Source organism: Rhinoraja longicauda, chromosome 15 (genome assembly GCF_053455715.1).
Source record: "Rhinoraja longicauda isolate Sanriku21f chromosome 15, sRhiLon1.1, whole genome shotgun sequence".
Taxonomy (NCBI): Eukaryota; Metazoa; Chordata; class Chondrichthyes; order Rajiformes; family Arhynchobatidae; genus Rhinoraja; species Rhinoraja longicauda.
The window spans coordinates 7,087,546-7,159,634 of record NC_135967.1 but is presented as its reverse complement, the minus strand read 5'-3'; positions in this window follow the sequence as shown (position 1 = coordinate 7,159,634).

The following is a 72,089-nucleotide window of genomic DNA, read 5'->3' as shown; positions in this document are numbered from 1 at the left end:
GAAGGATATAGGTGGAGACAGGAAGATAGAGGGAGAACTGGGAAGGGGGAGGGGAAGAGAGGGACAGAGGAACTATCTAAAGTTGGAGAAGTCAATGTTCATACCGCTGGGCTGCAAGCTGCCCAAGCGAAACACCTCCAAGTCATTTACATTGTCTGGAGATGAATAGTCTGGAGATTTCAATTATATCTCCCACAAGCCAAAACTGAGGCTGTTCAATGGTGCAGCTGATGTTGAGGATGTTGAGTTGAGTTGACTTCACTGCGGCATTTACAATGTCTCATTTGTTTAGTCTGGGAGTACCCAACTGCCTGTTCCCTCCTTATTTCCTGATCATTGATAATTCCTAGAATTGTTCTGTTGAAGGGAGGACTAACGCTGTTGAATGTTAATAGAAATAATGTCTTTCCCTTGTTGCCGGTATTGTTTGCCAGGACTTCCTGCAGCACAATGTGAATCTGTTGCTCATAATTCAAAGTGACTGCAGGTGCTAGAATATAGAGCAACTAACCAAATGAATGCTGGAGGAACTCAAGGGGTGAAGTAGCCTCTGTGGAGGGAATGGAAAGGTGTGAACCTGCATCAGGACTGAGGTGTGGAGGGAAGGTAGCCAGTGGGAAGAGGACTCTGAGGTCACTTGGAGGTGAGGCCTTGATGTAATTGTGTAATTGAGACACAAGGAACTGCAGATGCTGGAGTCTTGAGCAAAACCCCAAGTGCTGGAGTAACTTGGTGGGTCAGGCAGCAACTGTGGAGGGAATAAATAGGTAACAATTCAGGTCGGGACCTTTCTTCAGACTCCAAGAGTGCTGCTTAACCTGCTGACTTTGTATTTAGCTCCATATTCCAGCATCTGCAGTCTCTTGGAATTATAAGCAATAGGTGACCATTGTGTTGGCAAATAAGACGGGCATCAAGAGAAAGACATTATTTCTGCTTAAGCTCCAGCAGCTCCTTTCCTCCCCTCAACAGAACCAGCCTTGGAATTGTCAATGATCAGGAAATAAGGGGGGAAGCAGGCAGTTGGGGACCACCAGAACAGGTGAGATGTGGTAAATGGTACAGTGATGGCTTCAACTCCCATCACACATCTGCTCCCGCTTTGGAAGGTCTCATCTGTGACTTGCAGGAGATATAATCGAAAACTCCAGTCAATGAAGAATGGTCTTTACTGGCCTTATTGGCTCAGCCCCGAGGGCAGCCTCACTGGACCTGATCATCTCAGAGACCCCTTGTGCTCAAACCGGAACAGAGTTCTCCCTCATTGAACACATTCCAATGGCAACACCATCACAGGTTTCACTGCTGTCTGGAATGAACACAATCACAGCACGTGCTGGGTCTTAAGAAGTGTCCCCGCCCGCAAATGTCACCCATTTATTTCCTCCACAGATGCTGCCTGACCAGCTGAGTTACTCCAACACTTTGTGTTTTGTATCTGCCCGTATCTGGAGCTGGGGAGCATTGTTGCGGCTCTTTACATAAAGCACTGAGACCATGTTTGAGTGTAGTTTCCCCCTCATTGCCAGCTGCTATTTTATCCTCACTTCATTCTCTAACCCTTCTCCTCCTCCTCCTCCTGCTGCATCTTCTGTTCCACAGAATAATCGTGGGCCACGACACTGTTGGTTGTTCTGAGTTTTTTTTTTTTACAGATTGCAGGATCTCAAGTGCATTTTCTTCACGGTTTTATCACCAGCTTAATCCAACATTAAAGCCATGAGATTCTGTATTGCTGGCTCTTTATTCCTGTATTCCATTTACTCTTTTGCTTTGCTTTCCTTTAAACTAACCACCTAAGATGTATCACCACAGAATTTTCTGTATTAATTCCAACCCCAATCTCTTTGCCTGATTTACAGACTTATCTTTGTTTTTCAATCGTGCTTTCTATTAGAGAGCAATGAAGCCTACTCCATCAACCCTGTTGCAATGGAGGGATATTGCCCTGCTCAGAAGAATACCATTTCTTTTTCTATCAGGTTTCTTCTGAAAAGAATGGGATGGCCATGGTAAGATCATTGGCCATACATAGATCAAGAGAGGAGATAGATGCCTATTCTAATCAGGAATATTGTCAGGATGGTAAACTCTCCACATGATTTCTGAAAATAATGCCATTTGTTTGCTGCTTAAACATGAGCCATATTCAGGGGGATAGGCCCATACTTGGGTATGTGATGATCAATTATGGCTCTTCTTTCAAAGCATGGGCATTGATGGAACTAATGGTGGTTTCTGTTCTACAGTTTTTTTATGGTTCAGTAACCTCCAAAGCTGGTAACCGAGTGAAGCACTGCCATATCTATTGCATCCGCTGCTCTAGATGTCAACTTATTTATATCGGCGAAACCAAGCGCAGGCTCGGCGATCGCTTCGCTGAACACCTGCGCTCGGTCCGCATTAACACAACTGATCTCCCGGTGGCCCAGCACTTTAACTCCCCCTCCCATTCCCAGTCTGACCTCTCTGTCATGGGCCTCCTCCAGTGCCACCGGAAATTGGAGGAGCAGCACCTCATATTTCGCCTGGGCAGTTTGCGGCCCGGTGGTATGAACGTCGACTTCTCCAACTTCAGATAGCTCCTCTGTCCCTCCCTTCCCCTCCTCCTTCCCAGATCTCCCTCTATCTTCCTGTCTCCACCTATATTCTTCCTTTGTCCCACCCCCGACATCAGTCTGAAGAAGGGTCTCGACCCGAAACGTCACCCATTCCTTCTCTCCCGAGATGCTGCCTGACTGCTGAGTTACTCCAGCATTTTGTGAATACTGCCATATCTTTGCCTTGCTGTAGGTTGTGGTTGGAGTGAAGTCTATATCGCCGGCATGGGCGGCACGGTGGCGCAGCGGTAGAGTTGCTGCCTTACAGCGCCACAGACCCACATTCAATCCTGACTACGGGTGCTGTCTGTATGGAGTTTGTACGTTCTCCCCTTGACCTGCATGCGCTTTCTCCAAGATCTTCAGTTTCCTCCCACACTCCAAAGACGTAGGCTAATTGTCTTGGTATGAATGTATAAATGTAAAATTGTCTCAAGTGTGTGTAAGATAGTGTTAATGTGCGGGGCTGCTGGTCAGTGCGGACTCGGTGGGCCGAAGGGCCTGTTTCCACGCTGTATCACTACGCTAAACAATCACCACTGATTGCACTTCAGAAGTAATCCATGGTCTATATTGATCTGGGGCTACCTGAGAAAATTCTATTATGCTATATAATGGAGCAAATATAGTTGCTAAACAGGTAGGCCTAAGAGAAGATTTAGAAGGATGTTGCCAGGACTCGTGGGCCTGATCTATAGGGAGCAGGCTAGGATTTTATTCCTTCGAGCACAAGAGGATAATGGGTGATCTTATGGATGTGTACAAAATCATGAGAAGAAAAGATTAAATCAATGCACAGAGTCTTTTGCCCAGAGTAGGAGAATCAAGATCCAGAGGACATGTTGAAGGTGGGGGGATAGATTTAATAGGAACCTGAGGGGCAATTTTTCTACACAAAGGGTGGTGGGTTTATGGAACGAGCTGCCGGAGGAGGTAGCTGAGGCAGGTACTATTGCAATGTTTAAAAAACATTTGGACAGGTACATGGATAGATAGATTTAAAGGGATATCGCAAAATGCAGGCAGGCGGGACTTTTTTTTAGAGATACAGCACAGAAACAGGCCTTTCGGCCCACCGGGTCCGCGTCGACCAGCGATCCTCACACATCAACACTATCCCACACCCACTAGGGCCAATTTTTACATTTACCAAGCCAATTAACCTATCTACCTGTACGTCTTTGGAGTGTGGGAGGAAACCCAATATCTCAGAGAAAACCCACGCAGGTCATGTGGAGAACGTACAAACTCCGTACAGACAGCATCCGTAGTCGGGATCGAACCTTGGTCTCCGGCGCTGCATTCGCTGTAAGGCAGCAACTTTACCGCTGTACCACCGTGTCGCCCAAGTGTTGAAGGGGCAAGTTGGTCGGTGTGGGTAAGGTGGGCCAAAGGGCCTGTTTCCATGCTGTATGACTCTACGACTCTCTATATCGTTGGAAGGTCATTAGTCCTTAAAGAGTTTAGTCTTGGGTATGGTTCCAACATATAATGCTCTGTCCATTCAGAGCATCATAATATTATGTAACTCAACTGAACTTTAAGTAACTATTAAGCCAGCACAATGTCTGAAGAGTAACTTTACCCAAATAGTGTCATCAACCCTCCCATGCTTCAGGATGAGCAGGTAAAAATCTGAAATAAATCCAGCAATTCATCCTATGCTTCAACCTTAATCCTGGAACTCCTACCAAATGACACATGGCCTCAAAACATGGTACATTTTGTGCACCATTTAACCAGTCTTGTATTTCCCAAAATCATAGCAGGGTGGTATGAGGATAATTTATTTTGCTCGGTGAATTGTGGTCTGGAATGAACTGCCTTAAAGAAATGAAAGCCAAGTTAATGGTGACTATCATCAAAAGGAAATAAAAAATTTGCAAGGCTGTGGGGAAAGTGGAGAGTCGGATTAATCATCAGGCATTTTTTTGTTATTTGGTCCAGCATTATGATTCCATAGTTACTGAGTTGAAAAAGTACTTAAATAGCTGCAAAGTTCTTTAGGATGTTCTGGGGTTATGAAAGTCACCATAGAAGTGCTTTTTTTTCTTTAATCGTTCCATCTTTTGGATGGAGATTTAAGTAAATAACTTGATCTCTAATTTAGAATGGGTCTATTTTCATAATCCAAAAAACAAATGATCTTCAGATCAGCCAGAGAAAAGAAATCTTTTCAACAACTTGGGCATAAATCCTTCAGAGGATGGGGACAGGGGATAATATTATTTAAAAATGATGAAATTATGTGTTATGATCAAACAAAGTACTGAGGGTTTTGGCGAGAAATCAAATCTTTGATAAATCGGTAACTTTGCTTTAATCACTGCAGATTGATTACAACGTTTGCCACTAGGATTTTTATTGTTTTAGTGATCTGAAGGTTTTGTGGTTGTGATAAATTGTGTGCATGATTTCCGCCAGGAAATTCCCCTCACTGAGTAATCAGAATATACACCGATCAGCCAAAACATTATGACCTGAGGAGCCAAAACATTATGACCACCTGCCTAATATGCTGTCGGTCCGCCGTGTGCAGCCCCATACGCAGCAGGGTGCGATGCACTGTGTATTGTGACACATTCCTCCCGTGACCACCATTAAAATTTTCTGTGACTTGTGCCACAGTAGACCTTCTGTCGGTTCGGACCAGACGGGATAACCTTTGTTGCCCTCGCGCATCGATGAGCCTTGGGCGCCCAACACCCTGTCACAGGTTTGTGGTTTGTCCCTCCTCGGACCACTGTCGGTAGGTGCTCACCACTGCTGACCGGGAGCACCCCACAAGCCTTGCCGTTTCAGAGATGCTCTGACCCAGTCGTCTGGCCATAACAATTTGGCCCTTGTCAAAGTCGCTCAGGTCTTTACTCCTGCCCATTTCTCCTGCATCCAACACATCAACTTCAAGAACTGACTGTTCACTTGCTGCCTAATATATCCCACCCCTTGACAGGTGCCATTGTAACCAATGTTATTCACTTCGCCTGTCAGTGGTCATAATGTTTTGGCTGATTGGTGTATTACAAAGTTTCACCAGTCACGTTTTTTTATTTGCTTTTAAAGAATCAGATTTTAAACTTCTTTGTTAACTCTCTGACAAATTCTCTTCAGCGAGATGGATGCTAAATAAATAATGCATGTAGTTTACCGAGACAGGCATTGTTAAAAGTGTATGACAAGCTTTTTTCTTCAGTTTCCAAATACATAAAGCATGTCAAAAATATGACTTAATTGTGGGAAAACCGTGACTAGCTTCTCCAACCCGGAGAGGAGTTGGTACGTTACTTTGTGAAAATAGTGCTCGTTAACTCTACATTGCGACTTGCCTCTTTGATTTTAATTTTGTTGATTTGTTAATTAATTAGATAATTTTGGTAACTTTTGGATATCCCAGTGACGATTGGCTGTCACCATGGAGAGAGTGCTAACTAAAGATAGACACAAAATGCTGGAGTAACTCAACGGGACAGGCAGCATCTCTGGAGAGAAGGAATGGGTGATGTTTCGGGTTAAGACATCAGACTGAGAGTCAGGGAAAAGGGAAACGAGAGATACAAACGATGATGTACAGAAATATAGAACAAATGAATGAAAGATATGAAAGCAAGCAACGATAACTCGACCAAGTGGACCTGTTGGGCCCAAACCTCTCCTGCATTGGTGCAGCACCCTCTCCTCTCCCCCTCCCCTCTCCCCCTCCCTCCGCCTTCCCTTCCCCCTCCCCCCTCCCCCTACCCCTCCCCTCCCCCTCCCCCATTCCACCCCTCCCTCCCCCCCACTCCATCCCCCTCAACCCCCCCTATCCTCCCTCCCTCCTTGGGAGATAGATTTAAACTTTAAAATGTGAATAACTTTAAAAATATAACACCGATTTCAATGAAACTTCTCCCATTAGCACCAAAGGGCCGACGGTGAGTAAGGTGGGCCTAAAATTGTCGTGCTAACGTGTACCGTTTTGGCTGTAGTTCAGGAACAAACAAACAAACAAACAAGAGTTTTCGTATATAGATAAAGGAAACAGGCCATTGGTAGCCGTTTGCTAGGTGAGAACGAGAAGCTGGTGTGACAGGTGGGGGAGGGATGGAGAGAGAGGGAATGCAGGGGTTACTTGAAGTTAGAGACATTTATATTCAAACCACTGGGTTGTAAGCTGCTTAAGCGAAATATGAGATGCTGTTCCTCTAATTTTGCATTTAGACTCACTCTGACAATGTAGGAAGCCTAGGACAGAAAGTCAATGTGGGAATGGGAAGGGGAATTAAAGTGCATTAAAATTAAAGAGCTAATTAACATGCTCGAAGGTATTTATTCACAAATTGCTGGAGTAACTCAGCAGGTCAGGCAGCATCTCAGGAGAGAAGGAATGGGCGATGTTTTGGGTCGAGACCCTTTTTCAGTCTGAAGAAGGGTCTCGACCCGAAACGTCGCCCATTCCTTCTCTCCTGAGATGCTGCCTGACCTGCTGAGTTACTCCAGCATTTTGTGAATAAATACCTTCGATTTGTACCAGCATCTGCTGTTATTTTCTTACACTAATTAACATGCTCGATGACAATATGCTTTTACGTAGCCCAGTGACTTTATGTATGAGGGATCTTATTTTAAATGTTTCCAACAAAATAGACTTTGATGAAGCATAGTATTTTGTTTTTGCGGAGATGTCGAAGCCTCCTATATTTTTCCCCTTCTAGTTTCTTTCAGTTTTTAAACTTGCAAATGAGTTTAATCATTTTCTTCTGGACCTTTGACTACAATCAGTCCAAAGACGGGTTCTCGATCCGAAACGTCGCTTTATCCATGTCCTCCAGAGATGCTTCCTAACCCACTGAGTTACTCCAGTACTTTGTGTTCTACATCTTCTTCTATGGCCTTTGTTTAAAGTAAAAGCACTCACGATAATTTGCGCTCATTAAATGTCTCAGTGTGGTTCACTGCAGTGGTTTCAGATAGAAAATTGATACCGAATTATATCAGAATTGCACTGTGGCATACTGCCTCAATGCCTTGGGGCTATAGCTATGCTGCTGTTCTTGGGTGCTACGTTTGCGGAGTCTCGATGTTCTTCCCAAGGCTCTGAGGGTTTCCTTTTGATTCACTGGTTTCTTCCCAGATACCATAATAAATGCTGGTAGAGCAGTTGGCTGCAGTAAATTCTCCTTTCTGGTCAGTGAGTGGTAAAATAATTAATGGGAGGTGGTCTTGGAGGGGAGGATGCTCCTCAAATTGTGGAGCATCTTGGACAATATAGCTCATCCCCTCCATGACACACTGGTCAACCTGAGGAGTACCTTCAGCAACAGACTGGTTCCACCAAGATGCAATACAGAACGACACCGGAGATAGAAACATAGAAACATAGAAAATAGGTGCAGGAGTAGGCCATTTGGCCTTTCGAGCCAGCACCGCCATTCAATATGATCATGGCTGATCATCCAGCTCAGTAACCTGTACCTGCCTTCTCTCGGTCCTAAAAGACTTCCCCCTTATCCTTAAGCTGTGACCCCTGGTTCTGGACTTCCCTAACATCGGGAACAATCTTCCCGCATCTAGCCTCTCCAACCCCTTAAGAATTTTATATGTTTCTATAAGATGCACGTCCCCAATCCTTTCCACTCATCACTTTAATTTCATGTTTTATGCATCTTGTGTTTTATGACTGTTGGCAGATCAATTTCCCTCCTAGGATAAATAAAGTTCGATCGTATCGTATCATATCTTCATCAAAGGAGGAATTAGAGGTTGAATGCATTGATGAGAGCGTGGAATGGTTGAGTCTGGAGGCAGCAAAGGTCTAAATGGGGGCTACTCCGCCTGGCAGGGGCAGAGTCGGGCAATGTTACAGGTGAACATGGTTGGAATTGAATTGATTGAAAGATACAGCATGGAAACAGACTCATTGGCCCATTGAGTCCACACTCAACATCGATCACCCGTTCACACGACTTCTATGTTATCCCACTTTCTCATTCACACCCTCCACACTGGGGGCAATTTGCAGAGGCCAATTAACCTACAAATCCGCACATCTTTGAGATGTGGTATGAAACCGGAACGCCCAGAGGAAACCCACGCAGTCACAGGGAGAATGTGAAAGCTCTACACTGGCGGCACCTGTGGTCAGGATCGAACCCGGGTCTCCGGCGCTGTGAGGCAGCAGCTTTACCAGCAGCTCCACCGTGCCGTCTAGTCTTGGTGAATGATAAAGGATGGCTTTGAAAGAACAACACGACCTCAAACGGAATAGCAAAAAAAAATCCTCAAATATTCCTACAATCCTCCAATGGAGGCTTCAAGAATACGATACGATACAATAATACTTTACTGTCAGATCAAATCTAAAATTTTTCCTGCATCTCAGCAGCTCCACTTGCAACATCAACTTCCCGGAATGGCGGGACTATCATATGTTGAAAGACTGGAGCGACTAGGCTTGTATACACTGGAATTTAGAAGGATGAGAGGAGATCTTATCGAAACGTATAAGATTATTAAGGGGTTGGACACGTTAGAGGCAGGAAACATGTTCCCAATGTTGGGGGAGTCCAGAACAAGGGGCCACAGTTTAAGAATAAGGGGTAGGCCATTTAGAACTGAGATGAGGAGGGGCTTTTTCAGTCAGAGAGTTGTGAATCTGTGGAATTCTCTGCCTCAGAGGGCAGTGGAGGCCAATTCTCTGAATGCATTCAAGAGAGAGCTGGATAGAGCTCTTAAGGATAGCGGAGTCAGGGGGTATGGGGAGAAGGCAGGAACGGGGTACTGATTGAGAATGATCAGCCATGATTACATTGAATGGCAGTGCTGGCTCGAAGGGCCGAATGGCCTCCTCCTGCACCTATTGTCTATTGTCTATTGTCTATTGTCAACAAAGGCAAAGAATGTAAGACAAGAAACGAGGATACATATATTCACCATAATATTACAATCACAAATGATGACACATTCAAGACCCTTCAACATACATTTGATCTTGGATTAAGTTCAATGTTTAGTTTCAGGATTGACTGGTGCACAAAAGAGTGCTTCAGTCTAACCTTATTAAATCTTGGTACCCTGCACCTCCGATTTGATGGTAACAATTCGTATTCACTGTTCGGGACATGGTCGGAAAACCCTTCTGGGAGCAGGGCCTTTGATGTGAATGTATAAGTGATACTGCTTAATGCCTCAATGGATTGGAAGGAAATAAAATGGTTATTTTATGGACTATTTTATTATGGTCTCTATCTCAGGGGTAATGAAAGAATAGCGAGGAAAAGACTATTGAATATTTGTTGACCTATTGTATCCTTTAACCATTTATCAATATTACAGATTTCAAAGTAATTCTTATGTGTATATAAGAAATAGGATATAATCTACCTCAAGCCAATGCAATTCCCAAATTCTGATGACCAGAGACAATTGCAAGTTGCAGAGTAATAAAAAAATATATAAAAAAGCAGCAATGTTGCAGATCTGAACAATTTAACAACACATAGGTCAACAAGTATTCATGAGATTTCAGCTACAGTCATCGCGGTTTCATTTAATGCTCCATTTATGCCCAGTCGCTAAGGGAATGAAATTGGTGCTGGTTTATTATCGGGGATAAACTGTTTAAATAAAATCTGTGCCTGGGTCCCAGCACAGTGTTGGTATCCAGTAGTTCCATGAAGGAAAGTGCAACCAGGTACAGGTCTCACCTCCCATGGCAGTGCACCTAGCTCTCCCAGATCTGTAGTTACTGTGAGTGACACCTTGAGAAGGTGTCTTGACTTCTTGACCAGTGAGGGTATCAGGAGTTATGGGGAGAAGGCAGAAAAGTGTGGTCAAGAGGGAAAGATAGATCGGCCATGATTGAATGGCAGTGTAGACTAGATGGGCCGAATGGCCTAATTCTGCTCCTATCACTAATGAACATGAACTTTTGAACCTTTGTTTCCTGTATCAATATTTGTCCTTGTTAAATGAAATACTGATATTGCAACTCATTACAAACCTTTTTGTAGTAAACCCATATCCACGAGGGACAGGCTTTATTAACATTGGATCACGGAGCAGAAGGCAGGCTTAAACTTGACCAAACATGCCCCAAGCTGAAATTTTGCCCTTCTTCATGTGCTAGGTATGTACTGGGGGGCATCTATTCAGATTTCCTGTGGAAAATTTGTGAAATTTGGGGGGAAAACCTATTAAAGTAGTACCGAGGTGAGTTGTTCACTGAATCATAGGATAAAATAGGACCTGCGGTTTTAGCTTAGGTCAGTCTAGTTTAGAGATGCAGCGCAGAAACAGGCCCTTCGGCCCACCGAGATCACACCGACCAGCGATCCCCGCACAATAACACTATCCTATACACACGAGGGACAATGTTACATTTATAACAATCCAAATTAACCTACAAACCTGGACGTCTTTGGAATGTGGGAGGAAACCGAAGATCTCAGAGAAAACCCACACAGGTCACGGGGAGAACGTACAAACTCCGTACTGACAGCACCTGTAGTCGGGATCGAACCTGGGTCTCTGGTGCTGTAAGTGCTGTAAGGCAGCCATTCTACCGCTGCACCACCGTGCCACTGTTCCCATCAGGTTCAAATCAGGAGCAGAGGAAGACACTTGCAGGCGCTGCTCCAGGGTTGCATCTCCTGCGGTTGCTGGGGTAACGAGCCCCAACCTTGGACGTCTGGGGGAAGGGGGTAGTTTGGGTGGAGATTGATGAGTGAACCACAGAGTTGCGGAGGGAGCGGTCTTTGTGGAAGGCGGAAAGGGGTGGAGTTGGGAAGATGAGGCTGGTGGTGGGATCAGGTTGAAGGTGGCAGAGAGGTCGGGGGATGATATATTGGATGCGGAGGCTGTTGGGGTGAACGGTGAGGACCAGGTGGACTTAGTTTGGTTTAGTTTAGTTCAGAGCTACAGTGTGGAAATGGACCCTTCGACCCACTGATTCTATGCTGACCGATGATCCCAGTGCGCTCGTTCTATCCTACACACTAGCGACAATTTGGAGAAGCCAAATAACCTAGAAACCTGCACATCTTTGGGATGTGGAAGTAAACCGGAGCACCCGGAGGAAACGCGCCCAGTCACAGGGAGAATGTACAAACTCCGTACAGACAGCACCCATAATCAGGACCGGACCCAAGTCTCTGGCGTTGTGCAACAACTCTACCGCTGCACCACTGTGAGGCCCTCTATCCTTGTTTGATCTGGGAGCGAGAGCAGAACGACAGGACACAGATGAGATGCTGATGAAGGCTTGAACTATGACAGAAGGGCATGATGAGCAGCGAAAGAACCATCCCTTCTCCAGGTAGACAATAGACAATAGACAATAGGTGCAGGAGGAGGCCATTCGGCTCTTCGAGCCAGCACCGCCATTCAATGTGATCATGGCTGATCATTCTCAATCAGTACCCTGTTCCTGCCTTCTCCCCATACCCCCTGACTCCGCTATCCTTAAGTGCTCTATCTAGCTCTCTCTTGAATGCATTCAGAGAATTGGCCTCCACTGCCTTCTGAGGCAGAGAATTCCACAGATTCACAACTCTCTGACTGAAAAAGTTTTTCCTCATCTCAGTTCTAAATGGCCTACCCCTTATTCTTAAGCCCTTGTTCTGGACTCCCCCAACATTGGGAACATGGTTCCTGCATCTAACGTGTCCAACCCCTTAATAATCTTATACGTTTCGATAAGATCTCCTCTCATCCTTCTAAATTCCAATGTATACAAGCCTAGTCGCTCCAGTCTTTCAACATCTGACAGTCCCGCCATTCCTGGAATTAACCTAGGAGAGGTAACACCTGTCCCTATGCCTCCACCTTCACATCCATTCAGGGAATGGATGGTGAGGACCAGGTGAACTTAGTTTGGTTTAGTTCAGACCTTCACCCCAGCAGCCCTTCCAGGTGAGACAGGGGTTCTCATGCTCCTCCTCTAACCTCATCTTCTGCATTGGGTGTTCCCGAGGTAGCCACCTTTACATCGGGAGACCAAGTATAGACTTGGATCTGGACTTCAGTGGAGTGCATCTCCCTGACCGTCCGAGGTTCCTGGTCAAGTTAGACCCGAACTTGTCTTTGTCGGGATGCAGACGTTGATGCATTTCATTGTGAAACCAGTGACGACTGAAGTAAAATCATTCAGGCTGGATGGAGTAGCATTGAACAGTCCGTTAACTCAAGGTAGCCCTCAAGTCAAGCCAAATGAAGTTGAGTTTTTTGTGATAAGCATAAATTTGGTGATGGAGAGGTGTAACGAGAAGCTCGCTTGTGGAAGCATCACTGAGTCGTAGAGTCAGCCAGAACCAAAACAGGCCCTTTGGCCCACCTTGCCTATGCTGACCAAGATTCCCTTGGTCATCTATGCTAGGCCGGGCACATAGACTCAGACAACATGTAAAAAGAACATAAATTATACATAAATTGTACATAAATTACACATAAATACTACAAAACGGTGAAAATAAAAAGACTGTAAATGAGTGCAAGACATGAAAGCTGAACAGACAGCCTCTTCACCCCACTGCTGCGTTACTCTCTTCAATGGTATTTTGTGCTTCAATCTCTCGGTAAGTCAGCAGAAGCAGCAGTGAGTGGTGATGCGGTGAGCGGTGCCCGTGTGAAGGTGGGGGATCGAGTGGTCGGTGTACCAGATGGCGGTGTGGCAGTGAACACTCAGCCTGGGGCAGGGACATGCCGATGGTATCTGGGGAGTATGTTCCTGAGGTTTGCTTAATAGATGTCACCAGCGATGATGCAGAGGGCATCAGAGGCTCAAAGGAATTGCCGACCGAGTATAATTCATCCATGGCCAGCGTGGTTTTAGCTTGCGGTGGTGTGTCGACCACTGACAGAATTGAATGAGGTAAATCGTTTCAGTATAAGAAAGGGGCGGCATGTTATGACTAAGAATTCCGGGTCAGCATAGCGGAATTGAGCCAAGACTGCACATCGATCACCTTGAAGTGTTGATTGTAAGGCAGGCGCTGCCTGAGGATTCTGTACCTCCCATATGATAAATGGATGAACTCCCAGGTTATGAAGCAGGGTCAGGTGAATTCATGTTGCAGCGAAACAAAGAACAGAGTCCCTGATCTTTGAAGCGGCAGCCTTGATTTTCAAGTTTGTTCTCAAGTGATGAATGTTACAGTGCATTCAGAAAGTATTCAGACCCCTTCACTTTTTCCACATTTTGCTACGTTACAGCCTTATTTTAAAATGGATTAAATTCTTTTTTGTCATCATCAATCTACGCACAATACCCCAGAATGAAGAAGCGAAAACAGGTGTTTAGAAATTTTTGCAAAGTAATTAAAAAGAAATAACTGAAATATCACATTTTCATAAGTATTCAGACCCTTTGCTATGACCCTCAAAATTGAGCTTAGGTTCATCCTGTTTCCATTGATTATCCTAGAGATGTTTCTACAACTTGATTGGAGTCCACCAGTGGTAAACCAAATTGATTGGACATGATTTGGAAAGGCACACATGTGTCCATATAAGGTCCCACAGTTGACAGTGCATGTCAGAGCAAAAACCAAGCCATGAAGACGAAGGAATTGTCCGTAGACCTCCAAGACAGGATTGTGTCGAGACACAGATCTGGGGGAGGGTATAAAACAATTTCTGCAGCATTGCAGGTCCCGAAGAGCACAGTGGCCTCCGTCATTCTTAAATGGAAGAACTTTGGAACCACCAGGACTCTTCATAAAGCTGGCCGCCTGACCAAACTGAGCATTTGGGGGAGAAGAGCCTTGGTCAGGGAGGTGACCAAGAACCCGATGGTCACTCTGACAGAGTTCCAGAGTTCCTCTGCGAAGATGGAGAACCTTCCAGAAGGACAACTATATCTGCAGCACTCTACCAATCAGGCCTTTATGGTAGAGTGGCCAGACGGAAGCCACTCCTCTGTAAAAGGCACATGACAGCCCACTTGGAATTTGACAAAAGGCACCTAAAAGACTCTCAGACCATGAGAAACAAGATTCTCTGGTCTGATGAAACCAAGATTGAACTCTTGGCCTGAATGCCAAGCATCACGTCTGGAGGAAACCAGGCACTGCTCATCACCTGGCCAATACCATACCTACGGTGAAGCATGGTGGTGGCAGCATCATGCTGTGGGGATAATTATCTGCGGCAGGAACTGGGAGACTAGTCAGGATCGAGGGAAAGATGAACAGAACAAAGTACAGAGAGATCCTTGATGTACACCTGCTCCAGAGCGTTCTGGACCTCAGACTGGGGAGGAGGTTCACCTTCCAACAGGACAATGACCCTAAGCACACAGCCAAGACAACGCAGGAGTGGCTTCGTGACAAGTCTGTGAATGTCCTTGAGTGGCCCAGCCAGAGCCCGGACTTGAACCCGATCTAACATCTCTGGAGGGACCTGAAAATAGCTGTGCATCGACGCTCCCCATCCAACCTGACAGAGCTTGAGAGGATCTGCAGAGAAGAATGGGAAAAATGACCCAAATACAGGTGTGCCAAGCTTGTAGTGTCATGCCCAAGAAGACTTGAGGCTGTAATCACTGCCAAAGATGCCTCAACAAAGTACAAAGTACTGAATACTTATGTAAATGTGATATTTCAGTTATTTCTTTTTAATTACTTTGCAAAAATTTCTAAATACCTATTTTCGCTTTTTTTGATTATGGGGTATTATGTGTAGATTGATGATAAAAAAAAGAATTTAATTCATTTTAAAATAAGGCTGTAACGTAACAAAATGTGGAAAAAGTGAAGGGTTCTGAATATTTTCTGAATTCACTGTATCGCAAAATATGCTGGCAGGGTACTAGGATGGGGAGAGGAAATTGAATCCCCATCATTTTATCTGCAGCTGGAGCAACCTCTATCCCCTCCCACACCCCTTCACTTCTGTCTTTTGTTTTTACTCACAGCTGTACCAGTTGCACCTGGTTTAATAAAGATCGGCAACTTTGAAAGTTGCATTGAGGTAACGACGATTTACAGGAGATTTTAATGGAAATGTATAAAATTAAGAGAGGTGTAGATAGGATAGGTGGGAACCTTTCCCCCCCAGGGTGGAACTGTCAAATACTAGAGGGGTTAACTTTTAGTGTGAGAGGGACAGAGTTTAAAGGAGGCGAGCAGGGCCAGTAGTTTTACATAGGGAGTGGTGGGAGACTGCCTGGGGTGGTGGTGGTGGAGGCAGTTACGATATGGCTTTTGGATATGCACATGGATATGCAGGGAATGGAGGGATGTGGATCGCGTGAAGGCAGAGGAAATTAGTTTAACTTTGGGCGGCACAGTGGCGCAGTGGTAGAGTTGCTGCCTTACAGCGCTTGCAGCGCCAGAGACCCGGGTTCGAACCCGACTACAGGTGCTGTCTTTACAGAGGTTGTACATTCTCCCTGTGACCTGCATGGGATTTCTCCGAGATCTTCGGTTTCCTCCCACATTCCAGAGACGTACAGGTTTGTAGGTTAATTGGCTTGGTATTAGTGTAAATTGTCCTTAGTGTGTGTTAATGTGCGGGGATCGTTGGCCGGTGTGAACTCGGTGGACCTTGTCTGTCTAAGCTAAACTGACATCATGTTCAGCACGGTCGTTGTGGGCTGAAAGGTTCCTGTGCTGCACTGTTTTATGTTCTTTGTTCTCATGACTTGAGGTTGTGGGGAGAAGGCTGGAGAATGGGGTTAGGAGCAAAGATACTAGAGGAACAAGATGGACCACTCCGTTGCAATCGCCTATACTGAAGTGTAGTACGCAAAGGAGCGTAACGTCCACCATTTTAGTAGGAAAAACCCGCCGTTCACTCTGCCTCTCGCAGTGTAATCAGTGTTTTGGGGGAACAGTATGTGTGATGATACCATTATAATGCAGAATATATCTCTTCTATCAATTCACAGATTTTTGTTATTTTTATTTATGCAAGTTTCTACCTAAAATGGCGCCGTGACATACTATGGTTTTTAGGGTCGAGAGGTCTATCTTGCTCCTCTAGTATCTTTGGATAGGAGGGAGAAATAGATCAACTATGGTTGAATGGCGAGTAGACTTGATTGGACGTAATGCCCTAATTCTATCACATGACCTTCTGATCTTATGATCTTATTATCTTGACGTACATCCTTTGGTATAATTTGACAACCTTCCTCACAGCCTGTGATCTCAGCAATCTTGGTCCTATGACTTCCTCAGCACTGGGTCTGATAGTTAATAGAGGAATAAGTGATGGATGCTTGAAGTGAAGCTACATGAACAATGTTGCCCCTCTCTGGCACCTTTATTTTGGTAACCCACAACAATCTGCCAGTCAGCATTATGTGGACTGCGTGGGTCCCTGTTCGGCAGGATTGTTGAGCATTCCTGTGACTAGGGTAATCATTTTACATTTAAATCTGCTGTGAAATCGAGAGCTCATTCTATAACCTTCTTCCTGTGCTACCATGTATTAAAGTTTCAGTTTTAGTTTAGAGATACAGCACGGAAACAGGCCCTTCGGCCCACCGAGTCTACACCGACCAGCGATCCCCGCTCACTAACACTATCCTACACACACCAGGGACAATTTACACTTACACAAAGCCAATTAACCTACAAACCTGTACGTTTTTGGAGTGTGGGAGGAAACCGAAGATCTTGGAGAAAACCCATGCGGTCACGGGGAGAACGTACAAACTCCGTACAGACAGCATCCATAGTCAGGATCGAACCTGGGACTTCTACCACTCTACCACTGTGCCACCGTATTAAAATGCAGAGACTATTGCAGCCCAGTAATGTGTTTGCTGGTGTGTTGTGGTCCACCTGTCACAAGCTTGTGTCATCACTAAATTGATACACATGCATGTGTGGAACGATGAGATCATTTTCATCTTGAGTACCACCAGAGGATATTTAAACAAAAGAAGTGTTTGCTGCCAGGTCACTAATTTACTTCAATGCCAATAAGACTCTTAAGCCTTGAGATAATAACTAATAGCTATTAATTCAAAAATGTGGCTCCAGGCTAACTGGCTCTGAGTTAACTCGGGTGACTGACTACCTCACCGACAAACAGCCTGGAGATGTTTTTGCCAATGCCTTGAAATGCTATAAAAGCCTTCAGGTGGAGTGTTCACCTTGCAATGTTATAGATAGTCCTCTCCACTGCATTGAAGCAAGTTGACATTTTTTAATTTTACGGAGATACAGCGTGGAAACAGGCCATTCAGCCCATCGCGTTCACGTCGACCAGCAGCCACGCTGCACACTAGCACTATTCTACACACTGGGGATTATTTACAGCGGCTAATTCGCCTACAAACGTACGTTGTTGGAGTGTGGGAGGAAGCTGGAGCACCTGGGCAAACCTACGCGGTCACTGGGAGAAGGTACAAACTCCATACAGACAGCACCCGTAATTTGGATTAAACCCGGGTCTTTGGCACTGTAAGGCAGCAACTCTACTGCTGCACCACTGTGCTGCCCCATGATGAGATGAACTAAAAGAGGACATACATGGGAAAAGCTAAATTAACAATGATTATTGTCCCACAAGAAACAGTTGGCTGTTAACTACTGGATGTACATTCTTCAAATCTAAGTACTGCCGTTGTTGATTAAAGTGATGTAGAGCATCACGTTAGACAAGCAGCTCTGAGACACTTGTATCTGACCCCCTTTTGTCTGCTTTTCATCTCTGGCTTCTGTCCACCCATTTGCCCATCAAACCTCCCTCGCCTCTATCCATCTATCACTCGCCAGACTTTGTCCTGCCCCCACCTCTTTTGCAGCTTTGTTCCCTGTACTACAATCAGTCTGAAGAAGGGTTATGACCTGAAATGTTGCCTATCCATGCCCTCCAGAGTTGCTGCCTGACCTGCTGGGTTACTCTAGCACTTTGTACAAGGCAAACACACATCTGCCTGGCGTTTCTGAGACACCCCTGATAATTGTGTTTGAGCACCTCGAAGAAAGACATTTTAATTCCTTTGTAATAAGTAGTTTATCGGAGGAAATGATTGCTTTCTGGGATCGTAAGAATTATTTTTCCGGTTTAGAAATGCACAGAAGCTGTCTCCAAGCTTCTCAAGGTGGAAACATCTGTCAACCTTGGCATTAAGCATTAAGTGACTGTCACAAACCTACAGTGCACAGATCTCCAACTTGCTTCACTTGTCAGCACAAGCTACTTCACAATGAAGAACTCCGATCAGCAACAATGTCTGTTTTGCCACGGTTAATTGGCGTCAGAATTTCATCCTCTGGTGAATGTACTGACTGTGCGATGTAGAAATGTGGATATGTTCAACTCTGCTTCTAAAATTCAGTTCTCGTGAAGTCCAATGGAACTGTATTTCAGTCGGAGGTGAATGAGTGGCACTGTGGCGCAGCGTTTGGTGCTGCTGCCTCACAGCGCCAGAGATCTCAGTTCAATCCTGACTGCGGGTGCTGTCTGCAGCTGATCCTGACTGCAGAGTTTGCTGCTTCTCCCTGTGACCATCTCCAGATGCTTCTGTTTCCTCCCACATTCAAAAGAAGTTCGGGTTTGTAGATTGATTGGCTTCTGCAAATTGCCCCTAATGTGTAGATGCTAGAACGAGTGTGTACGGGCCATCAATGGTCGGCATGGACTCGGTGGGCCGAAGGGCCTGTTTCCAAACTGTATGTCCAAACTAAACTAAACGTAACTATGCTACATCAGAGTTGCACTGTGGTGCAGCTCGACGAGATGCTGTCTCACTGCCGCACAAATGCAAATGCCGTGTGTGTGTAGAATGCCTGTTTTGCCTGCGATTTCCCTGCCACTGCCTGTTTTACCATTAGCTACTCCAATTATCTCCCACATCCACAAAATGTGCATTTGTAGGTTAGTTACTCAAAATAAATTGTGTAGGTGGGTGGTCGAAAATAGGTCAGGTTGATCGGGTTGTGAGGAGAATAACATGGGATTGAGGTAGGGTTAATGTAAATGGCTGCTTTATGGTCAGCCTGGACAGTTGTCCAAAGGACCTGATTCTGTGCTGTGTGTGTGTGTGTGTGTGTGTGTGTGTGTGTGTGTGTGTGTGTGTGTGTGGCTGTAAGTTTAGTGCTTGCAAGTAAGGGCTGAATGTCCCATCACCTGCCCTACTGCTCCAGTTCTGAATACTGCGACCGGCAATACTTTTATTAACCTTCAATTCCACCTTAGAAAATCTGAAGATACGTGTCACTACTGACTTCTACTGTAGAACTAAGGAATGCCGAGACACGGGCTTTTACTGAAAAGAATAATAAGTCCCTCAGTTGTCTAAAGTTTCACCTGACAATAATAAACCTAAACCTAAACCCAAAGCGTACTGGTTTTTGATTTTTTCAGATGAAAGAAGGTACTCAGATTCAACCACAGCTGGTTTTGACATTAATAAATTGTACTTTACAGGGAAAGCTTCAGAAAACTTTAAATTGCAGTGGACATTGAGAATTACAGTATCAGATTTTGACATAATATAGGCAGGATGCCTACAGTGACAAGAGTATGAAGATGGCAGCTGAATCTAATAATATAACCTCGCAAAACATTTAGATAGGAAATTGTGAGATTATGAGCACTGGCAAGAACTAAAGTATTTATCGACAATCTTTTGAAGGTGGCCGCTGAGGTTTACAAACAGTTAATAAATAATTACATGGTGCCATTGGCTTTATAAATAGAGCCATAGAATATAAAAGCAAAGAGGTTGTGCCAAGCTGACATAAGACAATAATTTGGCCTCACTTGGAGCATTGTGTCCATCTAAGCAACACAGTTTGAGAGGACTGTGCAGCTTTGGGAATGTTACAGAAGTGATTTACATGAATGGTTCCAGGGATAAGAGATTACTGATGGACTGGAAAAGCTGGGTCTGTGCCTCTTAGGGCAGAAATGATTAAGAGATTTAATAGAGATATTTAAAATCATGAAAGGATCTAGAATAAGTCAATAAAGATATGTATTTTCCACAGCAAAAAAAATAAAATTGGCAGATATGCCAAAGACAGTATTTGGAAAAAAATATCATGTGGTGAGCTTTTTGGATTTGTAATGCACTTCCTGAAAGGCTGGTGGAAGAACATTCCCAATTTGCTTTCAGAGAGGAATTGAAAATCACTTGAAGACAGTGAGAAAGAGTTTGTGAGGAGGAATCAGCTGGATTGTACTTCAAAAGTACCAGCCCAGACCTGGAGGACCAAGTGGGATTGCTCTGCTTTGTATTATCCTGCAAGCCCATGAACGCACACCTGATACATTTAAGAAGTGGAATGGTGAGCTGCAGTGAGCACTAATGAAGAGCGCAGAGCACTGATCCAAGACTTTGGTTTGGTCACAGACGTGGTTCGTGCAGCAAATTTCTCACGGTTACTTTGTTGAGATGCAATTCAAATCTCCATTATTTACCGCATCACTTGCCTCAATGATGAAAACTTCGAAGGTGGAACATCTGCATAACAATGATTTAAAAGGTGCAGCCAAGAGGGATCGAAAAGGAAAAGGACCTGTCTAAGAAATTTTCCTGACTCTTTCTTCTGTGGACGTCACACTGAAAGTAAGTAATAAAGTATAAAGCAGCTTACTTGGACGTTGTTGAAGCTTTTAATAAAGTTAAAAAAACCCAGATTTGATATCCACTGAGCTGGAGTGGTGAATGGACAAGAAGTTGGATAAAAATATGAAGCAGAGAAGTTATGAAAGATTGTGGCATGGATATTCTTTGGCATAGCGTGACATTTCTGTGGACGAAATGTGAGAATTTAATCAATAACCCCAGAGTTCTCTTGCTATGTTGTTCTCATAAGTTATTTTTGCCAGATTAGTTAGTTCAGTTAGTCTACTGTCACGTGTACCGAGGAACAGTGAAAAGACTTTCTGTTGCGCGTGGTCCAGTCAGCGGAAAGATCTGCCAACTGCACACTGCACTTGCATATGGTGGTACCCATCTTAGCTCAATGCCATTGGGTTGGGTGTCAAACATGGTTTGTCAGACCTGTGCATATTCCATTTCAATACGTAGAACATAGAACAGTGCAGCACAGTAATAGGTCATAGAGCCCACAGTGTTCATGGCATCATGTGGCAAAGTTAAACTAATCTCTTCTGCCCGCATGTGATCCATATGCGGTACAGTGGCGCGGAAGTAGAGTTACTGCCTTACCATTCCAAGGACCCAGGTTCTGTCCTGACTATGGATGTTGTCTGTATGGAGTTTGTAAGTTCACCCTGTGACTCCTCCGGGAGTTCTGGTTTCCTCTCACACTCCGAAGACCTATAGATTTGTAGGATAATTGGCTTTGGTAAAAATTGTAAATTATCCCTAGTGTGTGGGATAGTGCTAGTGTATGGGGTAATCACTGGTTGGCACAAACCCGATGGGCCGAAGGGCCTGTTTCCTCACTGTATCTCCAAGGTATAAAGTCTAAATATGCCTCCATTCCTTGCATTTAAATGTGCCTATCTAAAAGCTTGATTGTCACTCTTGTATCTTCCCCACCACCACCCCCGGCAGTGCATTCCAGTCACTCTCTCCATGAATAACTTGCCCCACACATCTCCTTTAAACCTTTCACCTTTCACATTAAAGCTATGGCCTTCAGTCTTTGACACGTGTGTAAAAGGGTCAGACTTGTATCCATGCCTTGCATAATTTGATAATGATAAGCTTCCCGTCAGGTCTCCCCTCAGCCCCACCAGGGAAAACAATCCAAGTTTGTCCAACCTCTCCATGGCTCAAACCCAGGCAGCATCCTGCTGCACAAATCAGATGGGATCACATGTGATTCTGTGCTCCTGGAGTCCAGTGTATGGATCACCCTATAATCCTACACTCCTTTTAGATATGTATTTCTCACTTGGTCCCATGCCACCCCCTTGCTGTGGATAACATCGTGTCCCTACCCTATCCCAACTGAATTTGCATCCAAATACACCCGCAGTCGATGCTCCATGTACCCAACTTGAGACAATTACACCTTTGCCACTGTGTCCACCCACTTCCATCCCAACCACTCTCAAGGTCACAATGCCCTAGAATGAAGCCGCAACCCTCCTTGCTGTTAATCTGCACTCCCTCCATCCCCACCACCGCTCACCACAGGCTTTCTCCGATCCTTCCCCAGCTCTGCCATGCCCAAGGTAGCTCTTCTCTTTGCTGTTACCCACGAACCTTTCTGCAAGGAGGGACGGGAAAGCCATATTTAATTGGATTTGGGAATGGAATTGATATTGGAAGAATGCTGGAGATAGAGAAAGCAACTGAAGATTCTCATCATTCCTCAGGCACTTCTACAGCTAGACAAGGCCTGCGCTTTTACACTATGAAATGTAAAGGGTGTTAATGGTTAAAAAAAAACGTCTGTTAAAGAAAAACTATTGGAATTATATTTAGGAAAAAGGAGAATTAGAAAGGACTGCAGAAGTGGTAGAGGTGGCACTTTTAATTTTCATAAACAGCAACAAAGAGATCTTGAACAATAAAATAGGACATTCATAGTTCTATGTTTACTCACATCATTTTACTGCTTGTGAGTTGTGAATGTAATGCTAGAAACACATCGTGACAATCTGTTATGAGAATGCATTAAGGGGAGAGATTTAAAATCTTGAACTCCACACTGAGAAAATTGCCTCCAAATAGCCTTAACAGTACAGACATCTGAACTTAAAATGTCACTACCACTGTATGTTAGGAAAAAAGGATGTGCAAATCTGAATTGAATGTAAATTAAAATTTAAATCAGACTTCATGTTCACTTTTCGGGGCCTGAGAGCTACTGGTAAGACTGACATTTATTGCCCACTTAAGAAGTTTAGTTGAGTTGAGTTTAGAGATACAGCGCGGAAAATGGCCATTCGGCCCACCATGTCCATGCCAACCAGCGTTCCCCCTACACAGTCCAACAAGATGACCCACCAACACGATCTCAGAGACAATAAGTGTTGGGCAATAAATGGTGGTCTGGCCCTCAGTGATCAAATCCCCCCTCCCCACCCCAACCCCCCAAATGAAAAGAAAAGCTTTCAGCCACTTCTTAACATTATTTGTAATGAATCAGATTGTGTTATGTTTGGCTTTTATGCTTTTATGATCACCCATTTGACACTTTTGGTTGGAGATGGTAGCAAACGTTCATCTAGTCCCTGGCACTCGAATGCTGGGCTCAGCCATCATTAAGGATGGTGATGTGTTTGGAACTACCTCCTTTTTCCAGCTGTTATCCACCTTCATTTCCTGATCGGCGCAGGCTTGAAGGACTGTGACCCCGTTGACTTTATTGATGCTCCCATGCCCAATTTTAATCTGCTAGATCTGTTCTTAGGCTGCATGACACAACACCACACCACAGGTAGAGGTGCCCTTGTGTTTAGTTGGAAAGGGCTTCAAATATACTGAAGTGGTCATGGACAGATGTTTCCACAACATGTAGCAAGTTGAGGTCAAGTAATTTTAAAGAAGATCCTGACCCGAAATGTAACCTATCCATGTTATCCAGAGAAGGTAGATGCAAAATGCTGGAGTAACTCAGCGGGTCAGGCAGCATCTCAGGAGAGAAGGAATGGGTGACGTTTCGGGTCAAGACCCTTCCTCAAACTAATGTCAGGGGAGGGGGTGAGACAAAGATAGGATGTAGTCGGAGACAGGAAGACTAGTAGGCGAAATGGGAAGGGGGAGGGGATAAAGAGGGGGAAGCAGGGGCTACCTGAAGTTGGAGAAGTCAATGTTCAAACTGCTGGGGTGTAAACTGCCCAAGCGAAATATAAGGTGCTTTTCCTCCAATTTGCACTGGGCCTCACTCTGACAATGGAGGAGGCCCAGGACAGAAAGGTCAGATTGCGAATGGGAGGGGGGGTTGAAGTGCTGAGCCACCGGGAGTCAGGTTTGTTGAGACAGACTGAGCGGAGGTGTTGAGCGAAACGATCGCCGAGATGGCATGTAACGGAAGGTGTCCTTGATCGTCCTTGACTAGATATCATGGAGCTAATATTAGTGATACACAGCCGCACTACCTCCTGTCTCCTGTACCGCTGTCTCTAGTGGGCCTGTTCAGAGTTGTCAATTTGTGGAATTCTCTGCCACAGAGGGCAGTGGAGGCCAAATCACTGAATGAATTTAAGAGAGAGTTACATAGCGCTCTCGGGGGCTATTGGAATCAAGGGATATGGGGAGAAGTTGGGCACGGGTTACTGATTGTGGATGATCAGCCATGATCACAATGAATGGCGGGGCTGGCTCGAAGGGCCGAATGGGCTCCTCCTGCACCTATTTTCTACGTTTCTATGTTTCTATGAAGGCCCCAGTAATGACCCCCTGCAGTACTAAAGTCCAAACACTGATCTCTCTGGTACAAAGGTCCTACCACTGCTGGACAAAGATCTCAATTCTGATCCCTGTGGTACAAAAGTCCCACCACTGATCCCTGTTTCTTAAGCTTGGTTCCGTTGGATTTCAATTTCACAAGCTGAGTGTAGCACTTGCATTACAACATATTTTTATTTAGTGTTACTGATCAAAGATAAATTTCTCTCGTTGAGTTGACATTTTCCAGAGAAATTGTTTACATATTTGTGGTGGTTGAGGTTATGGGAGCTGTAAATGCGTTTAGACAAGGAGACAAACTCGGAAGTGGGGCTTGTAACTCACCAACAGACTTGGTACAATTCAGAACGGAGTGAATATAAGGCTTTGGGTATGAGGGTAAAGATCGGGACCTCGAGGGTGGCATTTACTTCCAATGCCACGTGTTAGTGAGGGCTGGAATAGAATGACAGGCAAGATCGCTGAGTTACTCCAGCTTTTCGTGCCTATCTTAGGCAAGATCAATGCGTGGTTGCAGAGCTGGTGCAGGGGAGAGCGGGCTCAGTATGTTTGGTCATTGGGAGCGCTACTGGGACAGGTGACCTGTGCAAAAGGGATGGGCAGCACCTAAACTGAAGAGGGAACCTATATCCTGATAGGGATAGTGTTATTCGAGAGGGTTTAAACTGGATTGGCAAGGGGTCCTACAGCAGAAAGGTAGGTGAGGTTGGGTGCAAATACTGTAGCAATGGAGAGCAGGATCGGCATCCATGACAGACGGGTCCATAGCAAAGAGTGGGGAGAGACCGACGGATCAAATTGCATTTATTTCAATGCCAGAGGCTCAACAGTTAAGGCCACCAACCTCAGGCCGTGGATTGGCTCAGTTGAAGATGGGGGGGAGGACTGGGAGGGGGGGGGGGGAAGGGCTGGGAGGGGGGAGGGGGGGAAGGGCTGGGAGGGGGGGAGGGCTGGGGGGGGGGGGTAAGTGGTGGGATATTATAGTCATAACACAGTGGCACAGCAGTACAGTTGCTGCCTTGCAGTGCTAGACACCCGGGTTTCGATCCTGACCTCCAGTGCTTGTCTGGATAGAGTTTGTGCAATCTCCCTGTGACCTGCGTGGGTTTTCACCCGGATCTCCGGTTTCCTCCCGCACTCCAATGACGCGCAGGTCTGTAGGCTAATAGGTTTGGTATAATTGTCAAATGAATTGTCCCTAGCGTGTGTAGGATAGTTTTATTGTGCGGTGATCACTGGTCGGTGCAGACTCAGTGGGCCAAAGGGCTTGTTTCTGTGCTACATCTCTAAGCTAAATCAAATAAACTAAACAGAAACATGGTTGAGAGAAGGGCAGGGAAGGCAGATGAATGTTCCAGGATACACCTTTAGATGCTACCAGCATGATAGAGATGCAGGTCAGAGAGGAGATGGTTTTGCCTTTTTGATGAGGAAAGAATGAACTACAATGCCTCAAGAAACTATTCTTGGGGAACTGTCGAATGAGGCTATCTGGGTAGAATTTAAACACAGGAGTGGAATGAGCAGGAGCAGGTAGAGAGGGAGATTGCTGATAGCTGTAAACATTATAGGGTAGTAGAAGTGGGAGTTTTCAACATTCCTACTATTGACTGGTTCAATATTACATAGAGTAAAGGGCTTTGACAGGATGGAAATTATTTAATGATAACTTTCTTAATCAATAGACGGAGGGCCCTAAAAGAGAGTGGGTAACAGTGGACTTCCTTCTCCAGAGCAAGTGACAGTAGGAGGACACTTCAGGACCAGTGGCCACAATTCAATTAGTCTTAAAGTAATTATGGAGAAGGGCCCACGTTAAGGTACCAAATTGAAGCAAGGCTGATTTGTGAGGCATTAAGGTGGGAACAGGTCAATTGAGTGAGTCTCATGGATGTAGGGGGACAATTGGCAAGTGGGAGGCTTTCAAAAGTGAGATAGCAAGATGGTAGTATGTTCATGTTTGGATGAAGGGCAAGGCTGGCAAGTTGAAGAAGGGTCTCGACCCGAAACGTCACCCATTCCTTCTCTCCGGAGATGTTGCCTGCCTGGCCCGCTGAGTTACTCCAGCTTTTTGTGTCTATCTTAAGTTCAGGGAACCCTGGTTGACAAGAAATGTTGAGGTTGAGTCAGTGAAAAGGAAGCGGGAGTCAAAATTAGGCAGTCAGGATTTATAAATCCCTCTGAGAGTATGTGTCAGAGCACACACTTAAGAAGATAATTAGGAGGGATAAATGTCAAGGGTGCTTAATTGTCGTATGTACCAGCAATGGAACAACAACAGAATTGTACTTGTTGCGGCTTTAGAGGCCTGTTAATGAAATGACACTTTATAAATATACAATGATCAATAATGTAATAAATTAATAATTTTGTAATAGTAGGTAATCAGACCATCATCGTACTGCAAAACATAAGTCTGGAGTGTAACCAAAAACAAAATCCTGAGTTGATGAGATAATTTGTGGTTAGCGTTGTGCAGTTTCCAAGCCATCAATGGTTACTGGGAGGAAGGCGTTTTTGAACATGGAGGCCATGGTTTTTCAAGCTCGTGTACTTTCTTCGCAACGGTAGAGCGAGATGAGAGCCTGGCCAGGGTTGCATGGGTCTTTGCTGACATTAGCTGCCTTTTTGAAGTACCCCTCCTTGATGGTGGGGAGGTCAGTATCTGCGATGGACTGAGCAATGTCAACCACTTTCTGAAGACTCTTACATTCCTGGGATTTCAAGTTACTGGACCAGGCTGTAATGCGACCAGTTAGTATGCTCCTCCGCTGTAGGAGTTTGATAGAGTATTCAGCGACATGTTGATCCTCCTCAATCTTCCAAGTAAATAGAGGGGTTGATGAGCTTTCGTTTATGATTGCATCAATGTGCAGGACACAGATGGTCAGAGTGACGATGTTGACTCTCTTCACCACCCTCCTGTCGATGAAGACGGTCATGGACCCCTAATTTTACCCTCCTGAAGTCAACAATCATCTTCTTAGCCTTATGACCAAAATTGGTCTGGCACCATTCAACTAGAATATCAATCTCCCTCCTGTACTATAATCATTCTCTGTTATTCATCCAACAGCCGGCAAATTTAAAGATGGCATAGGAGTTGTGTTTGACCATACAGTCATGGCTATCGAGAGTGTGGAGCAGAGGACTGAGCCCACAGTCATGAGGTGTCTTGTGTTGATGGTTATCGAGGAGAGGGTGTTGCCAATTTGTACGGCTTACGGTCTGCCGATGGACAAGTCGAGGATCGAATTGCACAGGGATGAACAAGAGACCCAGTTCTCTGAGTTTGATGATAAGTTTGGAGGGGGTGATGGTGATGAATGCCGAGCTGTAGTCTTTTAGTTTAGTTTAATTTAAGTGATATAGCGTGGAAACAGGCCTTCTGGCCCACCAGGTTTGTCCGACCAGCGATCCCCACACACTAGCACTACCCTGCACATTAGGGCCAATTTACAATTTTTATCAAAACCAATTAACCTGCAAATCTGCATGTCTTTGGAGTGTGGGAGGAAACCGGAGCACCCGGAGAAAAGCCACACAGGTCACGGAGAGAACGTACAAACTCTGTGCAGGCAGCACCTGTAGTTAGGATTGAACCCGGGTCTTTGGCTCTGTAAGGCAGCAACTGTACCGCTGCACTACTGTCTTACCACCTGTATCACCATCGATGAATAACAGCCTGGCATTGGTGTTCTTATTGTCCAAGTGGCCCAGCACAGAGTGGAGAGGCAGTGAGATCGCATCCCTATTGATCTATTGTGGCGGTAGGTGAGTTGTAGCGGGTGCAGGACCCTCCTGAAGGATGTTCTGACGTCGGCCTCAGTGACGGACATCACAGGGTCGCTGGAGGTTTGTGGGGGCCTGAGAAGGTGCATCTATGTTCTCTTTTTTGAAGCCAGCAGGGAAAGCATTGAGCTCGTCCGGGTGTGATCTCTGAATCTAAAAAAATCTAAAATCTAAACCTAGTTGCCGAGCTGCAGCGAGGATGTCATTAATTTGGAAAGGGTGCAGAAGAGATTTACCAGGATGTTACCTGGGCTTGTGGGCTTGGGCTATACGGAGGGCTTGGATAGGCTGGAACTGTTTTCTTTGGAGCATAGGAGGCTGAGGGATGACCTTATTGATGTGTACAAGAACATGAGGGGCATGGATGGGGTGAACGCCTTTCCCCAGGGGAGAGGGCTCTAAAACAAGAGGGCAAAGGCTTAAGATGAGAGTGGAGAGATTTAAGAGAGAACTCGGAGGCAACCTTTTGGTTCAGAGGGTCGTCCACATCTGGAATGAGCTGCCAGGGGGAAACTATAAAATTGCAACATTTTAAATGGCATTTGGACACGTATGTGGATCGGACGGGTTTAGCAGACCATGGGCCAAATGCAGGCTATTGGAACTAGCCCAGTGGACCAACTTGTTCAGCATGGAGGAGGTGAACTGAAGGGCCTGTTTCTGTGCTGTGTCGCTCAATGAATCAATAACAGTGTCGTGAGAAATTACCAAAATACCAGCCCCACTTTTCTTTTTACATGACACAACTCTTTACAAAAAGCACCAGCCTAAAATAGCCCAAACAACTACTACACTTACCGTTGGCAATGCTGTGTGAAATGATTTAGTTTGTCTCCCTTGCTGGCTGAATCATCCTTGTTTTTTTTTTCTTCCGCCTGCATGTGCCGCAAACTAGGCGTAGAGAGTGACCAAAGGTTCCACACTCATACAGTTCCTTTGATCCGAGGCAGGGACATGTCCTGCTTCACCGACTATTTCCATTTGATCACATTTGGTATCTTTGATGCCTGAGCCAGATTTAAGAGACAAGGATGGGTGCTCACCAGATGATTGTTGGAAACCAGATTTACAAGATTTGACGGAGTAAAATAAACATGTTAATAAGCACTCTGTGAGGATGAAGGTGGGGCTGGTGTTTCACCAGAGTTGCCTGAGAAAATGCATTTACCCTTTGCGACCAACTGCATATTAACTCTTGCTGCTCAAATGCATGAGTTTCCTCTCCTCACATGATGCATTGATGTTAGCAGACTGGACACACTGTTCAAAACACCACAGAGAGAGCAGACCCAGGCTCTGTTTGACACCCAAATAGAAATTGAAAATGTGAACCCGTTGGGGGAATAATTTGGATTAAATAATGTCGGGGCTTCCAGGCGATCCTCCAAGTTAGAAAATGGCATCTACTTACTTTCACAGTGACGTGAAGCAAACCAAAGCGGACTTTTGTAAGGGCAATATCAGGCATATCCATAAATGTACAATGGGAATGCACGGGGCCAACATATTTTCATTTAAAGCAGTGCTTTCCTTTTGGACTCGACCTTCCTTGGCCTCGTACAACTAACACGAGTAAAAAAATACACTGCTGGAGGAACCCTGTAAGAAGGAACTGCAGATGCTGGTTTAAACCGAAGATACAGTAGACACAAGAAGCTGGAGTAACTCTGTGGGACAAGCAGCATCTCTGGAGAGAAGGAATGGATGATGTTTCGGGTCGAGACCGTTCCTCAGGGCTGAACATGATGTCAAGGCACATAAAGAACACCAACTAGCGGAATGTAAAGGAACAATCAATGAAGTTGCCCACCGACACCATTTCAGGGGATCATTGATTACTTGAAGGTTGGTCATTGGTTTCATTCTTCAGGTTGGGATGTAATGTTAAAATTGTACAGGGCATTGGTGAGGCCGAATCTGTAGTATGGTGTGCAGTTCTGGTCGCCAAATTATAGGAAGGATGTCGACAAAATGGAGAGGGTACAGAGGAGATTTACTAGAATGTTGCCTGGGTTTCAGCACTTAAGCTACAGAGAGAGGTTGAACAGGTCTTTATTCTTTGGAGCGTAGAAGGTTGAGGGGGGACTTGATAGAAGTTTTTAAAATTTTAAGAGGGACGGACAGAGTTGACGTGGGTAGGCTTTTCCCTTTGAGAGTGGGGAAGATTCCAACAAGGGGACATAACTTCAGAATTAAGGGACAAAAGTTTAGGGGTAACATGAGGGGTAACTTCTTTACTCAGAGGGTGGTGGCTGTGTGGAATGAGGTTCCGGTGGAAGTGGTGGAGGCAGGCTCGATTTTATTATTTAAGAGTAAATTGGATAGGTATATGGATGGGAGGGGATTGGAGGGTTATGGTCTGAGAGCAGGTAGATGAGACTAGGTCAGAGAAAGTGGTCGGCGTGGACTGGTAGGGCCGAACGGGCCTATTTCCGTAATGTAATTGTTATATGGTTATATGGTTGTCAGTAGAATTATCGCCAGTTTTGGCACTTTATGACTAAGCTTCAAATTGCAGAAATGAGTAGCCATGTTGTTGAAGGTCTTATTGCTCCCTTCGAGGCTTCTGCACATCTCAGTTCTCCGGGAAAGAGTACAGAGAAGATTAACGAGGATGTTGCCAGGACTTGAGAGCCTGACCTGTAGGGTGAGGTTGAGCAGGCTAGTACTTTTTTCCTTGGAGTGCAGGAGGATGAGGGGTGATCTTATAGAGGTGTGTAAGATCATGAGAGGAATAGAGGTAAAAGCACAGTCTTTTACCCAGATTAGAGGAATCAAGAAGCAAAGGACATATGTGTACGGTGAAGGGGGAAAGTTTTAATAGGAACCTGAGGGGCAACCTTTTGACACAAAGTGTGGTATGTATATGGAATGAGCTGCCAGAGGAGGTAGGCACTATCACAATGTTTAAAAAACAGTGGGACAGGTACGTATAGGATAGGTTTAGAGGGATATTGGCTAAATACAGGCAGGTAGATGGGGCATGTTGGTCAGTGTGGGCAAGTTGGGCTGAAGGGCATGTTTCCATGCTATGTGCTGGTCAACCTTCCTGTAGGAGTAGAGCAGACTGGGGAAGGGAAGCGGAGTGTTGCAACAGGAATCCAGGGGAAGAGCTCTCAAGGAGAGGCCAACACACACCCAGGATGTTCAAGGAGAAATTCTATCTCAACCGCAGTAATGACTAACATTTTGAGCATGTTAGTGATGTCTGTCAACATTAGTGATCACGAAAGAGGATGTCATGTGTCACTTCATGCAACCAATAGTTGTAAACAAAGGGGAAGAGCATGAGCTAGATTCCCAAGTGTGGCAATGACTTTCGCCGTGACTAACTTCTTCAAAGCCACTGGAGATATTGGTAACATCTTACAGCTTGCTGTCTACTCTTGTACAAGGAAGTTAATGAGGTTCTCCATGCAAATGTTACTTTTGCTCCTGTTTGTCAGAGAGGTACCGGCATGGTGGAAAGATTTACCAGTAACGCAGGCATCTGCAAGGTACAAGAAGCCATTTACTGAGTGTTCAATCCTGTGCCTCTTGTAGCTTGCTGTGGGCCTTGAGCCTGAAAGGATTCCTATCCCTCAACGTCCAGCAGTGAATTAAAACACTTGCCAGACTTTGCCCTGACACCACCTATCTTCCAGCTTTCTCCCTTCCCCTCCCCACACCCCCGCCTCCCCCCACCACAATCAGTCTGAAGAAGGGTCCCGACTCCAAATGTCACCTATCCAAATTCTGCAGAGATGCTGCTGCCTGATCCGTTGCAGTACTTTCAGCACATTGTGTTTAAATTGTAAACCGGCTCATGATCACTGCTCACTGCAGGCTGAGAGTCGATTGTCTTCCACTGGCACGTGACGAAGGAAAAGAAAAGCATTTTAAAAACTGCAACTAGTTCAAGTCGAACTGGTTTGCCTTGCTTTTAAAAACAGACACCCACCCACGAACATACAGAACAGACACGATTATGTGTTACCTCACATTAGTCCGGGTAGACGTACAGACATTGTGGATAAGATTGCTTCAAGGTCAGGATGCCTTCCAGATGGTCTGAAGGCCCACAAAATTCTCATCCAAATTTGGTCAAAATCGGTACATTTGCTGAACTTATTCCAAACTCCTCTCTGGCTCTGTCTGGGCGTGTTATATGCTAAGTCAAATCAGTTAAAATAAGTCATATTATTTTGTCATTTAACCATTGAACTACTGAGTTTTCAATCACCTGCATTTAAGATTATTTATGAACAGAATGAGTATGGTGCATCTTTTGACAAACTTTCAAAGTTCCGAACCTTCAAATTAGGCTGTCTAATTTATATCAGCAATGGGCAAAATTGACATCATGTTTTGCCTTTGATGAGCCGATCCCTCTGGCAGGATAAATGCCACTGCATATTATGCCCTCAAGAATGGTGATTACATTTTTGTTAAAGCACAAAATGCTGGAGGAACTCAGCGGGTCAGGCAGCATCTGTGGAGGGAATCTGTGGACAGATGGGGTTTCGGGCCAGGACTCTTCTTCAGACTTGACTTCAGAATCTGAGTTAAACTTGGGTTCTTGACCTGAATTTACAGCATTTACTCAGGGCTCATGCAAAGTCATTTCAAAGCAAATATATTAGTGCAAAAATAGTCTTTCACAACTGGCTTTAGACTTTAGAGATACAGTGTGGAAACAGACTCTTGGGCTCAACAAGTTCGTGACTACCTGCGATCATCCCATACACTCGCACTATCCAACACACTAGGGGCAATTTACAATTTACAGAATCCAATTAACCTACAAACCTGTATTTCTTTAGAGTGTGGGAGGAAACCCGAGCACCCAGAGAAAACCCATGCGGTCACAGGGAGAATGTCCAAACTCCTTACAGACAGCAATCGTAGTCAGGATCGAACCTGGGTCTCTGGCGCTATAAGGCAGCAACTCTCCACTGCACACTGTGCAGCCACTGTGATTCACTACATTTGGTAACAATTTTTGCTATGGAATTCACCTAAAAAAGCAAAAAAGCAGAACATAGCAGAATTCACCTAAAATGTGAATTTTGCTCTTTCCCATTCTTGTCTCCACGATTGAAATAATATCAGTGTCTAATAATCATATTTTGATTGATCAGCAAGGCCCAGAATTGGGGCTTTACTATTTCTAGGGATAAGTTTTTTGGGGACACAAAGAATGGCAGATGGTGGTTTACAAAAAAAGACACAAAGCGCTGGAGTAACTCAGCAGGTCAGGAAGCATCCTTGAAGAACGTGGATAGGCGGCGTTTTGGGTCGAGACTCTTCATTAGATTGAAGAAAGGTCCAGATTCGAAACGTCGCCTATCCATGTTCTCCAGAGAAGCTGAGTTATGGCAGGACTTTCTTTGGGGGTTGTTTATTTTCTAAAATTAACTGCTTTGTTCTGAGACGCGCCTTCTATGTGCGCCACCAGCCAGAGGTGTGTCAAAAATGCCCTGATCTGATGACTCTAATGGAGATACGGTCACTAATCTGGTGACTCAGTGAATCTGGATTGCAAGAGCCTCCATTTTGCTCAAGTAGAAACCGACTGCTACAAAGCGAAGCGATGTTCATACGCCCTGACCAATAAGCATGATTTACTTTAACAGGCGTGACTAACAGCACACTGTTACCGTGGACTCGAATTCTTTTGGACATCGTCCCAAAGCAATAACATTGCAATTGTACACTATGTTCTACTGTACTTGGCTTTGCGGCATTTCATTCTGGCAACAGCTAATTTAGGTTATTTATATAGTATTCGAAATTAAGCATTCAGTTAAGCAAGGTCATGCCTGAGTAGAGAGTAAACATGTTCTGGATGGAGGTCACTGGAGAAAAAAAAACCAAGGCTGCCGAGATGAAGGACGGGGCTAAAGTTCGCCGTACTCAGACATCTGAAGCTTTACGCAACAGAAACCAATTTCACCCGCGGTTTCAGGGATGGTCATTGTCGGGGCCGCTCCCTTCAAGAGTATGATGGGACCTCTCAGGAAAACTCTATCTCAAAATTTCCATTAAATCACAGGCCATTGATATAACCTGTAATATTCATGAGTTTCTATAGACACCTATAATATACCACTCCCAACAAATTTATTGGGAATTTATAGGGCAATTTATAGTGAAATATATTGCCCTGTGTTATATTTGGCTACCTGGAGTGATGGGGCTAATAACTCTGGCAGCCATGCTGATCGGGTAACACTCTTAGTTTACTATGAAACTCAGGCTGAACATCCCTCAAGCACGGGCACATGTGAGATACAATCACGCACTGTTACTCACACAGAGCTGATCCACTTCACAGGGAAACTGCTGTACCTGGCGTCCTAGCCACAGGTGTGCTTCGGAGTAAATACACCATGCTTCATCGCTGCTTTCTTTATGGTCCTGCGGTTGCAAACCTCTATGTGCCCGAGGCCCAAAATATTGGCTGAACTGGATGACCATTGCACATGACATATAGAGTCATAAAGTCATTCAGCTATACACTTAGCGAAGGAGAGAACTGGGACGGTGGAAGGTGATGGTAAAGGACTGGTACTATCATGATGCTGAGTATGTTGGAGAGAGGTAGGAGAAGTGGCCACGCATTGAAGTTATGGGACACGTTGTTTGTACGTGATCCCAGGCCACAGAAGGGACAGGAAATTACAAAGGCCCTAGAAATACCCAACTTTAGGAGCTTCTTAGAACATTGCATGCTAGGTTTAGGTTTAGGTTTTGTTATTGTCACATGTACTGAGATATAGTGAAAAGCTTTGTTTTGTATGCTATCCAAACAGATCAGATATACTATACCTAAGTCCATAAGTGGCCACAGTTTAAGAATAAGGGGTAGGCCATTTAGAACTGAGATGAGGAAGAACTTTTTCAGTCAGAGAGTTGTGAATCTGTGGAATTCTCTGCCTCAGAAGGCAGTGGAGGCAAATTCTCTGAATGCATTCAAGACAGAGCTAGATAGAGCTCTTAAGGATAGCGGAGTCAGGGGGTATGGGGAGAAGGCAGGAACGGGGTACTGATTGAGAATGATCAGCCATGATCACATTGAATGGCGGTGCTGGCTCGAAGGGCCGAATGGCCTCCTCCTGCACCTATTGTCTATGTTCCAGAACTTATGGCAGAATTAGACCATTCGGCCCGTCAAGTCTACTCCGCCATTCAATCATGGCTGATCTATCTTTCCCTCTCAACCCATTCTCCTGCTAAAATATATATTCAAGCCAAATTAAATTACAGTAGATAGAGCAAAGTGGATACTGAGTGCAGAATGTAGTTCTCAGCATTGTAGTGAACCAATTCCATAGACCACAATGGTCCAATGGTCACACTGGGATGGAGATGAATCGAACAGTACTCTCGCTCATGAAACGACTATTCGGAAGGCTGATAACAGAGGAGAAGAAACTGTTCCCGAGTCTGGTAGTGTGTGCTTTCAAGCTTCTGTACTTTCTACTGGATGGCAACAGGGGGAGAAAGAATTACTGGTGAGGGACAAGTTTTTGATTATGTTGAAACAAGGAACTGCAGATAGAGTCGTAGAGTCTTACAACATGGAAACAGGCCCTTCAGCCCAACATGCCCACACCGACCAACATGTTCCATCAACGGTAGTCCCACCTGCCAGCGTTTGGCCCACATCCCTCTAAACCTGTCCTATCCATATACCTGATTAAATATTTCTTAAGCATTGCAATAGTACCTGCCTCAACTACCTACTCTGGCAGCTCGTTCCATTCACCCACCACAATTTGTGTGAAAAAGTCACGCCACAGGTTCCTATTAAATCTTTCCCCCCCCCTTGCCTTAAACCTATTCCCTCTGGTTCTCGATTCCTCTACTCTGGGCCAGAGGCTCGGTGCGTCTACCCAATCTATTCCTCTCATGATTTTGTATCATGACGTAAGTTGTTGGTTTACAGTGCAAAGAAATAAAGTGCTGGAGTAACTCAGCAGGCAAGGCAGCATCCTTGGAGAAAATGGATAGGCACTCTTTTGGTTTGGAAAACGTCACCAATCCATGTTCTCGAGGGATGTTGCCTGACTCGCTGAGTTACTGCAGAATTTTCTTTGATGATGATGGTGATGGCTTCTTTTCCGAGGCCGGGCAAAGTCTCATCAGTGTGATGGACTGGGCTACTACAACTCTCTGCAATTTCTTGCAGTCTTGGGCAGAGCTGTTCCCAAACCAAGCTATAATGTAACCCGACAGTACGCTTTCTACGGTGCATCGGTCGAAATTCGACAGTATGGTAATTCTTCTGGCAGTGCTCTAAAAGAAATGTCAAGGTCAGAGCATGTCATGTGATATGACCTTTGATACAGAAGCATGAAACTTTGTTGATCCAGCCAACACCATTATTTAAAAAAATCACTATATTCAATATTGCCTACCTTGTTGGCAATCCTGCCTCTGCTATTTATCTGCCAATGTTTCGGCCACATTAAAGTGTTTATACCATGGTGTTGTTTATTTTGTTTTTTAATGTTTTTTTTTAATGAGAACTTTGATATGGTAGACAGTCAAGGCCTTTTTCTCCCATGGTGGAAATGGCAAAGACTATTGGGCATAGCTGGAAGTGAGAGTGGCAATGATTAAAGATGTGTGGGCCAGGATCTTTACACAGAGATTGATGGGTGCCTGGGACGCACTGCCAGGGATCGGAGAGGAGGCAGATGCTATAGTGGTTGACGCAGCCCAGACCATCGAGCAGTCCAACCTCACTTCCATCTACTCCATCTATACCTCACGCTGCCTCGGCAAGGCCACCAGCATAATCAAGGACGAGTCTCACCCCCATCAGAAGTGTGTAAACGTGCACCTCCAGATTCAGGGACAGTTTATTTCCCAGCCGTTATCAGGCAACTGAGCCATTCTATCAACAACTAGAGAGCGGTCCTGAGCTACTATCTGCCTCATTGGAGACCCTCGGACTATCTCAAACCTGACTTCACTGGATTTTATTTTGTACTAAACCTTACTCCCTTTATCATGTATCTGTACACTGTGGACGGCTCGATTGCAATCATGCATCATCTTTCCGCTGACTGGTTAGCACACAACAAAAGCTTTTCACTGTATCTCGGTACACATGACAATAAGCTAAACTAAACAAAAAAAACTAAACAGAAGCATTTGAGATGTACATATTTGACACAAGCAATAAGGAGGCAGCCATAGGTGGAAATGTGGTCATGGTAGGGGAGGGTGCTGAATCCCTTGTCTAAACCTCTTCAGTTTAAGATTCCAAAGTCGCTCAGTCTGCATTTTGTGGGTTAGATAATTAGCTTAGTTTAGTTAGTTTAATTAGTCTAGTTAGTTTATTATTATTGTTACGTGAACTGAGGTACAGTGAAAAGCTTTTTTGTTGCCATTCAACAAAAGGACTATACATGATTACTATCAAGCCGTCCGTCCACAGTGCACAGATACCGGATAATGGGAATAATGTTTTGTGAAAGATAAAGTCCAGTACAATCCAATTAAAGATGGTTTCACGGTCGCCAATGAGGTAGATGGAGATCAGGGCCGCTCTCTAGATGGTGAGAGGATGGTTCAATTGCCTGATAACAGCTGGGAAGAAACTGTCCCTGTGCGTTTTCACACTTCTTTACATCTTGCCTGATGGGAGAGGGGAGAAGAGAGTGCGATTTAGGTGAGACGGGTCCTGGATTAAGCTGGTCGCCTTACCGAAGCATCATGAAGTGTAAATGGAGAAGGGTCTTGACCCGAAACATCACCCAATGCTTCTCTCCGGAGATGCTGCCTGTCCCGCTGAGTTACTCCAGCATTTTGTGTCTGCCTACGATTTAAACCAGCATCTGCAGTTCATTCCTGCACGTCAATAGAAAGGAGATTGGTTTGTGTGCTGGTCTGGGCTATCTCCACAACTCTCTGCATTTTCTTGTGGTCTTGGATGGAGCTGTTCCCAAAACATGCTGTGATGCATCCCAATGACCAGCTTTCCACAGTACATCTGTAGAAGATGGTGAGGTTGTTGGGGACATGCTGAACTTCTTAAGCCTTCTGAGGAAGTAGAGGTGTTGGCTTTCTTTCCTGGCCATTGGTTCGATGTGGCTGGTCCAGGACAAATTGCTGGTGATATTTAATCCTAAGAGCTTGAAGCTATTGTCAATCTCTACTTTGGCGCCATCAATGGAAACCGGGGTGTATGTACTGCTTCGCCTCCTAAACTCAATCTCTATCTCCATTGTCATGCTAACATTGAGGAGGAGGCTGTTGCCTTAGCACCAGGTTACGAGGATCACAACCTCCTTCCTTCACTCCATCTCTTCATTATTTGATATCCGACCCACTGTCGACAAATTTGTAAATTGAGTTGTGTTTGTACTTGGCTGCACAGTCATGAGTGGACTGAGAATGCATCTCTGTGGGGCATCAGCGTTGAGGATTATTGTAGAGGATGATTTATTCCCTTTCCTCACTGATTGTGGTCTGTGGTCAGTACGTTGAGGATCCATTTGCCGAGAGGAGTGCTGACTGCAAGTTCCATGAGTTTGGAGATGAGCTTGGATAGGATATGGTATTGAAAGCAGAGCTGTGGTCCATGGAATAGGAGGCTGATGTAGGTGTCTTTCCTATCCAGGTGTCCCAGGGATGAGCGTAGGACCAGGGAGATGGCATCAACCGTGGACCTGTTGTGGCGGTAGGCGAACTACAGTGGATCAAGGCTGCTTGGTAGACTGGAGTTAATGTGGTCCTTAACCAGCCTCTCAAAGCACATCATGATGCTGGGTGTCAATGCCACTGGACGGGAGACCTTAAGGCAAGAGGTCTTGCTATTCTTTGGCAACGGGATGATTGTAGTCTTCTTAATTCAGGTGGGCACCTCATAACCTGAGGAGAGAGATAGTAAAGATATCTGTGAACACTCCCGCTAGTTGGTCCACACGGGTCCTAAGGACGCGGCCAGGGCCTCTGTTCAGACTGGTTGCTTTCCATGGGTTAACCCTCAGGAAGGATGATCTGCAACAGTGAGCCTGAGAAAAGGCACACTGGAGTCTGATGGGATGGATGTCATCACCCTGTTGGCCTTCCGCTCCAAAACGAGCATGGAATGCGTCAAGTTCATCAGCACGGGCCGCACTATCACCAACAATGCTGGCTGACTTTGCTTTGCAGCCAGTTATAATGTTCAGGCCTTGCCTCAGTCTGCAGGTGTCCAAGTGATTATACCGGGATGTCCAATTTGTCCTGGTATTGTCTCTTGGCATTCCTGATAGCCTTGTGAAGATTGTAGTGAGCTTTCTTGTTCTGCTCGGGATTGTTTGATGTACCCAGAGGTCTTGGGAAAGTACCTCCATGGTTTCCCGTTGGGGAACGCTTGGATTGTGTTCTTTGGTATGCACCCCTCTACGCACTTACTTTTATTTATTTATTCGTGACATCACACAACTGTTTGCCAACAGCGAGCAAGTGTTAGTGCCACGTGGTTGGCCTCTGCAAGGTCCTTTACTGTGCGTGTGACATGCACTTACTGATGACGTCAGTCACCGCCATGGTGCCCCCATTCAGATTGCCCACAGGTTCTCTGAATATGGACCAGTCCACGGACTCGAAGCATTGGCGTAGGAAGTCATGTGCGTCCGCCGGCCAGCGCTCAACAACTTCCTGTATCAGATCTTGATGCAGTATCAGTTTTGGTTTGTGCACAGGGAGTAGAAGCACAGCTAGAAGAGTTCAAGTAGAACTGCAGTTGTTCGGATGATCTGGCAACTGTCTCGCTCAACAGTCCAGGCGGTGAACTGGGGTCCAGAGTGCAAGAGGGTGTGTAGCCAGAGGTGGGGTCCAGAGTGAGACAGGGGCTGGAGTCTGTACTGTGGGTTGTGTGTGTGGCGGGTCCTGAGGTAGGTCTGAATCATCAGGGGTCTGGAAGGTCAAGGGTCAGGGGCGTCAGGCGTCAGGGACTTGTGGATAGAGCTGGCATCCAGAGCGCTTGTATATTTTCTCCTCTCTTTACCTCCTCCTCCTCCACCCATGTTCACTGAAAAGTGTTCCATGCTACTGTCTAACATGTACAAATTGTGAAATAATGGTGAGTTTAGTATTAACATCTAATTGTCCAGAAAACCTGCAGGTCTGGCATCAGCAAAGTCCCAAGAGTGCTGGGTTATGCGAGTTTTACTGTATCCAACCAACGAGACTTAATGTTTGAGGAAACATGGAACATAAAACACAGAAAAGTACAGCAGAAGAAAGCTCTCTGGCCCACAATATCTGTACCGAAAATGATAACATAGCATGATAATTAATCTCATCTGCCTGCGCATGATTCATATCCCTCCATTCTCTGCATATCCATGTGCCCATCTAAAACCCCTTCAATGCCACTACCATATCTGCCCCCCCCCCTAACCACCTCTGTGGGAGTCCAGAACCAGAGGACACAGTCTAAGAATAAAGGGGAGGCCATTTAAAACTGAGATGAGAAAAAACCTTTTTGACCCAGAGAGTTGTGAATTTGTAGAATTCTCTGTCACAGAAGGCAGTGGAGGCCAATTCACTGGATGTATTCAAGAGAGAGTTGGATGGAGCTCTTGGGGCTGGTGAAATCAAGGGGTATGGGGAGAAGGCAGACACGGATTACTGATTGTAGATGATCAGCCATGATCACAATGAATGGCGGTGCTGGCTCGAAGGGCCAAATGGCTTCCTCCTGCACCTATTTTCTATCAGTCTGAAGAAGGGTCTCGACCTGAAACGTCACCCATTCCTTCTCTCCTGAGATGCTGCCTGACCTGCTGAGTTACTCCAGCATTTTGTGAATAAATACCTTCGATGTTTCTATGTTTCTCTGTGTAAAAAAAATCTTGATCCACACATCTCCTTTAAACCTGTGGGATATGCACCAATGCAGAGATGGTGCTTAAAAAAGGGAGCCATTCTCACGCGCCGCACAATTCCTAGAAGCAAGCAGAAACGAAGTCTGCAGAAATCGTAATGGTGGTGCGGGCTTCTTCACAGATCAGTCCCATGGACACCACAGGCAGGTACCATGGAAAACCAGCTGATCATTCAAGTACCAAAGGCATGAAGGATGCAGGTCAAGGTGCAAGAGGCAAGTGGTTATCTAGTTGCCATGGGAGTCACCCGGCCTCAACAAAACCTGTTCCATGTGGCCTGGTATTCATTTGTCACAGGACATTGAATATGGGTGCAAGCCGCTGGAGAAAGTGAGAATGCAAGGGACTGGAACAGTGTCTCTGGGCTACTGTACATTCAATATCATCATAAACAGATCATTAAGGGGTGACACAATGGTGCAGCTGGTAGAGCAGCTACCTCACAGATCCTGATCTCAGGTGCTGTCTGTGTGGAGTTTGCATGTTCTCTCTGTGACTGTTTGGATTTCCTCCTTTAATCTTAGTTTACTTTAGTTCAGAGATAAAGCGGGGAAACAGGCCCTTCGGCCCACCTAGTCCGCACCGACCAGCGATCCCCGCACATCAACACTACCCTACACACACGAGGGACAGTTTACACTTATACCAAGCCAATCAACCTACAAACCTGTACGTCTTTGGAGTGTGGGAGGAAACCGGAGCACCCGGAGAAAACCCACGCAATCACGGGGAGAACATACACACAGCACCCATGGTCAGGATCGAACCCGGGTCTCTGGGGCTGCAAGTGCAGTAAGGCAGAAACTCCTCCGTGCCGCCCACCCTCCGTGAGATCTGGTTTTCTCCCACGTCCCAAATATGTGTGAGTTTGTGTGTCAATCGGCCTCTGTAAATTGCACCTGGTGTGTATGGAGCGGATGCGGAAGTGGGATTCGAAGGGCCGAATGGCCTCCTCCTGCACCTATTGTCTATTGACTAACGTAGAAGGAGAGTGAATGGGTGATCAATAGTCGGTGTGGACTTGGAGGGCAGAAGAGTCTGTTTCCATGCTGTATTTCTAACACCAAAACTGAACTAAATGTGGAAATGAACATGAATGGTTCAGCACACGATGCAGGTACTTCCGTGAGGCACCAGAAACTGCAGATGTTGGAATCTTGACAAAGGAAGAACAAGGGCAGGTCAGGCAGCATCTCAGGAAGGAATGGATAGGCAAAGGTTTGGGTCGAGTCCCTTCTACAGACCTGGCGGTATTTCAGAAATGCCAGCATTCAATGGATAATGAGAATGATCAAATACATTTATAGTTCATTGAAATACATTTATAGTTCATTGAATTTACAAATTGATTGATTCACTTTATGTTTTTTTTCAACAGTTACAGTTCATATAAACTTGTTGCTTATTTTTAAGGGGAAGGGCTTACAGACGAGGAACATAACAAGGGCGTAATGCATATTAATGTCAAGGAACATTTAAAGACTAAGTGGATCATGTGTTAAGTCTTCGGGTATATCATCGGATTAAACATTGACATTAGTTGAGAGTCCTCATTCCAATAAATGATTTCTGTCGTAAACTCCCCTCAGTTATTTACCTTAGTAAGTAGTAGAATCATAGAGCCATGGTCATACAGCAGAGAAAAAGGCTCTTTGGCCTAACATTCACTGCCTCAGAAGGCAGTGGAGGCCAAGTCTCTGAATGCATTCAAGAGAGAACTAGATAGCGCTCTTAAGGATAGCGGAGTCAGGGGGTGTGGGGTGAAGGCAGGAACGGGGTACTGATTGAGAATGATCAGCCATGATCACATTGAATGGTGGTACTGGCTCGAAGGGCCGAATGGCCTCCTCCTGCACCTATTGTCTATTGTCCCTATTGTCTATTGTCTATTGTCCCATTTGCCTGTGTTTAGCCCATATCTCTCTAAACCTTTCCTATCCATGTATCTGTCCACATGTCTCTTGAATGAAGTTATTGTACCAGCCTCAACTACCTCCTCTGGCAGCTCGTGCCCAATACCCACTACATCCTAGTGAGAGAGTTAAGAGACCAGAGCATTTTATTGTCAATGGAACTGAAGGGGAAAAATGAAATTCTTGCTTGCTGCAGCAGCACATCAGCTTTGTAAACACGTGTAGGAAAGAACTGCAGATGCTGGTTTAAATCGAAGGTAGACACAAAATGCGGGAGTAACTCAGCAGGACAGGCAGCATCTCTGGAGAGAAGGGATGCGTGACGTTTCGGGTCAAAACCCTTCATCACCCACCCCTTCTCTCCAGAGACGCTGCCTGTCCCACTCAGGTACTCCAGGTTTGTCAACACAGTAGTCAATAGATAAAATAGTAAACACACAAAAAAGTTCAATAAATAAAAACCCAATACAGTGCAAAAAAACAGAATAAAGTCCCCAGTGCAAACCAATCAGTTGATAGTTTGGAGTTTAGTTGGGGTTTGTAGTGCTCAATAGCCTGGTGGTTGTTGGGAAGAAGTCGTTCCTGACCCTGGACGTTACAGTTTTCAGACTCTGATACCGTCTTACCCGATGGCAGGAGTGCGATGTGAGCATTATCAGGGTGGTGTGGGTTCTTGATGAAACCGGCTGCCTTTTTAAGACCATGCCTCTTATAGATACCATCGATGACGGGGATCACAAAATGCTGGAGTAACTCAGCGGGTCAGGTAGCATCTCAGGAGAGAAGGAATGGGTGACGTTTCGGGTCGAGACCCTTCTTCTTCAGACTGAAGAAAGGCCTCAACCCGAAACGTCACCCATTCCTTCTCTCCTGAGATACTGCCTGTCCCGCTGAGTTACTCCAGCATTTTGTGATACCTTTGATTTGTACCAGCATCTGCAGTTATTTTCCTACACGTCGATGGTGGGGAGGTCAGTACCCGTGATGGACTGGGCAGTGTTGACTACTTTTTGCAATCCCTTCATTCCTGCGTTTGTTGAACCAGGCTGTGATACAACCAGTCAATATGCTCTCTACCGTACACCTGGAGAAGTTCAAGAGAATTGTTTTTCAACATACTGAATCTCCTCAATCTTCAAGGAAGTAGAGGCATTGATGGGATTTCTTTATGCTGGCATCAATATGCTGGGCCCAAGACAGATCTTCAGAGATCTGCACCCTCAGGATCATAAAGTTGTTGACTCTCTCCACCACCCATCCGTTTGATGAAGACAGGTTTGTGGATCCTCAGCCTTCCTCTTCTAAAGTCACCAATCACTTCCTTGGTTTTACTGATGATGAAAGCAAGGTTGTTGATCTGGAACAATTCAATCAGACAATCAATCTCTCTCTTGTGCACTCACCCGTCACTATCCGTAGGTATCACAAAATGCTGGAGTAACTCAGCAGGTCAGGCAGCATCTCGGAGAGAGGGAATGGGTGACGTTTTGGGTCGAGACCCAAGGGTCTCGTCACCCATTGCCTCTCTCCTAGATGGTGCCTGACCCGCTGAGTTTTCACCGTCCGGCATGGCCTGAAATAGGCCGCGGGACTTTTTCTCCGCGGGGGCTTCAATGTCGGGAGCCACGACCGCCCCGACGTGCAGCGGCAGCGTCTTCTCCCGCCCCGGATTGCGGGGCTTGGGTTGGCCTGCTGCGGACCTTTCACCGTCCGGAGCGGCCTGGAACGTGGCAATTACAACAGCCTGACCGCGGGAGAAGACGGCAGGGAAGAGAAAGACATTCTGGCCTTCCATCACAGTGAGGAGGTGACTGGAGGAGACTCACTGTGATGGATGTTTCTTTTTTTGTGTTTTTTTGTTTGTGTTGGTTGTGATTTTGTGTGAAATTGTTTATTTTTATTGCTCTATTGCTGGACTGTGGGTGACCTTTCATTTCACTGCACGTCTTGTATGTGTATGTGACAAATAAACTTGACTTGACTAGACTTGGTATGCTCCTCAAGTTCCTATTAAATCTTCCCATTCTCACTTTAAACGTATGTCCTCTGATTCTTGATTCCCTGACCTGCGTAAAACACTTCATTAATAGAGTGCGTTCAGTAGCACGAGAGAGTCTACAGACAAACAGGAAGAATACAATTTGACATGAATCTCAACAGGAAGTGCACAGTCAATTCTCTGGACCATCGCGACTCGATTAAAAATGGTTGCATTACATTCTGTTTTTGGACAAGGATCAGGTTCCTCAGGTTCTGAGGAAAACATTGCTTTGTGACCGGCTTGCCAAGTTACCAGGCACTGCTTTCATACACATAAAATCCATTGCCAGAGTGAGACCACCCACAGACTGGATGGCCAACACTGCTTGGGTAGCATACAACCCAATGGAACGAACATTGAATTCTTCAATTTTAGGTAATTAAATAACCCTCCCCCTCCCCACTAATCCCCACCCAACCCTTCCTTCTCCCCCCCCTCCCCCCAATCTCTTCCTTCCCCCTACATTCTTTCCACCACCATCACAATTCACAACTCTTCAATCCCTTTGTATCAGACTTTCTCTCTTTTCATCTCTGGCCCTTGTCCACCATCTGCCTATCAACAAAAACTCTCACCCATATCAACCTATTACGTGCAAATATCCTCTAACATACATACATATAAACCTATAGGTGCCGCAGCGGTAGAGTTGCTGCCTTACAGCGCCAGAGACCCGGGTTCCATCCGGATACGGGTGCTGTCTGTACGGAGTTTGTACGTTCTCCCCGTGACCTGTGTAGGTTGTCTCCGGGTGCTCCGGTTTCCGCCCACGCACCAAGGATGTGCAGGTTTGTAGTTTAATTGGCTTGGGTAAAATTGTAAATTGTCCCTAGTGTGTGTAGGATAGTCTTAGTCACGTGTGGCGGCGCCTAACGGCTGCGGCTTGCTGGCAGTCTGTTTGTCTTTTTTCCTTTTTTGTTTGTGTGTTGGTGTTGGGATGGTTTTTGTTTTTGGCTGTGTATGTGTGGGGGGGTGGTAGGGTGGGGGAAACCTTTCTTTTTTTAGGTCTCTTCCTCGGGGCGCGGCTCGGCCGCGGGGCCTTCCATCGCCCGGCGCGGCTCGGCCGCTGGACTTAACATCGCCGGCGCAGCTCGGCCGCGGGACTTAACAGTGCTCGGTGCGGCTCGGCCGCGGGGCCTTCCATCGCCCGGTACGGCCGCGGGACGTTTCAGCGCTCGGTGCAGCTCGGCCGCGGGGCCTTCCATCGCCCGGCGCGGCTCGGCCGCTGGACTTAACATCGCCGGCGCGGCTCGGCCGCGGGACTTAGCAGCGCCCGGTGCGGCTCGGCCGCGGGGACTTCCATCCCCTTGCTGTGCGGGTCGGTCGCCTCGGTAGGGGTCGAGCTGTCTGTCCGTGGGGGAAGAGAGTGGAAGTTTTGTTGCCTTCCATCACAGTAAGGGGGTGTTTGGAGTCACTGTGGATGTTTGTGTTGGGGTCGTGTGTCCTGTGTTCTTTTCTTTTTTGTTGTGTTCTGTGACTGCTGGAAATGTAATTTTGTTCGGCATCTCGGTACCGAATGACAATAAAGTTCTATATTGTATTGTATTGTGTGCGGGGATCACTGGTCGGCGCAGACTGGGTGGGTTGAAGGGCTTGTTTCCACACTGAATCTCTAAACTAAGCTAAACTAAACTAAATTATCTGCCAGGCTTTGGCCTGTCCTTCCTCTCGTCCAGCTTTCTCGCCACCCCTACAATCTGTCTGAAGAAGGGTCTCGATCTGAAATGTCATCTAAGTTGAAATTGAGGGTTCAAAGCATTTACTAAAGCACCTTTAATTTTTTCCATTTCTAATGGTACGCCACTGATCTGGAATATTAAAACTGTTTCTATCTCCAGAGACATTACCTGACAGAGCATTTTTTTACATATTTCATAGGTGTGGTTGGTTGATATTCTGGTTTACTTTAACATATTTGTGTGCGAGAGTGTGGCAACAATTAATACGCAAAGCTGCTTTCAGACGAGCAACAGGTATCAGCACGATGAGGGGTGGCACGGTGGTGCAGCGGCAGTGTTGCTGCCTCACAGCGCCAGAGACCTGGGTTTGCTCCTGACTACAGGTGCTGTCTGAATGGAGTTTGTACGTTCTCCCTGTGACCACGTGGGTTTTCTCCGGGTGCTCCGGTTTCCTCCCACACTCCAAAGATGTACAGATTTATAGGTTCATTGGCTATGGTAAAAATTGTAAAATTGTCCCTTGCGTGTCGGATCGTGCTAGTGCACAGGGTGACTGCTGGTTGGTGCAGACTTGGTGAACCGAAAGGCCTGTTTCCGCGCTGTATCTCTGATAGTCTATCCATAACTCTATTATGTCAAAGGGCACCACAATCCATGACTGACCCACAACTCAAACTCAGGGAATTTTCTTTCACTGTGCCCCCTTCTGCCCTAATGGTACGTCACTGATCTGGAACATTAAAACTGCTTCTATCTCCAAACACTCTATCTGACAGAGCATTTTGTACATATTTCATAGGTGTGGTGAGGAACTGAAGTAATGGAAATATATAAACTATACAAATTACTTTAATGCAGCCACCACGCGTTGTACCATTGTGTAGGGGAACCGGCATCAAGGTTGCTGGGAGCTAATTTAGTGTGGTTCTCATCCAAGTGACCCACATTTGTGCTTCGAAGCCTCAATATGCACTCTGCATGGCGGCAGAATGGAACCTGCATATCATATCATATGATATATATATACAGCGCGGAAACAGGCCTTTTCGGCCCACCAAGTCCGCGCCGCCCAGCGATCCCCACACATTAACACTATCCTACACCCACAAGGGACAATTATTACATTTACCCAGCCAATTAACCTACATACCTGCACGTCTTTGGAGTGTGGGAGGAAACCGAAGATCTCGGAGAAAACCCACGCAGGTCACGGGGAGAACGTACAAACTCCGTACAGTGCAGCACCCGTAGTCAGGATCGAACCTGAGTCTCCGGCGCTGCATTCGCTGTAAAGCAGCAACTCTACCGCTGCGCTACCGTGCCGCCCGTAACACGCCGCCCATGTGGAGTGTTTTTGTTCAGGCATCTCCTGCAGTCTCAGTCGGAGTGTAACATGGTAAGTGGAAGCTTAGTGTTCTGCATTCTTCACTTGTCTAAGTGTCTGAGTATTGCTGGCTTATCTTACATCACTGAGTCCAGTGATCTTTTCCTCTATTTGTGGCCAAGTCTTCTGGAGGTCGTAAATTGTAAGTATCCTGACAAGAGACCTCCTGCCAAGGAGCATAGCCACTGTATTATGGCTGCAAGGGTAAACAAGATGTCAACACATCTTCACAGCACGACATCTAAGAGGATAGCCAAATGTATCTGAAAATTTCCCTTTGTCTTGCTAATTTTCAAATCCCTAAATCTCTATTTCTCACTAAATCCATGTCTCAAGAATTAAATAAAACTCTACATACTTGTGGATATTGCTTGTAACTTAATTTTCCAAATTGACTGTGTCAATGCTTCACAAGTACTGTTGAGTGAGAAGTGCCTTGGACTATGACGAAGCTATAAAGTTCACTGTAGGAATGAAAGGCCTTTCATAAAAATGTTTTTCTTAACCTTTCAGTAAAACGTTCTGCCTGAATTAATTTTCTATTCCTTGTTCAGAGAGTTTTGAGGCTTTTTACGTCCCATTTCTGTTTAAGCATCTAAGGAATGAGCTGAAAAGAGTGGAGAGAAGATTTATGAGGATGTTGCCAGGAGCTGAAGACTTAGAAGAGGTTGGACAGGCTAGGCCTTTATTCCTTGGAGCGCAGGAGGCTAAGGAGTGATCTTATACAGGTGTATAAAATCATGCGGAGGGGATAGATAGGATGAACGCACATCTTTTACCCAGAGAAGGCGAATCGAGAACCAGAGGACATAGGTTTAATGTGAGAGCGAAGAGATTTAAAAGGAACTTGTGGCACAACTTTGTCACACTGAGGCTGGTGGGTATATGGAACGAGCTGCCAGCGGAGGTAGTTGAGGCATTTATCACAACTGCATTTAAAAGACATTTGGACAGGTACTGTACATGGATAGGATTTTTTTTGACGGATATGGGCCAAACGCGGGCAGGCAGGATTAGCACCTTGGTCGGCTTGGGCCTGCTTCTGTGTATTTTTTTCATTTTAGAGATGCAGCGCGGAAACAGGCCCTACTGCCCACCGAGTCCCCACCGACCAATGATCCCCGCATAATAACACTATCCTACACACACTAGGGACAATTTACAGTTATACCAAGTCAATTTACCTACAAACCTGTAGGTCTTTGGAGAGTGGGAGGAAACCGAAGATCTTGGAGAAAACCCACACAGGTCACGGGGAGAACGTACAAACTCCGTACAGACAAGCACCCGTAGTCGGGATCGAACCCGGATCTCCGGTGCTGTAAGCACTGTAAGGCAGCAACTCTACTGCTGTGCCACCGTGCCGTCCTGTGCTGTATGACCCTATGATTCTATGAATCTGCGAACACTCTCTGTAAGAAAATCACGATCACTTGGAACAGACCTTTTCATCCAAATTGATTCCTGGAATCGTATTCTCCTGGTGCCAGTGTAGTAGAGCAGAAATTGGAGACTGATCCCTGACAGAACATCCATGGTTATCTTGTCCAAATATCCTGACAGGGGAATGTAGAACACCCATGAACATACAGCCCACTTACAGAGAGAGCAGGCCTTAGAATGTGGGTAGGGAGCAAAGGGAGGGAAGCAATAACCCTAGTTACTCCAGCATTTGTGTCTATCTTTGGTGTAAATCAGCAACTGCAGTTCCTTCCTACACAATAACCCCAGTTAGAAGAGATTGCACAAATAAAGGCCAGTACCAGTAAGTATGAATGAAATGATGGGGATAAAAGAAAGAAAATGCTAGTCTTCGTAATTTTCATTGCCTAGAAGGATAATGTTGCTGACACAAATCCAAGAAAGAAGTGATGCCAACTGTCAGAATAGACAAGGAAGATGCCACCAGCTAGAAAGGTCATAAGATCATGTGATAGGAGTAGAATTAGGCCATTCGGCCCATCAAGTCTACTGCACCATTCAATCATGGCTGATCTATCTCTCTCTTCTAACCCCATTCTCCTGTCTTCTCCCCATAACCCCTGACACCTGTACTAATCAAGAATCTATCTATCTCTGGATTAACAATATCCACTGATGGCCTTCTCAGCCTTCTGTGGCAAAGAATTCTACAGGTTCACCACCCTCTGACCAAAGAAATTTCTCCTCATCTCCTTCCTAAAAGAACGTCCTTTAATTCTGAGACCATGACCTCTAGTCCTAGACTCTCCCACTAGTGGAAACATCCTCTCCACATCCACTCTATCCAAGCCTTTCACTATTCTGTATGTTTCAATGAGATCTCCCCTCATTCTTCTAAACTCCAGCGAGTACAGGCCCAGTGCCGACAAACACTCATCATAGGTTAATCTACTCATTCCTGGACTCCATTTTATCTCCATAACTCAAAGTGTCTCCAAAGATGTTTTAATGGCCTCAAGTAACCAAGGGTTTAGAAAATAACGAAATTTAGGGAGAAGCTTGCCCTTGGAACAGTGGCGCCAAACATTATCATCTCACGGAGTCCATCCATTGATTTCAGTTAGTCCGTTTTATTCATTTCAATGGAATCAAATTTCAGAAACTGAGTAAAATGTGCAGTCACTTTAACATTTTCGCAAAATCAATTAAGGACACATTCCTAGCTCATTATGCCCATTGAATGCATGGCGTCGAACCAATTTCAAGGAGATGTGTGGGCCAAAGTGCTTTACACAGAGGGTGGTGAAAGCTTGCAACATACTGCTGCAATGATGGTGGAGACAGATACGATAGTTGCATTTAAGAGGCTTTTAGACGTGCAGTGAATGGAGGGATATGGATTATGTGCAGGCACATAAGGGATGGTCTTGACACCTTGCTCGGCACAGACATTGCGAGCCGAAGGGCCTGTTCCTGTGCTGTATTGTTCTCTGCTGTGGGATCTATAAGATATCACATGACATCATAACCTTTGCCCCAGAAGTTATTCTTTGACAGCCCTAGTGTTATGTATCCAATACCCTGTGAGGCGTGCAAGCAGGATGAAGTCTCTTTCCACCAATTAACACTATCATCAAGCCCGTAAATCTAAATCGCGTGTGACTGCAGAAGATGGCTACCTCAGCTGTTAATTAAGACTTAAGCTCCTTTCCTCTGGATAGCACATCACAAGATACCCAAGCTTACTGGAAAGGGACTTACCAACTTCCAGAATTTGACACCAAATGAAGAGCAAGCCATATCTATAACCAGCTTCAACGCTTAGCTGTTAATTAGAGATGGTGATGTGGGAGTCTCTACGACTTTGTGGCTTAATGAGAATGTAAACCTTTCTCTTTTCAAAGCTTATTCTTCAACCCCTCAGCAAGCTACCACTTACATGTAAAGAAGCCGCAAAGTGTCTATTGCTGCCCAATTACATTAGGGTAGGGAAGTCTAGAACGAGAGGGCAGAGGTTTAAGATGAGAGAGGAAATAATTAGCTGGGACCTGAGTGGCAGGTTTTTCACTCAGAGAGTAGTAGGAGTATGGACAGAACTACCAGAGGAAGTGTTGGTACAGGTACAGGAAGCAGGTACAATAGCAATGTTTAACATTTATGTGGGCAGGAAAAGATTAAAAGGACATAGGGGACTAGTTTAAATAGACATTCAGAAGACTATATGGACAATCTTCTGTGGGAGGAAGCTAGTGCACCCAAAGAAAACCCACATGGTCACAGGGAGAAAGTACAAACTCTGTACAGACAGCACCGGTAGTCAGGATCGAACCCGGCTCTCTGGCGCTGTAAGGCAGCAAATCTAACGTTGCTGTGCTGCTGTGCTGCTTGACGAAGGTGGGGAGGTCGGTACCTGCATTGAACTGGGCAGTGTTCACTACTTTTTCACATTCTTTCATATCCTATCTCAGTGCCTGGAATCACTCTCAGTCTCCAGGTCTACCAAGTGCTCGGTATTGCAGAGGCAGAATCTGTGCTCTATTTCTCCAGACGGAAAGCCCACAGGCCCTCAGGATGGCTATCACTGACAGAGCAGACAGCAGCAACCCGGAGTCCCAATGTTTAAGCAGCACTTGGCCTGTTCACCTTCAGGAAATAATCCTTGATTGACCTGAGAGCATTGGGTGGTAAACCAGAATCCTTTCCTTAACGTCAATGGGGCAGCCAGGGTGAGGGCTTCGGTAATGTCTCAGCAACAGCATGGAGAAATTCCTTCCCCCCCTCCTCCCCCCCCCCCCCCCCCCCCCCCCCCCATCCACGCAACCTCAGCAGTTGTCCCATAGGACCCTTTATCATTAGGAGGTCAAAGTTGCCTAGGTGGAGTTTAGTTTGGTTTAGTTTAGTTTAGTTTAGTTTAGTTTAGTTTAGTTTAGTTTAGTTTAGTTTAGTTTAGTTTAGTTTAGCTTACTTTCACAGCATGGAAACTGGCCCTTTGTCCCACCGAGTCCACGCTGACCATTGGTCACCCATTCACACTAGCTCTATGTGATCCCACTTTTTCATTCACTCCCTGCACACCAGGAGCAATTTTGCAGAAGTCAATTAACCTACAAACCCGCTCGCCTTTGGGACGTGGGAGGAAAGTGGAGCACCTGGGGTGGGAAACCCACCTGGTCACAGGGAGAACAAGCAAACGGACAGTGCCCAAGGTCAGGATCGAACCCGAGGCTCTGGCAGCTCTACCAGATGGGCCACTGAAATTAGCCTTTTATTCAAGGTTCTGCGTTAAAGCCAAGGCACTTTTACAAACTGCAAAGGCATGGTGGTAGAATGCTCTGCATTGTGAATTCAGGCACGAATAAGATGCGTATTTATGATTTATGCTGATATAAATGTTGGCAAACATGGCGTGCAAAGGCACAACTACATACCACACGGGACCTCAGAGGTTTGCATGTAAACACAATTTTATTGCATCAGTTATAATGAAAGTGAGTGACTTAGTGATTTGCTTTATAGTGGAATACACAGCTCGTTGGCTGATCAGACAATGCTTTCCCTATGGAGAGTATGTGACATGAAAGCTGAGTGATTTTTAAAAGATTTTTTTAGAGAAACAGGCCCTTCGGCCCACCGGGTCCGCGCCGCCCAGCGATCCCCGCACATTAACACTATCCTACACCCACTAGGGCCAATTTTTTTAAACATTTGCCCAGCCAATTAACCTGCATACCTGTACGTCTTTTGGAGTGATGTGAAATGTGATCACTTGCTATGTCATGGCAGGATGGTCCCTGTATATTCCAGTCATAAAAAGCAACCCTCAAGGCTTTGAAGTAACAGCCCGGCCTTCTGAGGTGGAACTCTGAGAAAAGTATTGGAAAGAACGAACTGGTGTGTTGGAGAGGAAGAGCGGAAGGGTCTGACTCAGCTATAGGTGCTGCCTAATTAATCTAACCACATTGGCAGCTTCATACCGTTCCTCTTCAATCTATTGATCCAGTGACACTGCGATTAAAAGGTCTGTGGTCTGGCTCTCCAATACCAGGTCAAAACACGGTGACACAGGACGATTTCTCAAGGGGACTGCAGAACGAGGACACGTTAGGGCAATGTCTTTATGTTTCCGCAATCGGGTTCAGTACGCATTGTCTTTTTACCAAAGGACTTTCAATTAGATAAGGAGAGTGTGGCAACCTTTGCATTTTAAGCAGCCGAGCATTTTCTCAAGAGCTGAAGGGAAGCCAAGGGGACAAGAATTCAGGACAGGTGTCGAGTCTGCCATGGTCTATAGTGAAACAAATAGAAGCTTGTGCCAGTGCATAACGACTCCAACATAAATCCCTCACTCTGAAAAGGTGAAAACGTCACTTCTGCTCTTTCCTAAAATTTTATTGACACTGCCTTTTAAATTTTCTCTCTCTCTCTCTCTCTCTCTCTCTCTCTCTCTCTCTCTCTCTCTCTCTCTCTCTCCTCTCTCTCTCTCTCTCTCTCTCTCTCTCTCTCTCTCTCTCTCTCCTCTCTCTCTCTCCTCTCTCTCTCTCTCTCTCTCTCTCTCTCTCTCTCTCTCTCTCTCTCTCGGCACGGTGGCGCAGCGGTAGAGTTGCTGCCTTACAGCGAATGCAGCGCCGGAGACTCAGGTTCGATCCTGACTACGGGCACTGTCTGTACGGAGTTTGTACGTTCCCCCCGTGACCTGCGTGGGTTTCTCCGAGATCTTCGGTTTCCTCCCACACTCCAAAGACGTACAGGCATGTAGGTTAATTGGCTGGGCCAAATGTAAAATTGTCCCTAGTGGGGTGTAGGATAGTGTTAATGTGCGGGGATCGCTGGGCGGCGCGGACCCGGTGGGACGAAGGGCCTGCTTCTGCGCTGTATCTCTAAAAAATCTAAAAAATCTCTCTCTCTCTCTCTCTCCCTCTCCAGAAAGAGAATTAATAATTTAAACTAACAAGATGGATTCTTTGTTAAATAAAGTAATACTTACAGTCTCACATCATTTCTTGCTATGACTTTCTCCACAGAAGCAGACAGTTTCTGGAAGTTTCCATCCTAAACCAGATTGCAACACAGAGAATATTGGTCACCTGCTATTAAATTCTTAAATTGCCAACAACCAATATTACATACGACATTTATGTTTCAGGACTTCTTTTTACAATGATAATGGATAGGAAAGGTTTCGAGAGATATGGGCCAAATGCATGCTTAAAGTGAACAGCAGAGAGGTTTTTGAGAGGACACAAGATTAAATCAAAAGGGACAAAGAAAATGAAGTCATAAAGTGCTGGAGTAGCTCTGTGGCAGCATCTCTGGAGAACATGGATAGGTGACATTTCAGGTTGGGACCCTTCTTCATACTGAATCTTTTTGTGTAAACCAGCATCTGCATTTCCTTGTATCCCTAAAGAAAATGGAGGATAGTTTGATAGTGTTGGAATGGGGCAGAGTCTAAACTCTGACAAAAGTGTTAATGTAGCTCACTTTGGTTTATGTAAGTTCCAATTAACGATATAATTTAAGATGGTTAGAGGATTTTATAAAATTTAATATTGTAAAACTAAATTACATATCTATATTTCATCGATGTATAGAACTGTTGATCTTTCTAAACTGTAACCTATCAGGCGTCAACCCATTCGACCTATTGAAAGGCAGCTCAGCGGTAGAGTTGCTGCCTTACAGTGCCAGAGACCTGGGTTTGAGTTACTCCAGCATTTTGTGATACCTTCGATTTGTACCAGCATCTGCAGTTATTTTCCTACGCTCCTGACTTACAGGTGCTGTCTGTACAGAGTTTGTACGTTTCCATGTGACCACATGGGTTTTCTCCAGGTGCTCTGGTTTCCTTCTACACTCCAAAGACATACAGGTTTGTAGGTTAATTGGCTTTGGCAAAATTTGTAAATTGTCCCTAGTGTGTAGGATAGTCTTAGTGATACTCCCTAGCATTTGAGGCCCTCTGAGGGGGCGCTGTGAACTGTTTATGTATGTGCTGTTATGTTTGTGTGCCATTGTATGTTCGTTCTTAGTACCTGAACTGACGTGCAGCACTTTGGTCAACATGGGTTGTTTTTAAATATGCTATACAAATAAAATTGACTTGACTTGACTTGACTAGTGTACAGGAGATCACTTATCAGAGCGGACTCTTGGGCCGAAGGGCTTGTTTCCGTGCTTATCTCTGAAGTCTAAAGTAAAGTCTAAAGGTGCCAGTAGACACAAATTTAGCTGTTTGGTCTCATCTTACATGCTGATGAGGACATTTACTGCCTAAAATCTACTTCCTGAAGTTATGGTTAGGGCCATCATAGAACTGTTGCCCACTTTGCCATCAAAATGCTTGTTACATGGAGATGAGTGGTTCTCTACACCACAGGACTGGAGTGTCATATAGATCAAACATGATACATCCAAAGAATGGATAATGGGCAGGAAAGGTTTAGAGGGATGAGGGCAGGTGGGATTGGTGCTAATGGGGAATCTTGGTCGACATGGGCACGATGCGCTAAAGGACCTGTGTCTGTGCTGTAATACTCTGTGACTCTAAGAATGATGAATTAGATTTCTTTACAACAATCCAATATTGCTATGGTCATTTTAATAGAAACCAACCCCTTTCTTAGATTATAAAAAAGATTAAATTCAAGTTCTTGTACAGTGGAATTTAATATCAGGTTTTCTATATTGTTCAATCCGGCCCGTGGCATTTGAGTCCAGTTTCAATCATTTCACTCGTAATTTAATGCATCAAAATGAAAGTGCAGATTCGGCATCCAGTCATTTCAAAAGAGGCAGAAGGCTCCCCTCAAGAGACAATTATAATCTACTCGACTGCCAATTATAGATTCTTTCAGTGTTTTCGCATGGAAATACTTCAGGGCTAGACCCATAAACATTTTAAATGAGTCATATGTTTCTGAAGTTGGGTTGTAGTCGTTGGTGATAATGCTTCCTTCTATAATTACTAAATTATTATGAAGTATTGTCTTATTCGAAAATAATTCCCTTTGTTCCTTGGTGAAACCATTTGCCCAACATAAGCAGAGTCTGTCTAAGTTACGGAGAAAGCAAGTAGCAAAATAAATGACAAAACCAAGAGTGGCTTTAGAAAGTACAAACCATTTGGAAGGCGGAAACAAAAGTAATTGAAAATGCAGAGCGCAGTTAGTCAGCATCTGTTATTATGGGCTTCTTCATTAGAGAGGTGATCCTGTCTGAAGCAGTAACTTGTCTTTGTCTTGCAGATTCTCACATGCTCTGTCGTTGCTGCTTTCCCTGTTCTTTATTTTTGTAAACAATGTTCAAAAAACTCATTTGGCAGCTGAGATTTAAGCAATACCATCTGCCTCGATATTTATACCTGCGATGCTCAAAGAGACCTCAACCTGAATGTCTTTGAATACATCACGCCAGGGTAAAAGCCACGTGGACATCAGGCACTGTGACGTGTCAGCTTCTGGGTCCGGGGAAGGGAAAGTATTGCAAAGCTACGAACAAGCGACGTGGCCCAAGATGGTGCATGATATCTGTGGCAGGTTGGTGCTGGCTGACCAACCGCAGCTTTCTGAGCCAGTGCAGACTTCAAAGGGAGCAGTACGCGTCTGATATTATCAACTTCAGCTGCCTGACAGCTCTGTAATAAAAATGAATCAAGATTGCGGTTTATCTGTTTATTGTTAAATATTTATAGCTCAGCAATTGAAAGGATTTGGGCAAATCCAAGGAAAACAGAAAATCGCCCAAGTGAGCAATAATTTGTATGGGATGAACTCATTTCACCCCGTACTGAAAGCCAGACACTACCACGGGAAGTACTACATCATTCTCCAAATAATTAGCTGACTGCTTGGCTGGTGCCCTCTCTGCAATCTTGAAGACTGTGGAAAGCATCCACGAAAGTAGATAACAATAGCTGACCTACATTGTGCTTTCTGTGTCCATTGGAAAGTATCGAACATGGATTATGTCTCCTGGGATCAATAAAGTGCCCGACATAGATAAACGATTCATTAGTTTGTGAACTAACCTGAGGAAAGACGTTCTTGCCGTAGAGGGAGTACAGAGAAGGTTCACCAGATTAATCCCTGGGATGGCGGGACTTGCATATGAGGAAAGACTGGATAGACTGGGCTTGTACTCGCTGGAATTTAGAAGACTGAGGGGGGATCTTATAGAAACATATAAAATTCTTAAGGGGTTGGAGAGGCTAGATGCGGGAAGATTGTTCCCGATGTTGGGGGAGTCCAGAACCAGGGGTCACAGCTTAAGGATAACGGGGAAGTCTTTTAGGACCGAGATGAGAAAACATTTCTTCACACAGAGAGTGGTGAGTCTGTGGAATTCTCTGCCACAGAAGGTAGTTGAGGCCAGTTCATTGGCTATATTTAAGAGGGAGTTAGATGTGGCCCTTTTTGCTAAAGGGATCAGGGGGTATGGAGAGAAGGCAGGTACAGGCTACTGAGCTGGATGATAAGCCATGATCATATTGAATGGCGGTGCAGGCTCGAAGGGCCGAATGGCTTACTCCTGCACCTATTTTCTATGTTTCTATGTTTCTAAAGCTTCCACATCCCTTTGAGATTGATTTGAGTGAAGGAAACAAGGGTGTAGGATGAATGGGAGTTCCATATATCTCAAAGATGTTCGGTGTGGACTTGGTGGGCCAAAGGGCCTGTTTCAATGCTGTATCTTTCAATGAATCAATCAAAAGCTTGGACAACTGTTGTATACTAAAATATGGTGGACTTCACTTTGGTTCATTTTACCTCCAACTAACACATCCTTAATCCCATATACATAACTATTCTGCATGGACAGGGTGATTAACTAGATTATTTTAAACGTCAGTTTTAGATTGTGATCTTCCTGATCAAATTAATTGTGTTTCCAGCTATTAATTTGTTTCCCACCCATAATACTATAATCTTCTGCAGATGGTTAAACAGAAATGAACAGAGGGGCCTCTTGTAGCTTTTACCAGGGTGGTGGACTGATGTATTAAAGCAAACCATCCTTGGGTTTTAGCTTTTTTCTTTTAGAAGAAGCCCTCCATTTCCGAAATGACATCCTCTGTGGAAGTGGCATTTAGTGAAAAAAGCAGGAACCTAATGCCAGACAATGCTGGGCAGTCAGATAAGACAGAACAATGATCACAGGCCATTAAGCAGTTAATATTTAATGAATTGAACATTGGTTTGATTGGTGAGCTGGCTATGAAAGATTTTAGTATGTCAATTTAAGACTTCATTGCAAAGCATAAAGGATGATGTTACTAGAAGGGGAATGAAGAGATGGCAGATTTATGTTTAAAAAATAAAGGAGATGGCAGAGACAGTGAGATCTTTGTACATTATCCAAATTTATGTATCAAATCCAAGAATGATGTCATGTGTTTGCTTAGCTCCCAGTCGCTTAGAAACCCTCGTTGAACCCATCCCCACTTTATTTATCTGCATTTTGGATTCATTTTCTTAAGGCAAGACGGTGCGTTTTCCCGAGCTGTTCATGAGTCCTGGGGGTTCCCCACACATGTCCATGTTCCCGCCACTGTCTCCAGGCCACTGGATCCCCTCTCCAACACTAAACAACGAGCTCAGGTTGAGTTTATTATTGTATGCACGAGTACAGCGAGGTTCAGGTCAATGAAAAGAGCTTGTTGCAGCACCCTCAAAGGCCCATAGGCTCGGGCTCGGACAAACACAGAAAAACAAACTGTACTTCAATTGCACATAAGATTCTAAAAAACAGAAGACTATGCAAATGACAAGACTTTAGTACAAGGGCATGGAAAAAAAATAAGTCTGTAAAATAAAAATAAAATCCATCGCAGTGCAAATGGGTGGGCCATGGTGTACTGTTGTTGAGGTAGGATGAGGGTTCTGTAGGTCAGTTCTAGAACATCATAGTTGTAGGAAAATAGCTGTTCCTGAACCTGGCAATAGACAATAGGTGCAGGAGTAGGCCATTCGGCCCTTTGAGCCAGCACCACCATTCAATGTGATCATGGTTGATCATTCTCAATCAGTACCCCGTTCCTGCCTTCTCCCCACACCCCCTGTGGGGGACTAGACGGAGATGTGCAGAATTGCAAATCGTAATTCAACAGACCACGTTGTTTTGACACAGGGCCTAGCGGTAGAGCTACTGCCTTACAGCGCCAGAGACCCAGGTTCGATCCTGACTACAGGTGCTGTCTGTACGGAGTTTGTACCTTCTCCCCGTGGGAACTCTCCAAGTTCTCTGGCTTCCACCCACACTCCAAAGACGTACTGTACTGGTTTGTAGGTTAATTGGCTTGGTGTAAATGGTAAATATTGTCCCATGTGTGTGTAGGAGAGTGTTAATGTGCGGGGATCGCTGGTCGGTGTGGACTCAGAGGGCCGAAGGGCCTGTTTCCGCGCTGTATCTCTAAACTAAACCAGTTTGCCAAGAGGAGCTCAGTTGTCCAGCTGAAACCCGCTCTTAACCTCAACAGATGACAGCACGTGCAGTAGTATGGGGGGCCCAGCCTCTTCTCACAAGTGCTATTGAAAGGGATTATCATTTGCTTTGTGGTTATTTGCTGGCCGGCTGCTTCTGGTTCATTTCAAGTGTCAGTGGGGCTGTAGGTGCTAGAGGGCTGTTTTCATGGACCTGTTGTTCCCAGAAGAGGTGGGGGTGGGGGGGGGGGGGGGGGGGGGGGGAGGAGGGAGTATTTGTATGTTACCTAAAATTTGAAGATTGAAGTTTGGTTTTGTACTAGAAAATTTGCATAGAGTCCCTGCTCAAAGAGAGTATTTATAAATCTTTTTACCGGAGGTGATTGGCTTACAGCGTTTACAGCGCCAGAGACCCGGGTTCGATCCAGACTAAGGGTGCTTGTCCATTTGTACGTTCTCCCCGTGACCTGCCTGGGTTTCCTCCGAGAACTTCGGTTTCCTCCCACACTTCAAAGACGTACAGGTTTGTAGGTTAATTGGCTTGGTATAAATGTAAAAATTGCCCCTCGTGTAGAATAGTGTTAATGTGCGGGTCAGTGCGGACTCGGTGGGCCAAAGGGCCTGTTTCTGCGCTGTAACTCGAAAACTAAACTAAACTAAAACCAAGGAAAGGGAACATTGGGATATGCAAAGGTTGCAGTCTTCCTTGTGATGCAGGGAGTTATTGACTGCATGTTGATAGCTCTGTATACACCTTTATGTCAACTCTGTGATGATGTAGCACTGTGTGCCCAGAGCCACTGCATCTTGCAGGCTGTGTCCTGACAGCAGGTAAATGTCTTTGTTTTGCTTTGTAGCCGAACGCCCGCAGTATCTGCCCCATTGGACAGCAAGGGCTACATATTTTCAGCGTGGCTCATGAATGCAATGAGTAATTTACAAAACTATATATGTGACCTGCTCGCAAGAATGTTACAGTGCAAACCATCAACTCTTCAAACTGAATCAGCTCCTCCAAAGCCTGGAGTGCAACGTTGTCCGACTGACTGACTTCTGGGGGCAGCAGAGTGGTGCAGTTGGTAGCTCCAGTAACCCCAGTTCAATCCCCCCCCTGCAGTGCTGCTTGTGCAGAGTTTGCATGTTTTCCCTGTGGATTTCATCCCGGTGTTTCAATTTCCTCTCTCATTGAAACTGATTATTTTGGCCACTGTAAATTTCCCTTCAGGTGTAGGTGGGCGGTAGAATCCGGGGGGGTGGGGGGAGGGGGGGGAGTGGGGGGGAATAGATAGAAACATGGGGGAGCATTAAAAATTGGGATTGGAGTAAATGGGTGGTTGATGATAGGTTTGTGAGTTCATAGGTCCAGAGGAGCAGAATCAGACCGTTCAGCCCTTCCCATCTGCTCCACCATTCAATCGTGGCTGGGCTATCTTTCCCATTCAATCCCATTCCCCTGCCTTCTCCCCATAACCCGTGACACCCTTACCAGTCAAGAATCAGTCAAGCTCCGCTATAAAAATACTTAATGACTTCGCCTCCACAACTATCTATGGCAATGAATTCCACAGATTCACCACCCTGATTCCACGCTGGGAGGCATGGGTGGTGTTTCGGGGCGAGACACTTCTTCAGACTGAGATGATCTATTGCTGAGTCACGGTGCCAAGTCCTTTCCTCCCTCCGAAGGTTGGCTGGCAAATCTTTGCACAGAGGCTCCAGTTGGATTTTCGGGTTGTCTGAGCTCTTCATGGTTACAACTCAATTCAGGAGCCTGGGAACATTCCCTGCATTATCAGCATGACTCCAATATCTTCTGCCTGTAATAAGGTTCTTCTGGGAAACTCCTAAATTCTGGTGGAAGCAGAATTCTGCTTCCGTTGGAAGCAGCCCTGCTAATCCTCAACATGAAGACAAACCAGGTAAGTATTGTGTCACAAAGATAATATCGAAGAAGGGTCTCAACTTGAAATGTCACCTATTCCATCTCTCCAGAGATGCTGTCTGACCCGCTGAGTTACTCCAGCTTTTTGTGTCTATCCGTGGAGAGATATGGACAGGTTTTTGGGTCGGGACCCTTTTGAAGATGTTTCCTGATCCGCTGAGTTCCTCCAGCACTTTGTGTTTTTTTGCTCAAGATCCTAGCGTAGCAATCTCTCTATTTTAAGGCTCTTCAGCACAAACCTGGTCACATGGAAATGGAGACACAGGGAACTGTGAATGCTGGGATCTTGAGCAAAACACCGCGTGCTGGAGGAACTGACAGCAATGGGTCAGGCAGCATCTGTGGAGGGAATGGGCAGATGACATTTCAGGCCAGAACCTGGGTTCTGTCTAAAGAAGGTGTCCTAATCTGAAATGTTATCTGTTCATTCCCTCCTCGGATGCTGCCTAGTCTGCTGAGTTTAGTTTAGTTTAGTTTAGTTTAGAGATATAGCTTGGAGACAGGCCCACCATGGAGACAGGCCCACCATGGAGACAGGCCCACCATGGAGACAGGCCCACCATGGTGACAGGCCCACCATGGTGACAGGCCCACCATGGAGACAGGCCCACCATGGTGACAGGCCCACCATGGAGACAGGCCCACCATGGAGACAGGCCCACCATGGAGACAGGCCCACCATGGAGACAGGCCCATCATGGAGACAGGCCCACCATGGAGACAGGCCCACCATGGAGACAGGCCCACCAAGGCTGTGCCGACCAGTGATCACCCAATCACTAGTTCTACCGTACACACTTACAGAAGTCAATTAACCTACAAACCTGCATGGCTTCGGAAAGTGGAGGAAACCGAAGCACCCGGAGAAAACCCATGCAGTCGCAGGGAAAACGTACAATGTCTTTGAAGACAGCACCCATAGTCAGGATCAAACCCGGTCTCTGGTGCTGTAAGGCAGCAAATCGACCGAGCCGCCCTCCAGCACTTTGTGTTTAGGTCATATAGTAAACTGAGTTATGCTTTAACTATTTCACAACAATCAGAGACCAGAAGATGGTGAATTTCCTCTCTCCATTTTCTTGAAGGAGTGGTCCGTCCATTGTTTAATCTTCATTTATTCCCAAGAGGGAGGTTTTGCTGAGGGTGTTGGTCTGTTTGCATAATTCCCTGATTTTAATTTGGCATGTTCTAATCTTCTTGTATCATTACGGTGGTGTGAGTGTTACCCCTCTCACCTACCTGACCATGTCCGGGGATGTCAGGCTGTTGCCTCATGCCGGCAAAGATAACCTCAGTTTCTGAGGAACTGTGATCGAACTTGCACATTATGCAATCATCAATGAACATCCCTCTTTCCGATCTTGTGATGAGAGGAGGGGGTGTGATGGTACCGCTGAAGATGGTTGAGTTGAGGAACTCATTTAGTCTATTTCGCTGAACACCTATGCTCAGTCCGCCTTGGCCTATGTGATCTCATGGTTGCCAAACATTTTAACTCCCCTTCCGAATCCCACACTGACCTTTCTGCCCCGGGCCTCCTCCACTGTCGGAGTGCGGCCACGCGCAAATTGGAGGAACAGCACCCCATATTTAGTTTGGGCGGCTTAAAACCCAGCGATATGAATGTTGATTTCACTAATCTCAAGGAACCCTTGCATTCCCTCTTTCTCCATCCCTCTCCCGCCTGAATCATCCTGCTAGTTTCACTGTTCGTATCCCTTTGTTATCACCTCTTCCACTGCCAACAATGAACCATTGTGAGCTCCACCTTTCCTGGGCCATCAGTGCTGAGTCTGATCTGTTCTGTACCTTTTCATACCTCTAGTTTCCCTCTCCCCTGACTCTCAGTCTGAAGGTCTTGAGAGATTGAAACATAGAAAATAGGTGCAGGAGGAGGCCATTCGGCCCTTCGAGCCAGCACCGCCATTCAATGTGATCATGGCTGATCATCCGCAATCAATAACCCGTGCCTGTCTTCTCCCCATATCCCTTGACTCCACTAGCCCCCAGAGCTCTATCTAACTCTCTCTTAAATTCATCCAGTGATTTGGCCTCCACTGCCCTCTGCGGCAGAGAATTCCACAAATTCACATCTCTCTGGGTGAAAAAGCTCCTTCTCGCCTCCGTTTTAAGTGGCCTTCCCTTTATTCTAAGACTGTGGCCCCGGATTCTGGACTCCCCCAACATTGGGAACATTTTTCCTGCATCTAGCTTGTCCAGTCCTTTTATAATTTTCTACATCTCTATAAGATCCCCTCTCATCCTTCTAAACTCCAGTGAATATGGATGCTCCAGAGAGCATCTCTGACCCACTGAGTTACTCCAGCATTTTGTGTCTGTTATGGAGGGATATCTGGATCAGGGTAGATTGAACTGTAGCAAGCATGACACTGATTTCTTTGCACGACTCCAGCCAGTGATCGTTTTTCCCCCTGATCCCCATTAATTTCTGTTTGCTGTCACACTCAGGTAAATGGTGCCTTGATATCAACGTTAGTCCTTCTGCCCTCACTACCTAAACAAGGGGACAATGTGGCAGTATTAAATAAATTAGACACCCTGGAATGGGTGTGGCTGAGCTAATCAAATTATCAGTGAGGTAGTGGTAGAGCTACTGCCTTACAGCATCAGAGACCCAGGTTCGATCTAACAAGCCATTGAAATGTGAAACTAATGCAGCAAACAGCCTGGTTTCGTTTCAGATACTTGTGAGCGAGAACCATGGAGCCTTTGGCTTAGGAACGGAAGAAGTTGGCTTTATTCTGTCCAGTATATCCAGTCCAGGAAATATCTGCTCATTCATCATTAGATGTTGGCTCAGCATTCTGCCAATTTGGAGAGAGTGGAGGGATCAAGAATGACAAGTTAATGTGGTGATGGGATAAAAGTTGGTGTCATCAACATGAATATGCATATTGGTACTATATTGTTGGATGATGTTGTGGACCAGCAGTGCAAAGTCAGGATGTCCGGGCAATGCCTGGGATAAACCCAAGGGCACACCAGAGATAGTAGTTTAGCTTAGTTTAGTTTAGTTTTGAGATACAGCGCGGAAACAGGCCCTGCGGCCCACCGAGTCCACACTGCCCAGCGATCCCCGCACATTAACACCATCCTACACATACTAGGGACAATTTACATTTATACCAAGCCAATTAACCTACAAACCTGCATGTCTTTGGAGTGTGGGAGGAAACCAAAGATCTCCGTGAAAACTCATGCAGGTCATGGGGAGAACGTACAAACTCCGTACAGATTAGCACCCATAGTTAGGCCTTGTAAGGCAGCAACCATACCACTGCTCCACCCCTGGTGACAGTAATGGATGACACACCATTATCAGACTGTAAACTAAGAGGTATCACACTCCCATCCAACGGTCCACACTGGGGAACCATTGAATTTTACTGTAATTCCTTCTTTGCCATATTTCCTGGAGTTGTAGAATCATTGGAGCATAGTTGTGGCCTATTCGGCCCGTTCTGTCCACACCAAGATATTCAAGGGAAGGTTTGTTGCAGCTTGAAACTGAACACAATAAAAATGTCTGGTGCGAGCAACATGAACACCTATTAAAGCACTCTTTAGATTTCAATAGAGTTGCGTTAAATTAGGCAGTCATCATCAAAGACATTATTATTTGTTTTGTAGAATGGGATGAAAAGATGACAAGAAGACAATCTCCACAGTGTTTCAAAGGAATGTGGAACAGTACAGCACCAGAACAGGCCCTTCGGCCCACAGTGCCTGTGCTCAACATGATGTCAAGATAAACTAATTTGAACAGCCTGCACTTGCTCCATACCCATCCATTATCTGCAAATCCACGTGCCTATGTAAAAGTCTGTTTAACGGTACTATTGTATCAGCCTCCACCACCGCCTCTGACAACATATTCCAGGCTCTGTACAAATAAAACACCGCCCTCTGTGAAAAGAAAAAACTTGTCCCTCATATTTTCTTTAAACTTTGGCCCTCTCACCTTAAAGCTATGCCCTCTAGTTTAGTTTAGTTTAGTTTAGAGATACAGCGCAGGAACAGGCCCTTCAGCCCACCGAGTCCGCGCCGATCAGCAATCCCCGCACATTAACACTTTCCTACAGACACTAGAGAGAATTTACACTTATACCAAGTCAATTGACCTACATACCTGTACGTCTTTGGAGTGTGGGAGGAAACCGAACATCTCAGAGAAAACCCACGTGGTCATGGGGAGAACGTACAAACTCCGTGCAGACAGCACCCGTGGTCGGGATCGAACCTGGGTCTCTGGCGCTGCAAGCGCTGTAAGGCAGCAACTCTACCACTGCGCCACTGTGCCGCACAGATATTGACATGTCTAGTCTTTGACATTTCCATCCCAATAAAAAGGTTCTGACTGTCTACTCTATCTATGCCTCTCACCAATGTCGATGCTTCTGTCAGGTATCCCCTCAACCTCTGGCATTCCGGAGAAGACAATCCAAGTTTGTCCAACCTGTCCTTGTCGCTGTTTTCCTGAATCTTCAGAGCAGATGTTGAGAACAAGCCCGCAAATAACCCAATATTATGAAAGAAGTCATTGGTCTGTACTGTCAAACCGTAGGATGGAATGGCAAACAATTTTCGACAGGCGAAAATGGGCGGCACAGTGGCGCAACGGTAGAGTTGCTGCCTTACAGTGCTTGCAGCGCCGGAGACTCAGGTTCGATCCCCACTACGGGTGCTGTCTGTACGGAGTTTGTACGTTCTGCCCCTGACCGCGTGGGTTTTCTCCGAGATCTTCGGTTTCCTCCCACACTCCAAAGACGCAGAGGTATGTAGGTTAATTGGCTTGGTGTATGTGTAAATTGTCCCTAGTGTGTGTAGGATAGTGTTAAAGTGTGGGGATCGCTGGGCGGCGCGGACTCGGTGGGCCGAAGGGCCTGTTTCCGCGCTGTATCTCTAAACTACACTGAACTAAATTTTCGACTTGGGCGGCACAGTGGCGCCCCCTGGTAGAGCTGCTGCCTCACAGCGCCAGAGACTCAGGTTCGATCCTGACCTCAGGATATTGTCTCTGTGGAGATTGTATGTTCTCCTTGCGACCACGTGGGTTTCCTCCAGGTCTTCCAGTTTCCTCCCATATTGCAAAAGCATGCGGGTTTGTAGATTATTTAGAGACTGTAAATTGCCCCTTGTGTGTGACAATAAAGTATTCAATTCAATTCAATTCAATTCAATTCAATTCAATTTAATTCAATGGATGAATGTACAAATGGGAATACATAATACTAATGTGAATGGGTGATTGATAGCCAACCTGGACTTGGTGGGCCGAAAGGCAAGTCTCCTTGCTGTATCTCTCAACTAAACTAAACTAAACTTAGCATCTGTGCAACACAATGCATGGTGAAAGAGGATCTTAATGTCAATGAAAGCAAACAGGATATAATGTTAAAATAAATACAATTGGAATTCCATTATGCATGTACGGCAAACACAATCACAAAACAAAATGTCAACTTCGGGACTGCTTAATCCTTAACTTCTGGCAATACTGTTAGATCTTATTGTATTGTAATATTTGTTTCCTGTATTAGCTGTTCAGTTTACCTTTGGAAAAGGCCATGGAATAGACCTCAAATATACCCATACATATAAATCAAATGAAGTTTATGTATTCCTGCGTTTGGTGGTTATTAATGAAGTATTGAGGGACTCTTTCTGCTTCTCAAAAGTAAAATTCATGAGAAGGAGACACAGTCACTGCAGATGCTGGAATCCAGAGCCAAAACCAAGCTGTTGAAGGAACTCAATGGGTCAGGCAGCCTCCATGTAGTCAAGGGGTTAGTCAGGATAAAGCAGTGGGGGAGGGGTAAAGTCGGAATTTCTCTAACTTCAAGTAATCCTTGCATTCCTTCTCTCTCCGAGTCCCTCCCCCACCCTGCTTGTCCAAGTGGTTTCACTGTTGCCCTGCTTAGTTACACTGTTTGTATCCACACGTTATCACCTTCTTCACAGCCAACAATGGACCATTGTGGGCTCCACCTTTCTTGGGTCATTGTTGCTGGCTTTGATTTGTCCTTTTTCATACCTTTCATTCATTTGTTCTTTGTGCCTTTTCGTATCTCTACTTTCCCTCTCCCCTGACTCTCAGTCTGAAGAAGGGTCTCGTCCCGAAACATCACCTATTCCTTTTCTCCAGTGATGCTGCCTGGCCCGCTGAGTTACTCCAGCATTTTGTGTCTGTCTACTAGCAACTGATAGGTGGACGGAGGTGAGGAGGGTTTGATGGGCAGATGGCGCCTGAGACCTTTACTCACATTAGAAGCAGATTTTATCAATCAATGCTGCTTCACATGACAGTGTGAATCAAAGGGCCATCACTCCAACTGCAGTCTTTGCCATGACCGAGATCCCTCACCTCCCACAAACTCACACACAAAATCTTCTTTGCCATGGAGGTGACTCTGCCCTGCCTGACATCCAGTGCTGACTGGGTGGAGTTTGCATGTTCTACCTGCGACCATGTGTGAATTGCCTGCGGGCACTCTCGTTCCTCCTACATCCCAATGATGTACGGATTGGCAGGTCAATTGATCACTGCAGATTGTGTGCAGTTCCGGTCGCCCCATTACAGGAAGGACGAGGAGGCTTTGGAGAGAGGGCAGAAGAGGCTTCCCTCAACGCTGGATTAGAGGATATTACTTGTAAGGAGAGGTTGGACAAACTCAAATTGTTTTCTTTGGAGCGTCAGAGGCAGAGGGGAGACCTGAGAGAATTATGAAAGGCATTGATAGAGCGTACAGTCAGGACCTTTGTCTGAAGGTGGTGATTTCAAAGACTAGTGGGCATAGCTTAAAGGTGAGAGCGGCAAAGTTTAATAGAGGTGAGCGGGGCACTTTTTTTAGAGAGTTGTAGGTGCCTGGAACATGTTGCCAGGGATGGTGGTAACAGTGGTGTTTAAGAGTCCATAAGTCCATAAGTCACGGGAGTAGAATTAGGCCATTTGGCCCATCAAGTCTACTCCGCCTTTCAATCACGGCTGATTTATCTTTCCCTCTCAACCCCATTGTCCTGCCTTCTCCCCATAACCCCTGGCAGCCTCACTAATCACGAACCTGTTAATCTCTGCCTTAAAAATACCCAAAATACACAGCTGTCTGTGGCTGTGGACAGATATTTGACAGGTACATGGAGATGCAGGGAATGGAGGGGTATGGATCATGTGCAGGCAGAGAAGGCATTAGTTTAACTTGGCATTATGTTCGGCACTGACATGGTGGGCCGTAGAGTGCGTCCCTGCTGCTGCGCCATCCTATGGTCCATATTGTGCTCAGCGTATAGGTGCCTGGTGGACTCTGTGAAGTTAATAAAAATGTGGGGCAAATAAAATGAGATCAGTGTAGGATTAGTGCAAATGGGTTCTTAATGGTCGTCAGGGACTGCAGCTGTTCCCATACTGTATGATACTAATTGAAGTTTATGACCAACCGCTGAGATCCTTGTGCTTCCCTCATCAAACTTAAATAAAATAAAAGATCATAAATATGTATCAGTTAAAATCGAAAGAACACTTGATGAGTTCATTACTAAACGCAGCTCAATAAATCCAGTCAACCAGAATGCAAAAGCTTGTAACTTAATACACAGATTAATATCAGCTTGCACCTGAACAATAAAATGCAGGCAGAATAGGAATTGAAATTTATTTCTCTGGTGTTGCAGTAACTTTTCTGACGGAAGTTATTTTACAAAAATGAGTCCGCCTTAATTACAAAATGCTTCCTGAGAAGAAAGAGAATAATAATAATAATAATAATAATGCATTACATTTATATAGTGCTTTTCTAAACACTCAAAGACGCTTTACAAGGTTTACTAAAACATAAAAGAAAATAAATAGATAAATAAGTAAACGAAGAGAAAAGGAAAAAGAAGGTGCGGTAACGGTCAGTGCTGAACAGGTGAGACTTCAGTGATGTTTTGAATGTGGTGAGTGAGGAGGAGTCTCTGACGGTTTGGGGTAGTGAGTTCCAGAGTGTGGGAGCAGCGATGGAGAAAGCCCTGTCCCCCCAGGATCTGAGTTTGGTCCGGATGGGGGGGGGGGGGGGACAGGAGGTTTGCAGCAGCAGAGCAGAGGGTACGGGTTGGAGTGTGTCTGTGGAGGAGGTCAGTCAGGTAGGATGGGGCCAGGTTATGGAGGGCTTTGTAGGTCGAAGAGAAGAGAATGTTCACAGTTCTGCTGCAGGTGGAAGCAACATATAGCAGAGTGGTTGATGTGCAGGACTCACTGGGAGAGAGTGCGATCACTACATTTAAGAGACATTTAGGCAGGCAAGGCATGGAAGGAGATGTGCTCCAATGTGGGCAAAATGGGACTAGCACAGACAGGCAAAACAGATGGAATGGATGTGGTGGGTTACCTAGAACATAGAAAAATGTGGCAAGATGTGCAGGAAGAAAATCTGCAGATGCTGGTTTAAATCGAAGGTAGACACAAAATGCTGGAGTAACTCAGCGGGTCAGGCAGCATCTCAGGAGAGAAGGAATGGGTGACGTTTCGGGTCGAGACCCTTCTTCAGACTCACCTTTTGGGTCGAAACCCTTCTCCAGGATCACAGGAACAGGCCCTACGGATCATAGTAGAAACAAGAAACCGCAGATGCTGGTTACTACACAAAAGGACACAAAGTGATGAAGTAACTCAGCAGGTCAGGCAGCATCTGTGGAGAACATGGACAGGTGACATTTTTGGGTTGAGATCGTTTTTTAGACTGATTGTAGAGGAGAGAAAAAATCTGGAAGAGGGGAGAGGCAGAAGACAGCATGGCAGGTGAAAGGAGGACATAGGTGTGTTTGTACCTGCACCCTTCATCTGCCATTGTAAACTAATCCCATCTGCCTGCGCATGGTCTATATCCCTCCATCCCATGCTTATTCATGAGCCTCTTAAACATAACTATCGTAACTGCTTGCACTACTTCCCTTGGCAGCAGGTTCCAGGGACCTGTTTGAACATTTGCTTCGTAAATCTCCTTTATATTTTCTTCCTCTCACCTTCAAGCGGTAGTTAAAGGGCTCGTTTATGCGCTGTGCGAATCTACGACTTTAATGCCTGAGTATGGAAGTAAAATAGTCTCATTATGGGAGGTAGATTGTAGCAACGCAAAGAAAGTCTGGCTGGTGCATAAATGTCGGTGTTAATGATAAGGCCTCTGATAGCAAGGCCTGAGTCACAGTTGTGAGCTTGCCACAATTGTGTGAAAGGCAGCAAACGATGGCAGCGTATTCCCCATTGCAGATAGAGTTTAGAGCAGCATAATGCCGCAACTGTACAGAGAATTCAGTGGAGAAAGCAATTCCCAAATGGCCAGCCAGAATAACAAATGGTCAGCCTAATTAGTCAGTGTAATATTGGGGCTGGTGAGCAATCTGAGGTGTGAACATTAAGTATGATGTCCTAGGAGGAACGACAATGGAAAATGCAATGGCTTTAAAATTGAGCTGCAAGTTACTTACCAGCATTTACAGAGGAACAGCAATCCATCTGCAGACTCCTAGATTATGCTGAGGTCGAGATTTTTTTTCCCCCCTACCTAATTATAGAAACTAACTACAAAAATAGGCCGACATTGTTGGAGAAAGATGAGCTCAAATGACTTTAAAAATGTATATGGTTTGAGAACTTCACCCCCACAGCTGGAGTAATAGGTAGATATGGACAAGGCATCCACACTTACATCGAGGGGCACTAGGCCTAATGCCATCTCCATCTCCTGCAGGCCTAGAGAA